Source organism: Squalius cephalus (assembly GCF_949319135.1).
Source record: "Squalius cephalus genome assembly, chromosome: 4".
In the NCBI taxonomy this organism is placed as follows: Eukaryota; Metazoa; Chordata; class Actinopteri; order Cypriniformes; family Leuciscidae; genus Squalius; species Squalius cephalus.
The window spans coordinates 30,785,689-30,846,636 of NC_137125.1; the positions used below are offsets into that span (position 1 = coordinate 30,785,689).

Below are 60,948 nucleotides of genomic sequence, written 5' to 3' on the forward strand. Positions count from 1 at the left end.
GGCAGAAAGAATAAAAACTTTGGAGTAATGATTATTGTATATGTACTGTATGTAGGATTGCTTTCATTTTAGTTTCACATGTGTATCTGTGGGCATTTGCTCATCTTTAGCCTGCATTTAGGTAACACTTATTTATTTAATTTATCACAGCCAATGAATGCAGAAAGTTAAATTGGTATAGCTAGCATACATAATAAATATAATGAAATTATTTAGTTTAGGCAATGCATAGTGCCTAGACCTGCCAACAAATGCTTATTGTTAGAAGAAAACAAAAAAATCCTTAGACCTATAGCTGCTATCCCATTACTGACCTCAATGACACCGGCTCCCTCAGAATCAACTGGCCTGTCAATCTCCTGCGGCTGCTTCTCTTTCTCTCTGCTAAAATATCTTCGAATATCCATCTCATCTGCTCAATGAATTAAAGGATACAACGGTAATAGCATTAACAGGGACCCTATGACATTTAGTTTTCAGTGACTGAAAACAACATTCTATGGGGATCGATATTGTTTGCTTATTATAGAGATAGGTTATATTATTGGCAAAGAATAAAGAGTTGTGATTAGCTTGCTAAGTTAACCATTTCTTGTATTTTGCTTGTTCACTCTAGCTAGACTAAGTTACAGTTTTCCATAGCAAACCAAAATATCCCCTTTCCTTTACCTCAAGAAAACGTAGCTAAAGTTAAGCAGGTAATTAAAAACAACTTACAATTTCACTCTGTATCACGACACGTACCAATCTTCCTTTCACCATTAGCGTGTGTATATCGGTGTGGTGTGGTGTTGTGGTGTGGTGGTGTGTGTGGGCGCTGGCGGGAGCGCGGTGCGCGAGTTCAACTTCAGACCAAACTAGAGTAACGACGAGACGAGATGAATCGAATCCTCCGGTTACGTGCAGCGCTCCGGTCTGCAACGCTCTGAACGCTGCGGTGCATCATCGACTTTGCGGCTATTTTTTTGTTGCTGGATATATATCATTTGTTGCGTCTAATATGAATGAGGATACGGTTATTGATAAATCTAATTGTTATTGTTGTTCTTATTATCATTTAGGGGGGCTTAGGAACATTTTGGGGTAGCTTCAGCCCCCCTAAAATAGGCCTAACGACGTCCCTGCTTAATAGTAAACTACTAGTATACTTATAAGTTCACTTGTAGTACAGATGCATTACAAATGAGAAACCTAGTTGTGTACTTATAGTACACTTAAACGTATACTTTTATATACTAAAAGTGGGCCCATTTAGTCCTGAGCAGTATTGAAATAGTACACTTTCAAGTTTACTACAAGTACACATTGATATTAGTATACTTACTACATAAAGTAAACTTAAAAATATACTTGAACATTACTTAAGTATACTTCATAATATTAACTTGAAGTATACTTCTTTTTCATAAGGGAAGACTGGTATGAACTAGTCAGAAATGGAGACAAAGATTTCAGAAACCGATTGGCTAGTTGTATTTAGCATGAGATGAGAATACTCACCCTTAAAGTTGCAGATGTAACTCAAAATATATAATTTAAAGGGGTCATATAATGGTACATGCACTTTTACAAGTTGATTGTACTGAAATGTGTGTTGGCAGTGCCTGTACACAACCATCATAAAATGATAAAAATCCATCCAGTGTTTTTTTTTAATCTTCTTATATGTTTCCTCCTGTCTCAAATCAAGCTGTTCGATATTGTGACGTCACAAAATCGACGCCCCTCCCACGATGGCTGATTGACAGCAGTGTTTCAAACACAGACCCGCCCTCGCGCCCTCGTGAGCGAGCTGTCAATCATAGTACGCGCCGATAGGCGCGTTCATTGTTGATAGCTGGAGTGCTGAGTAGGATGGCGTCTAACGATTGTGGTGTTCTGTTCTTGGGTGTAATAATGAACACAGCAGTCATATTGATGATGTTTCTAAATCCGTACAGCTGAAGACGCAGTGGCTGAGTTTGTTTTCGAAGGGAATATTCCCCACGATCAACGTCAATGCTTTCATGTTTGCGCGAATCATTTCACCAGACTGCTTTACAAACGAGGGTCAGTATAAAGCTGGATTTGCTAAGAAGCTGCTCCTGAAAAAAGGATCAGTACCAACTATTCGTGTTCCTGCTGAACCTCCAGAACAAGTGAGTGTAACGTTTTATTGACCTTTATATTAATCTTTATATTAATCTTTGCAAATAGCTTGCACGCTTCACAATGAAATGTGGCTATTTTTACACTCAGGGTACATTATGGCATGTTTTCTATGTACGACGTTATCAATATAATTCATAATCCCACGTTTTTAATGAACGACGCCTTGTGGTTATTGTGTTACAAACGGTGTATGCACAGAACAGAGGGGCGGGGTGAGCAAAGCTCATTATCATTTAAAGACACATGCACTGAAACGCCGTGCTGAAAACAGAGCTGTTTTTGACCAGGTAAAATGAGTGTTTTCTTACAATACTAATGAGAATTTTTAATTAAAGTATATTACAAACTTTTAATTTAGACCCTAAAGAATCATATTAGCTTGTACAAAAATGGCATTATATGACCCCTTTAAAGCTCTTCTTTTTACTGTTGGGTGTGACAGCTGACTACCTCACAATACAAGTAACGTCATTCACGGTAATCGTGGGAAGCGGTAGTAAACAGCAAGTGTAACGCCCGTTTCACACATACTCCGTTTGCAGTGTATGTGGTGCGTGTTGCAGTGCGGATGCGGTGCAGGAGCAGCACGCGCTATAGTGCTTTCACATATGCTGCGTTTGCAGTGCGCAACTGATCCGTGGCTGTACCACAAACACATTTACTCACTATTTGTATTTCAAATCCAAAAGTTATCAGCAACTTTTATTTAAAAAAAGTTTTGTCAGCATTGCGATTCTCTTTGTACACATACACCCTTTAATAGACGTATTCAAGTTTAAACACAATTTAAACAACGTATTATTAAATGCATTACTTCTATATATAGATTATATATTAAGTTGCTCAAGCAAGTGGTAACATATTTAACCATGTAGGCTACTTATATTCAGGGCCGGCCAGCGGCATAGGCAGAATAGGCAAATGCTAGAGGCGCCACTCATCCATAGGGGCACCAAAATGAGTGAACGAGTGATTTAAAAAATTTTTTTTTTACTATACTATTTTAAAACCATTACTTTGAAATACTACCAAATAAAGCAACAACAATAAAAAAAAAAAAAAAACTACTCCGGTCCGGTGCATCAATCTTCCCCCGCCCAGCGAGTGCTTGAAGTGCGTCAGAAACAGTTGCGATCAGTTGTTGGTTATTTGTTGTGTAGCGGCCCTCGCCGCATCCAATGTGGACAGCATTGCTTTTGTTTCAGGGCGCCACACTTAAGCATAAACGGGCCTGGCAGCTCGCGCCAGGTCTAGTTACCTGATTGTGACGGATGGCCGAATTTACATGACACATTATAAATTAGCATTATAGTCTGCGATATGCATTTTTAAAATGTATTTGCCAAAATTAGTAATGATATTTATATACAGGTTTATTAAAAATAGCAATGTTTTATGTAAAATTCACATTAAATCTGTATTGTAAAAAGCACTATAAAAATAAAGGGGACTTGACTTGAATGCTAGATTGCTAGTTGTGTTTGAAAAAAAATGCTCTTTCTATTTGTGTTTAGGCTGTAATGTGTGTGTGTGTGTGTGTGTGTGAGTGTGTGTATATATTGGCTAAATAATCATGAACACAATGACGGCGTGAAATAGGCTGTGATGCATGGGGCACCAGGTAAAATCTTGCCTAGGGCAGCCAATTGGTCAGGGCCGGCCCTGCTTATATTAAAGGTTGTATCAGTGATTTCAGGCCCAAAAAAAAAAGATCACATTCATCTAATCTTTCCTAACGATCCGCTAGCTGCCCGCCCCATAAGCATGCCGCCAAAAAAACGCGTCTCTGTAGGCAGCCTAGGTTCTGAGATCTGCACACAAAAACAATTGGTTTCACCAACCACTCAGAACCAAAACAAATAGTGTTCCAACCAATCACCGACAGGGGGAGGGTGTTGTGAGGTTAGATGAATGTGATCTTTTTTTGGGGGGGGCCTGAAATCACTGATACAACCTTTAAAATTAAAACTTAAAATTGACAAAAAACAGCAGACTCATACCTTTTCTTTTGCATAATTTAAATCTTTATACAATCAATCTTGCATGTCACAAAGAACTTGTTTTTCCACCTCCACGAGATCACCTTGTTGAAGTAAATGTTGTTTTCCTTGCTTCACCCAGGTCTTAAAGTAAAAAGATGACTGTGAAAAATAGTAGTATTTAAGTAAATGCATTTATGGTGAGATTACTACATTTTATTAAATTAAATGCATTTAAGATGAAATTAAGCCGCCTTTCCACTCCACACGACATTCGCATACGATTGTCGCATTTCGCCCCCTAGTGTCAGTCGCACGGAACTTTCATTACAATCGTACACGGCAACATGGGAGAGAAGTTGATTCTTGCAGTCTCCGAATACCCCATTCTGTATGATATTACTCTTGAATCATACAGAAACGTCAGCAGGAAAAATGAAGCTTGGAAGAGAGTTAGCCGGTCTGCCAGGTGTAATGATTAAGTTTATGATGTAAAATTACAGTTATGTAAGATAAGTTTACAGATATGTAATTGTTTTTAAACTTAACAGTGGATGAGTGCAGGAAAAAGTGGAGGGAGCTCCATGATGTTTATGTCAGGGAAAGGGGAGAGGAGAAGAAAAGAAAAAGCGGAGCAGCTGCCAGCCAGAAACGCCCTTGGCGTTACTATCATATCATGTCTTTCCTCCTACCATTTATCTCTTCTCGGGCCAAATCTGGGAACATGGAAGTGTAGAGAGGAGAAGGGATAAGAAATGAGTAAGACAGTGCAGAAGTAATGGCAGATGAAATACATGTGCAAGAAAAGCAAGGTAGGACAGGACAAAACAGAAATAAGAGTAGAGATCAGTGCAGAAGAGAGTAGGGTGGACTGTCTGGGAGAGGACATGACAGAGGAGGAGAGCAGAAAGAAGCAGAGTGGAAAAGACTTTGCCCAGCCACGACAACACCGGAGAAGATTTGAAGCTGGATCCATGTCTTCTTTTGAGCAGACAATCGTTGAGGCCATACAAACTTCCAACTGTCCTGTCCCTGCTGGATCAGAAGATCCTGACATGCAGTTTCTGCAGAGTTTGCTGCCAGCCCTGAAGAGACTTGAGCCTAAATGCAGGGAACTCAGCAAGCTGAAAATCCACCAGCTAATGTTTGAGGCTGAGTTTAACTGTGAGTTTTGAAGAACTATCTTTAAAAAAAAAAAAAAAAAAAAAAAAAAAAAAGGAATTTGAATAATGGTGCTAAAGTTAGCTCTCCTTTTCTTGCAGAAATTTTCAACTGGACCTCCTATCTGGCTGAACCTCTTTACACACACACACACACACACGTTATTAAGTTCTGACATGTTCACGGACACACTGTTCTTAAATAAAGATTTTGATTACTCATTTACTTGAACTTGTGTTAATTGCTACCATGCATTGTTGTTTTAGCAACCAGTACCAAGATAAATTTGCTTTAGATATGATTGTCATATAAATGATTGTTTTCGAAAGTACTATTCAATTCTCTATTAAAGGGGTCATATAATGTCATTTTTGTACAAGCTAATATGATTCTTTAGGGTCTAAATTAAAAGTTTGTAATATACTTTAATTAAAAATTCTCATTAGTATTGTAAGAAAACACTCATTTTACCTGGTCAAAAACAGCTCTGTTTTCAGCACGCCGTTTAAGTGCATGTTTCTTTAAATGATAATGAGCTTTGCTCACCCCGCCCCTCTGTTCTGTGCGTACACCGTTTGTAACTCAATAACACAATAACCATAACGCGTTGTTCATTATAAACATGGGATTATGAATTATATTGAGAACGTCATACATAGAAAACATGCCGTAATGTACCCTGAGTGTAAAAATAGCCGCATTCATAGTGAAGCGTGGAGCAAGCGATTTGCAAAGATTAATATAAATATTAATATAAAGGTTAATAAAACGTTACGCTCACTTCAGTTCTTCTGGAGGTGAAGCAGGAACACGAATAGTTGGTACCGATCCTTTTTTCAAGAGCAGCTTCTTAGCAAATAACCAGCTTTTTACTGACCTCGTTTGTAAAGCAGTCTGGTGTGTGAAATGATTCGCGCAAACATGAAAGCATTGACGTTGATCGTGGGGAATATTCCCTTCGAAAACAAACTCAGCCACTGTGTCTTCAGCTGTACGGATTTAGGAACATCAAAATGACTGCTGTGTTCGTTATTACACCCAAGAACAGAACACCACAATCGCTTAGACGACATTCTGCTCATAGACAGTGCTCCAGATATCAACAATGAACGCGCCGGTCAGCGCGGGCTATGATTGACAGCTCGCTCACGAGCGAGGGCGGGTCTGTGTTGAAACGCTGCTGTCAATCAACCATGTGACGTCACAAAATCGAACAGCTTGATTTGAGATGGGGAAAACATATAAGAAGATTAAAAAAAAAAAAAGTGGATGGATTTTTGTCATTTTATGATGGTTGTGTACAGGCACTGCCAACACACATTTCAGTACAATCAACTTGTAAAAGTGCATGTACCATTATATGACCCCTTTAAGTATAATTTAAATAGGTTTAATAGCTTTAGCATGCACATAAATAAGAGACACCATACACAATGAACTGGAAAAAAGCCTTTTGTGAAACTGTGGTGGCCCTTAAAAGGGCCTTTGGTCTGTTGGAAGGACTTCTACACCAGATGCTGCCATGGAACCTCACCATGTACAGAGGAAAAGTAAGATGCGTTGGTTTCCCTCCCATGGACAGCCTCCCTTGATGGACAGCCTCCCTTGAGGAATTGTTAGCACCTTGACGGGCGATGCCTTGCATGCTGCTGTTCGTTCCATCCATTGGTGCAGAGGGGTTAGTTGTTTTGCTTCTCCGCAGGAGATTGTGGAGGACACATGTCGCTTTCAAACATGCTTCGACATTTTGAGGGTGCTGACCCATGACCCTGTGGTACATCCTGAATCTAGATGCAAGAATGCCAAATAGCCCGGGACAGACGGTAATTGAAAATGCGTTGGTATCTTTGCAGGTTTTTTCCCGGATAGGGCCGCAGAAGATGGCGACGGAGTGGGAAAGCTTGAGGAAGTGGGCCTAGATGTTCAGCACCTGGTAGATGGGCATCTGGCGGGATTGTTAGGGTGCCGGCTTCAAGGGCCCTGCCAAAAGCAGAGTCCCTCAAGGTTCCACCGTTGCTTCCGCGGCCATAAGTACCCACATTTATCACCCTAAAGCAGTAGTTGGCATCAACTACTGCAAGTAATACGATGGAATAGGTTCCTTTATAATTGTAGAAATGGGAGTCTGAGTTGGGTGGAGCTTGGATGACCACATGCTTACCATCAATGGCCCCCAAACAATTAGGGAAATTCCAGTGCACATTAAAGTCCTGGGCGATCTTCTGCCAATCTTCTTCCTGTGGCACTGGCATGTACTGATGCACCAGACCCTCCCAGATAGCCTTTGCCACCTCAGGGACAATGGTGGACAAGGTAGACCAGCCCACTCTGAAGCGATAGGACAGTGAGTGGTATGAGTCTCCAGTGGCTAGGTATCTGAAAATATAAGACATAAGATAAGTTGGTGGTAAACATTTATATTTTAAAAATGCAGGTAATGCTATAAATAATATTGCTTGAGAATAAATTATATTTACAAATATAATTATAAATAAATATGTTTCTATATTACTGACTTAAGTTTGTACCCGAGACAAATTGCCAGGCGCTCGGCTGGGCTGATGGACTCCCGGAATTATGAAGTATCCTCCCTGGTAATTTTTGGGCCAACAGCCTGGAGTATCTCATCAAATTCCTCTCGTGAGACCCGAAAATACTCACGGAAATCTTCCCCGTTTAGGTTTAGACGCATCTCTTGCACTAAACGGTGATACTCGCCGAGATGTTTCCTCCGAGCCAGGTAGTGTTTTACCCACACTGATTTGGAGTATTTCTTTTTGCGTCTCCAGTAAATGAGTGCAACAACAAGAGCCTTTATTCTCCATGCATTTATCATGGTTGAATGAATGAATGAATGAATGAATGAATGAAAACATCAAAAATGACCGCCAATAATTTTGGAGGGAAAATGAATACAACATTAAAAACAAACAATTTTTTTACTTATTTATGAATAACCATGCATTTTTTAAAAGTATTAAGTGTTTCGGGACAAGTTTTTTAAAAAAAGTATTAATAATTCTCAACTTGCACATACTGATTTGATTGGACTATATTGGGATACATCACATCCGGTCGGCCGGTCGCATACGGTCTATTCGCAGAAGTTCAGATATTTCAACGGATCCAAAGCTCAAATCGGATCCGAATTTTCCGCATACGCATATGATCGGAACTCCCCGCAGCTCCCATACGACTCTCCATTGGAAACGAATGACTTCCGGTCCGACGGCTGTCGTTTGTCGTGTGCAGTGGAAAGGTGGCTTAACCTGTTAACATGGGTACAGAGAAAAATACGCACCGCATACGCACTGCAAACGGAGTATGTGTGAAACATACAGTCTATTGGAATACATAGTTCCTACATGACGTCACAACATACGGGCATTTGCCGACCCGGCGCCATTTCTGTGGGCATGTTGTGGGCAGAACATTAGAAGAAGAAGCTGAAACGAGTTAATTTTGTGATAAAAAGAGAAAATGGTCATCTCCTGCTGGGTCAATGGATGTTCAAATCGTGCCAGAGGTTCAGTTAAATTTGGATTTTACAGTATACCCGTCATTAGACTTCATGAATGTGAGAAAACTAAGCTTTTGTCAGAACAACGACGGAGGTTATGGCTGGCGAGGATAAACAGGAAAGAAACTTTGTGTCAGGTGCACAATGTTGTGTTTTTATTGCGAGTGTACACAAATATAAGTTAACACTTTGCAGTTTGAATGATGTCCTGTATGAACAAAATTATAAGGTATTAAAAACATACAAAAACAACATTGTTTCCACTGTTCAATCGCGCCCGCGCCTCTCTCTCTCTCTCACTCACTCTCTCACACACACACACACACACAGACAGACAGAGTTAGCACATACGGATCCACACAATTTATGACTGAAATTTTCGCATTGTACCTCTCTCTGTCTTGTTAATAGAGTCTCTTTATAATCTCTTTATAGTCTCTGTCACTTTGTCTCTTCGTGATTTTCGTAACATTATAAACAAAGAAATATTCGAAATTTGCTTGTAAAACTTTGTAAACACAGTAGCTTATGCCATCAAAGATGGCGTCTCCGGGGAGGTCACGTGACATTAATTGGCCTGTGGGAACTATGTATATGCCTCATAATTCTGACAAGTTACTAATAATAAATAATAGTAAAAATTACAAATATTTAAATGTAGCCAGCGGCGTCAGGCACCGGAGGGAATGGTAAGAAAGCACCAACAATTAAACGTTCGACTACGCCACCCGGTATATACCGGGAACTCAGCCCCAGGACAGGGCACGCACAGGTTCGTTACCAAAAGAAATGGGTGAGCAGAGAGACATAGGCCAGGGAGTATCAAAGATGAGGCAGTTTTATTCAAATACAAAATTTAAAACCATCAATACATTAACATCAAGGGCTCAATATTCACATGTCAAAAAGAAAGAAAAGAAACACTTTGCAAAACTTCCATAAAAAAATACAAATACACAAGAAAGCTTAAGGGAGGGAGATGGACTACTGTGACCCTCAATTCACACACCACACTTAATACCCACACGCACATCCACTCTGGTGAGGTCACTCAAATAAGCACGGCACTCAACGTGAACCCCGTTAAACAGCGGCTAAACCCATCCTCTGTACACTTTCTCCCTCACTCCGTCCCAAAATAAAGAAACAGTCAGTTCACAAACAAAAAAAATAATAATAAGAATACACGAAGACAATATTCAAATCAATCTCGTCTTGTAACTCAAAAGTAAACTTAAACCTAAACAAAAGGAAAGGAAATTACATACAAAACACGCAAAAATAAGCACAAGACAAAATAAAGAAAAATCTCAATTACAATTCGGAGCAAACAAGAAACAAAATCAAAATGAAACAAACAGGACCACGATCGCCCGCACACAGAGCAAGCCAGCGAGAAAACAGCCACGCTCACTTTAGTTCTTACACTTCGGCGAGCAATCGTCCAGGCTCACCGCTATACAAGTTCAAGTTCGCTCCAACGAAAAAACGACCAAAGTAAGCCCAGGCAAGACAGCAGTGCGTTACGTCAACAGACGCGCATCTCGTCCCGCAAAGTAGAGGTGAAACCCTTGCTCTCGTCACTCAATCGAAAACATTCTCAGCGCAGCACTATGCGTGTTCGCTGGCCTCAACATGCCACCGGTTGCTCGTCAATGAACTCAAAGCCCGGGGCAGCCTGTGCACGGCCGCACAGAGCCGAGACCGCACTCCAGCTACTCTCCCATTCATAAATGGCGGCCTCCGTAAAGGGGCAGTACGGGTGTCAACGCATCCCAAGTGACAAAAACCTCCCCATTTTATACCATGACACCAGACTCTCCTGATAGGTTCAATGTTTTCACATGACACTGGCCCAATGATCAAAACACGGGTACACTTCACCCTGCTACATAAAGATAACCCTAATACTAAATATAACTCATTAAGACACTCAAAAGCCAATTATAATTATTTTTATGTTTTTAAGAAAAATTACTAAAGAAAATTGCAGCTGCTAATTGGGAATATTTAATTACATTATTGGCCTACTGAATATATTGAAACAGATTTTTTAATATAAAAACACATTACTTGAATCACCAATAGAAATAACAGAGATAATGGATCTCCTTTTTTGACACCTCTACCTATTAATCCTGGTCCCAAAAGGTAGTTTATCAGAACTAATTGCAATTATCATCCACATATGAAGCCAGATTGACAATCATCTGATTTCATTTAAACATGACTAACTTTAGTCGATTTGCAAAGATATGTGAGAATAATTTAGAACCATTATTGATTAAAGTTATAGGCCTCCAATTCTCTATAAATCTTCAACCGGCTTAGGAATCAGTGTAATCAATCCCTGTAACATAGTTGGCAACAATACTTGAGTCATTCCACGAAACCGGTACGATTTGGACAAACACATTTTTGGATTTTTTACTTTTATGTATTACTTTTCTGAACAACCCACAACATTAATTACATGTTTAACTTCCAGAAAATCATATTTTCCCACCTCAGGCATCAAATCCCTATTATTATTGGTAATTATTTTAAGATATGGGCACTATTAGTCTTCAACCCCGTTATGGACACTATGGGAGCTCTCTGAATATGATTATAAAATATATTTGTAAAGAAATCAACATTTTCCTATTAATCATATGTCCCTCACACTAATTCAGTAATTGTAAATGTAAAATTTACATATAATTTTACACTTATGCTATACTAAAGCCTGAAATGGGCACTTTTTGTGACAGCAACCTCATCATTTTTGATCAAAGATGTGGCTTAACTTCAGAATTTAAACTAAAATCAGTATTCTTATGATTGCTCTGAACATTTCTGACTAAGTTCAACAAACATTAAATTACTTATTCATAAACTTAAAAAAAAAATGAATAAAAATGTATGTGACGGGGTTGAGACTAAGATTAACAGGGTTGAAGATGGTAACGGGGTTGAAGAGACAAATACAGCTAAACATATACATCGTTGTTTTTTTCTCAAATTCACTGAAAGATTTTCTATGAGCACTGTATTTCATTATGTAACCAAGAAAAACAACATATATAAATTGCAATTGCAACTCAGTTTTATTAACCCGACTGCAGGAAAAACAACAATAACTTTAAATACATTAGAACATTATAAACTGACTAAATAGGTCATCAAAATAAAACATATTACTTGTGTGCTTTTTTGATGTGTTTGTGTGTCTGTGCGAACATGTTTTTGTGTGTTTTTTTGCATGTGCGCGCGCTTCGTGGCAAAAAAGTAACGGGGTTGAATGTGACGGGGTTGTGATTTTTTGCTTGAAAATGGCCACTGCTCTACATGTAGTGAACAACAAGAGAGTACATGGCATTCATTGTATTAAGAAATCATGTATACTTTTGAAATAACAAAGATAATTTTCACAAGTAATAGAATTCTATCTTTATTTGATGTAACGGGGTTGAGTCGTTGAGCTTGACGACCACAATATCAGATTCTAAATAAGTTATAGTTATAAAAGAAGGTGGTAACTTGCCTGTGTCTACACACAGTGTTGTTCAGAAGACTTCTATGATGTTAATTCATGTTATTGATGTCACATATAAGGATCTGTTCATTAGTTTTATGGGGGAGAATGGTTTGTGTAACGGGGTTGAGGGATTACTGAGGGACGGAACTAAATAATGTGATTTTAATAAATAATCATGAATTTACTTAGAAAAAAAACATTACCAGCAAAAAAGCACAGATAGATATTCATGGGAATGGCAAAATGTATGGACTTTTTTCTAATTATATTATTCATATTCCAAGTACACTTTCAAAGAAGGCCATGAGGGACATGACAAAATAGGTGGTGTCAATTGAAAAACAGGATAATTTCTAATATAAAGATAATATGCATGTCATTATTTTTAAACTTTATTAAAGGAGACATTTCAATTGATACAAAAAGCTTTTAAGAATAGATTTTGGTGACCCAATAGGTAAAATACACTTAAAAACTTCAGAGGGACTCAAATCGTACCGGTTTCGTGGAATGACTCACTTAATTGACGATGGTTTGAAACAGAAAATCTTCCTCTTTGTCACCCTCCAGCACATTAGGTGGCGCTTTGCGCCCTTTTATCGGTTTGCAACTCGCCAGTAAATGCACAGAAGAAGAATCACACGTCATAAGGCTGCTCCGCACTTTCGTGTCTGAGGTGATTCGACTTAAGAAAGGTTTGTGTTTTGAAGCATTTTAAGTGTTTAAGTTGATAAAAACCGTTGATTTAATTGTATAATTTTTTGCAAGCGCTGTAGAATGAATGGATTATTATTCAACGTGACATTGTAATGCTGTATCTAACATTTATTAGTCTTATTTTTGTGAGTAAAGTGCATCCACACACAAAAAAAGTAATAGAAAAGATGCGTCTCATTTTCTTGGTTAATAACTGTGGAGATGTCTGACTTTCTCTCTTCAAACATTGTAGCTTTTTATTATTTCGCACATCCGGGTCACAAACTGCTCGTTCACTTTAAAATACCGAAAAGCAAAATAGTGCTTTAATTATTGACCATCATTGAGGAAAACAGAAGAAAATCAGCAAATACGAATTACTCTGGCAATTATTATATTAATTATAGATAATAATATTGAAGCTATGACCCTTTAGTTACTGAGTTTTGCCCCCTTATCTAAACGCATCAACCACAGTTTACAAAGAAAAAACAAAAAGCTATAAAAACAAAGAAAAATTGTGTCTATTTCTGCGCATATTTCATGATTTAAAGTGGAGTACACAAGCCATATGTGCAATACTTCAGAGTCTGATCACCTTTTTATAAAAGAAAGCAAGAAATTAATTTTTGTATTCATACAAACATCACATTAAAGAGCATTAGAATTAGACAGGGTTATACATCCCATAAAATATTAATTATGAGTAAAGACTGTACAAATTATACATTAATAATGTGTGCATTTTTTTCATACACTTATTTCACTTTATGATACAATCAAGTATTAGAACAAATTAAAGTTGTTCAAATAAGTGAATATTTCCAGCCCAAATTCCTCAAAAATAATTAGTTTGATCATCTTAAATGTGTCCCATCCTCTGGCTTTGACTGGATATGATTATGTTTTAGACAAGATTGGAGATAAATCATAATAAATATGCCACACCAATAAAAACAATAACTTGCAGATCTTCTTTTATCTCAGGACTGTGAAAACACCAGCACCGCTGGGACATTATCACACATATAATGTTGCACATTAAAGTGGGTAACAATGAAATGGGAAGTAATATTGAACTGTTTGAAATATCAATACTTCTTTGTCAAGTTTAACGAAGTTAGTTTAATTTTCTCGTCAAAATTGGGGATCATCTATTGACAATGCAGGCAGAAATAAAGAGTATATAGACAATTTATATACAAACAAGAGCTCCAGACAAACAATGACACTCAAACCCAGTGTTACTCACATGTGGAGCAAATCAAAGCAATGTCCATGTTTGTTTTCAGGCCTTCCCGCTTCGCCCTTCTCTCTCTCTCTCTCGCTGGAAAACATTTCTAATATTAACGCAGGTCCTAAAACTCTTGCACAGTCATAACCCTTCACTTTCCAGTGATTTCTTCTAAACTTTTCTCTTTTGTATTGTCTCATCTCTATTTCTGCAGTCTTTCTTCAAATCTTCCTCTTGCTTGTTCTCTCTGCTCCACTGTAGAGAAAGAACATGTGTATCATTATATCGGATTCATGCATTAGTGTTAAAGTGACAGCAGCCTAATATTCCTGCTGCAGTTTTTAATCTTAATCAAACTACAAAAGACAAAGAAATCTCTCCTTTCTCTTCAATGAATAACAGTTTTGTAACTTAACTGAAGATTATTTGCAGTGTTATTTTACATTTGATTACTTTATTCAATTTCTGAACCTGAAGTTTTCTTTAGCTGTAGTATCGAAATTGGAATCGAGAATTGTTCAATTTCACCGGTATCTAAAATTTTGGGTGTCATAACCTTATTACAATACAAAGATACATGGGTAAAAAAAAAACTAACTAGGCCTATTTTATTAATTTATTGCTTTTTTTTGTGGTGGGGCCAGAAAAATAGTAATTGAATTCATTGAGTCAAATCGAGAATCGAATCAAATTGAAATCTTGTGAATCTAATTGAATTGGGACACCTGTATCAATACACAGCCCTAAATTTGTGTACTAGTGTTAGGGTGTTTTTTTTTTTTTTTTTTTTTTTTTTTTTTTTTGGCTAATCAGGTAATTTAAAGCTATTAAAGGCAGGGTAGGCAATTTCTGAGATGCTAGCAATAGCAGGCTAGCTTAGGAAGCATTTGATTCCACCCTCCCTTCAGAGCGTCTCCAAAGCCACGCCTCCTTCGAAACACATGAACACACCCAGCAGAGTCTACAAAGCATCTCAAGAGACGGCCTTAATCCTCAAAGACACAAATATAGAAAAAAACAAACAAAAAAAATTCCCACCTTTTACATGTTTTTGTAGGAGGCCTCTAATGCAGAAATAATGGGCTTTTCCATTTTTGACATTTTAGTAAATTTTTAGGGAAATGTAATATTGCAACATTGGGCCTGTTGGATAGAAGAATTTCAGTGATTTCACTCACTGTATGAACAAATTTAAGGGTTCATTTGCAGGATGTGCTGCTTATGTCATATTTTTATGAAAAATGTATTACAAAAATATGTTCAGATTTTATTTACAAAACCAAATGAACTGAATGAAAACTTAGGCATTCATGTCCATGATTTAGCTCTGTTCATAGCTAAATTCAATTATATCATAATATAGGCTACTGTCCCAAAGGCAGTTCTTGTCCTCCGAAAAGCAGAGGCAGACATTGGGTCTCATTCATGAAACACGAGCAGAACTAATTTTTGTGTAAATCGTGTGTAAAGTGGTTTTGGTGTAAATTTTCGGATTCATTAAATTGTTCGTATTTTCCAAATGTTAGTTGGTACGAAAGAAATCTACACCTGCTCCCAGCCACGCGTAAATAGTGCGTTTAACATCCGAACGTTTTGCTCATTAATAAGGCTGTATTTTAATTCACCTTAATCAGGTACATATTTACACAGCATTTTGAAAAAATATTATATATAGTAATTACATACGGTTTTTCTTTTTACTTTTATTATGAGAGCCAGTAATAGCATATCTGCAAACGGAACACTTTAATCAAATAATTAATTGCTTTCAATAGGGCTGGGCAAACTAATAGCCCCTTAATTGTTCTTTTGCATTTATGCAATATATTGAAGGCCAATCTTAGAAGGTTTTTTGGCAACAGGAACATTCCAGCGGGAGATTGCAGACAGGTCAGGGATATCTCAGTCATCCATGAGTCGCATCATCCCAGATGTTCTTGATTGCATAATAGGGCTAATGCCCCAATATATAAAATTCCCCTATAACCTTGTCCATCAGTTGGAGGTGAAGCAAAGATTCTTTGCTATTGCAAACCTGCCAAACGTAATAGGAGCAATTGATTGCACACACATTCACATCAAGGCGATGTTTTGATAGTAATGTATATGTAAATGATAGTTTTTCCTATTCAGAAATGGAAATGCATCATGTGATGGACATGATGCATTTCCATTTCTGAATAGGAAAAACTATCATTCCATCAATGTGCAACTAATTTGTGATGTTAAATGTGCACTACTTAATGTAGTGGCCCGCTGGCCGGGTGGTACTCATGATAGTTTCATTCTTCGGAGCAGCTCAGTTGCTAGACGTTTGGACAGTGGTGCAGTTACAGACGGATGGCGGTATGTACAATTTTATTTATTCACAACATTTGACAAATATTTGAGACTTTCCCTCCCCTCCCCTACACTCAGGTGACAATGGTTATCCCCTGACACCATGGCTTATGACCCCATTGATAAATCCCCAAAGCTGGCAGGAGATGGCATACAATGAAGCACACGCAAAATCTCGGTCAGTTATTGAACGCACAAACAGTATATTAAAGGGGCGCTGGCGGTGTTTGGACACATCAGGTGGTACACTGTTATACAGACCAGAAAAGGTTTGCAAAATAATATTGGCCTGCTCCGTTCTACACAACATTGCCATGGAACATGGTCTGCCAGACATAGAGGATATAATTAGACCTGATCATGGTATGGTGCCTCCAAGGTTGCCTATCCGACACATAGACATACCTCTTGCTGCAATTGCAAAGCGACAGGAACTAATTATACGTTTCTAAGAGTATGTATGCATTAAAAAGCAAGCGTACAAAATAGTTTCAGTAAACTTTATTTCTTATGTTTAATAGCATCACATATTTCTCGTAGGCTAACATTTATTTCTTTTAATGTGTCATTTATTGCCAGCACAGCTTGACAAATTTTGTCTTGCTTATCCAGCACTTCCTGACTTAAAGCCGTCTTCTGTGCAGATCCAGGATGCTGCTGGATATACCGGTCGTAAGATGAACAGATCCGGTTGCCGCTTCAGTGGTCTCATGGGCGGACACAGTTGGCATTTGTCTGTCTTTACAAAAAAGTAAAATCTGCTCAAATGTCAACTGCTTTGTGTATTTCCTCTAAAATTATATTTATTTTACCATGTCAGCTGCCCCCCCCCCCCCCCCCCCCAAAAAAAATGAAATGTAGCCTTACCATCTGATTGTGCTGACGTGCTTTCCTGCAAAGGGGTTCATCACTGTCACCATCGGGAATTATACCCGACAGAGAAGTTTCGCCAATTATGCTAATGATGCGTTGATCGCATGTAGATATGCTCTGATGATGGTAGTCCTCTTCCAGTTTGAATACAATTTTTTCGAAGTGAACTAATTCGTTTTTTGCAGTCAAGCTTCATGTCGAACCATTTTCTTTTCACTTCTGGGACTGTTCGATTAACAGATGAAACTCCATTAACTGCATCTGTAAAATGCTGCCAAGCTTCCTTTTTTTTAGGACCTGATACGCCACTATGTACACTTGAAAATAAAATGTGGTGTTTTGAATGAACTTAACTGAATAAAACTTCAATTTCTGCATCTGAGAAATTTCTCTTTTTCATTCGCTTTTGAGAAGACATGTTGAAATCCTTCGTTTGGTACAATAATATGATGCCCATATATAGTTGTCAGGCGGATTTAATGGGCGGGATTTATGGTAATTGAGAATAAGCGTGCGTCCCATTTACGACTGATTGGAATTCATTAACACACACATTTCACTATCACATCTGACGTTTACTAAGTATTTGTGAATCAGGAGAAGAGTTTTCGGGAAGGTCTCTTTACGCGCAAATCACTCACATATTTACTCGTATATTTACGAATGTTTCATGAATGAGACCCATTTGCCCATTGCAAAATGTGTTGGTGTAGCTTTTAACACAGTGTCTGCAGCGTCCTCTAATTTGTTCATATCTTTTGACATAAACTTTTGGAAATGCTCCAGTGGCGTTTGAGGGGAGACGGCATCGTTAGTGATAACCTGACCTGAAAAATCAGTGTTGGGACTGATAAAATCCTTTTTCAGCCAGTGATACCTGTTACGGGGCATGGTCTGTGTTCTTCGATGATGTACTTCAAGTAGGGCTGGGCGATAAAACGATAATTAACGCGATATAATTTTTTCTTGATAAAACGATACCAAGAGTTCGATAAATGTTCGATAATGTTTATGTACCAAAAGCGGAACGAAACTCATTTGAACCGCGCACCACACGGACCATTAATCCGCTCGGCTCAAAGTCCAAACGGCAGCGCAAGCTCACTAGAGCAGATGCGTTTACTCTGATCGGTCTCGGTCACGAGATCCAGTGAGAAGCGCTTGAATTCAGCGAAGAACACAAATGTCTTTGTGATTTAAACCAGATGAAACGGCGCTGACAAACAAGAGAAACACTGTGTGCGCAACGATACAGACGGCTTTTCCGTCTACAAATTCCCATCATTTACCATGGATTTACTGTAATGTTAGCCTAGTAATATTAACTGCACCATGAAATATGAGATATACATATTGAATTGTATTATATTATTAATGTAGACAATGTATTAAAGGACTGATGGAATATAATTACAGTATTTAATAATGAATTTAGGCTACTGTTTTTCATACAAATACCATATAAACCATAAAGTTACATTTTGCCATGATAGTGAGGTGCTGTAGGCTATGCCTGGTTTTTATCTGTGGTTATCATGATCTAAATGCATGATACTGGATGACCAATAGTTAATTTAAATAAAACTCAAACAGTCAGAATATTATATTTTACCAAATAAAAATGAGGTCGTTACATTTTTTTTAACAGATGTTTCTGTTTTTGTTAATGAACAAAATTTAACATGGTAAATCTGCATCCTAACTCAAGCTAATACTACTGTAAACTCACTGTCAAATATGCATTTCAAGACAAAACATGTAATATTAATATTGCAGCCTGCACTACAAACTGCTGAAGATACGTGCCATCAAAGTCAGGCAACACAAACCTGTTTCAAGACTTGAAACAATATCCCCCATTAGCACATGCAGGCACTTAAGAAATTAATTTTCCAATAAAGATATTTATTTTGTTAAGGAAAAATGACAAATGTTTGAATGTTCTACCTCAGATTTGTGAAATGTTCACCTGTTTGCCAAGTGTTTGTCATGATATGTTCTGACAATAAAGAGTAGTTTAAAACCACAATTAATGCTCTGGTTTCTACAACTTTCACTTAGGAGCAAAAATCTGCCTTTAAACTTGAAAGAAATATAGATTATAGATTTGACATTTATCGTCATAATTATCGATATCGACTGATATAAAACAATTATCGTGATAAATGTTTTTGGCCATATCGCCCAGCCCTAACTTCAAGTCAAGTTCGCAGGTTGTGTGAGTTCATGGCCAGGTGAACAGGCCAGTGATAGGGCTGGACAATAATTCAATATCAATATATATCGCAATATAATTTTCAATATGATTTTTAAACACATTTCCGATATTTCAATATAGCCTACATTACAGGCATGGGCTACGTTTACGTTTTCATTTTTACTGCGTGATAAATATAAGCAGCATGGCACACAACGGCCAGGATTTTCTGGCCTGTCGAATACCTTGGTCCAAAGTGGGCCAGCTCGGGCTAGAGGAGTGGTTACGAACAGAGGTGGAGTTTACCTGAGCCGGGAGACGGCAGCGGCGGATGATTCTGTCAGCTAACATCAGCATTAAAGACTTTTAAAATAATTTACCTCAAAACTCACTTTCATGTTTGATTGCCTTCTGGTTGTGATCCGATGTGGATTCTGATCACCGTATAAGGTAGAAATATAAATATTTATACCCGTTGCAAAAGACTATGCACGCTATCATTACCATAGTAAATATGGTAAATATGAACGCTTGAAGAAATCAGACAAATCATAATGGCTATCACAGTCATGTTTTTATTTTATCTGTCAGTAGCCTACTGACAGTCTCCAGTCTCTTTATACCGGACTATGATAAAATAAAGCAACTTTTTTTCGGGAGCTTCCTCTGTTTCTCTGACTGAAAATATTTGTAGCCTACTGGGAGTCAAGAGAGTGCTAAAGCTCCTCAGGTCGTATTTTTGGTGGCATATTTGTAGAAATTATCTTTCTTTCTAAATGTGTTGTAGCCTAAATATGTCCTGTAACTTCCAAATAAACCGAAACAGCCTCGACTGAATTAGTAAGTGTGTCCTATTTCTTTTGTGAAATAGACGGTAGCCTAATTTAACCTAGCCTAACGGTAGCCTAATTTATTTCTGTGTGACTAATGTGCAATTTTGACATAAATTAATTAATTGTGATCAATGTATCACTTTTTATTGTAAACCTGTGGTAAAACATTGATGCTTGGGTTTTAAATATGCAAGTAAACAACAAATAGCCAGCAAACGGTCGCTTTTATCAGATTTGTTTTGCGATCACGCTGTTTCCAGTGATTTTTTTCTGATTAGTTTTCTGATAAAACTTCCATTTGTTGGTGAAATGATGGGTTAGTGTGACGTTGTTCCAGAGAGGCGCGTTACGGGCGTGTTTTAGTGAAGCGCTGCAGAGCTTCTGGCCCGACAGTGGAAACGCAGCAGATTTTGGGCCCGGTGCTACAGGCCCGAGGCTATTATTAGCCCGGCACGCCCGTTTAAAGCCCTGGCTCGCACTGGCCCGACAATGGAAACGTGGCTATTCAGAATCATCAATCGGAATGAATTTAGGGTGTCATCAACACTCAAAATGTCCCTCAGCAACATGTGTTTTTGTTGTTGCTCACTTTTTTTCTTTTTTTTTTTTTTTTCTGCAGCAACTCTGAGCACTTTTCACATTCTTTATCCTGGCTGAAGCACTTTTTTCAATATATAAGAATAATATAATCAACCTATGTTAGCCTATAGTTTAAAGTTAAAGATATTAATATTAATAAGTTGAGTTTTATTATTATTATTATTATTTGATGGTGATTTCACATTTCTTGTTTGTATGAAGGCTAAATACAAATAAAATATTAACAATAATTTATTTGTACCATTTTATTTTATTGTACCTATAGTTTTATAGGAGGATGTTTCAGAAACTTGGTAAATACATTTTTCAGAAGTACAGGACATTAATTGTGGGCGTTCTTGGTAGTTTTTCCTGAGGCTTTTATATTGTTCATATCGATATCGGAATTATATCGTATCGACCGAAATTAAGAAATATATTGTGATATACATTTTGGCCATATCGTCCAGCCCTAGCCTGTGATCAGCCCTAGCCTGTGATCAATAGGATAACGGAGTAAATGTGGTCTTAGAGAAAGAAAAAAAACATCTGCAGGTTTAAGTAGAGCTAAAATTGATGTTGTAATATTACAACAGTGGGCCTTACGGTGTTAAATTACCCAAAGCCCCGTTCACACTGCCAGCGACTTTGTTGCTGTATGTCGCTAGTCTCTGTACTGTGAATCGCTTGTGGGCGTTCGTAGTGCTGTCGCTCTAATGTTATTGGTAGACTGCACGTCTGGCCATATAGAAAGTACCATCACAAGTGATATATAAAACTAAGATATTCTAATTTGACTAGGATTTAGGCTTAAAATAATAAAAAGTAACATTATGCTGTTGGAGAGTGCATGTTTTTATATTACTAGTGATGCACGATATATCGGCCACATATTGATATCTGCCGATAAATGGTCATTTTTGATGTTATCTATCCGATAAGAAAATAAGGCAGATATATCAAAGCCAATAGATAATAGATTATTTATTTCTGTTGAGAGATGCGTGCTTTTCGCCATGATGGTTTTGAATGATTGGAATCACTTGGAAGAGGAAGATACAGTTAAGTGCAACATGTGCAGCACAAATCTGTCACATAGGCTTCATTACATTATAATAAGAGCACGCCTGCAAAATAATGTGAATTCTTGTTCGCCAGTGTTTCAGCGCGACGAGCGCGTTATGACGGAAAGAGCGCGTCTGGAGTTAAGCCTTCATGACAAGCACAGTCAGGTTCGCTTGAGCATTCGCAGCATCTTGTGTCATTGTAAGTTGTAATATGTTTATTTTGTGCATATCTGATTAATCTAATATAGGATGTGTTTGGTTGAGTTAAAGGGGTGGTATAATGCCCTTTTCATAAGATGTAAAATAAGTCTTTGATGTCCCCAGAGTGTGTATGTGAAGTTTTAGCACAAAATACCCTACAGATATTTTTATATAGCATGTTAAAATTGTACATTTTTGAGGGTGCGCAAAAACGCACCGTTTTGTGTCTCTTCCTTTAAATGAAAATGGGCTGCTTGCACTCACACAGACATGCACTGAAAATTTCAAAAACCTTTAGTCTTTTATGTTCAAACCCGATGAAACTCGAGAAGAAGTGACAACATGTAGAATGCAACAGGACGTTTCTGAATGGTTAGTTGATGAATTTATGTAGCGGATGTGTAGTTATCTTCTAGTCATTGATTAGCATATTCTGTCTTGATAATCTATAAATCGTGTTCTGGGGGCGGGGTTTATGTAAATTTTAGGGTTGGTGATGTTACTAACCCTGGAGGAATGTGTAGTCCCTACCAGCCGTTTGTTGTAGTCCTTAAAAAGTGATTTCTTTAAAAGCAAATATCTCCCTTTGCTTTGAACTTTGAGCATTGTAACTTTGCAGATGTTGTTTATGCTCAAACAGCAACATTACACACTAACTAAAGTTAGAAAAGTAAAATCATAATCAACCACCCTTTAATGAACGATGCAGTAAAGCGCTTCATTGTACCGGTGATCATCTTTATCTTTAGCGTGCGCAGCTCAAACAGCAATGCACTATAATTGGGACTGTCATATACATGCCATTATAATGAGAACACTATTGTAATAAAACGTTGTGAATTCCCTGGGTTTAGTTGCCGTTTCAGCGTGTTGTTGTGGGAATAGTGCAGAACAGGGATTACACGTTCTGACCAGAACAGTCAAGTTCGCTTGTGCAATCATGTCATTTTGTGCAGATATAAGTTGTAATATAAAGTTTATGTAATATAAATATCTGATTAATCCAAGGGGGTAATCCAGCACCCGGAAAGCGTACCTTCCCCGTACCTTACATTGGTTAGCAAGCCATCACCTGCTGTTAGCGTTCCATTGACTCCCATTCATTTTGGCGTCACTTTGACTGCGAATAACTTCACATCTGAGGCATTTAAAGACTTTATTTATCCATTGTTTATTTCTAAAGAAACATGACAGTGTATAAAAGTCTCCATTACCTTGTATCTTACGTTATGGCTCTGTTGTTTTTGTTTTTGTAAAAATAGGCTAAAAATTGTGTCATAACCACGCGACTCTCTGTCGCACAGTAGAGAAATTACCGTATAGATAGAAGGAGAAGCTCACAGGCAATCGGGGGGACGTGGAGGCATAAAGTCAAGGGAGAAGCCCATAGAGAGTCATAAAGTTGCTCCTGCTCCTAGCTAATGGACAGCTCCTACTCGCCCTCTCCGTGTCTGCAAGATTTGTAAGGGAATGATTCAGATTTCTCTTGGCACAGCTACTAGAAGACTTAGAACTGTCAGACAGGTTACAACTGTCACATCTACGTCGTCAAGCTCAGTTTGAGGCTGCGTGTAACACTTCCCAGTGTATAATGAAGAATTCACACAGGGGGTTGCACATTTGAAGTGTATTTATTCTGCAAAACAGGAGTTGAACGTTTTAGTTGCAGCTCTCGTGGTTATCACACACCATCACTCACGGGGAAGTCTCGCTCTCTAACTCACGCGAGGCTTCACACAACACGTTTTAAACATTACATTGTAAAAATGCAAACATCCTCTTATAGTTCAGCATGTAATCATTGTAACTAAATCTCTGCTATATTCAACAACACTCGTGTAAATAGCCATATGAACTCATAACACCCGTTCCATCTCACTAATCAACGCATAGCACGGTTAATATAACATATATCTAATTCACAGTCTAAGCAAACACTTCGGAAATATACACATCACCATTAAAGCTAGGGTAGGTAATCCTGTTCAGAAAAAAAAACATTCCAAATTTGTTTAAACTGTCTTTATATACCAATACATAATTAAAATGTAAGTACTCTGAAAAAGAAAGTATAAAAATCGAGTGTCTGTAGACCTCTCACGACTGTTGTAAACACAGGTCATTATTTCCATTCACTCCACCCCCTCCCTTCTGGGCTCCTTCCAAAGCCACGCCCCCAAAACACATGAACGCGCGACGCCAAACGCTCAGGCTCAGCTGAAGACGCATTTATTATTTACCTGAGACGAGCGGAGAGGAAGGAGCGCAGTGCATGCAGTGACATCATGTCAGAATCACATGTAATAAAATACCTAACTTTATCACTATGAATATAAACAAATATGATGGCTTTTAGTACTCACTATCAAGCTAGCATATCGATACTGGTAAAGTTTAAAATATATTTTGTTTGATTCGGTAACGAGCTATATTTAGGCTATAGGTAACGAGCTATATTTATAAGGCAAAGCTAGGTTGCATTGATACACGTTTTTCCATTACCATCAGTTAAACTGTGATGAAGGTGAATTTCGTGTAAGAGTCATAACATATACGGTGTTTTGCATGTAAGAGTTTCCATGATGAAAACATTGTTGACTCTGATGAGGACTAACGTTACACTCCGGTGACAAGTACCGCATCGTCGGTTCGAGGACAGGTCCACTCCGGGGTCGGGGACGAAGCAGAGGAGGTCGTTCAAGAGTGAGGGCAGGGTCCGAGGAAGTAGTTTAGCAAAGTAGCAAAGCTGGCATTGGTACTTTTTGCTGCATTTTCTCAGCCATTGTGCCGCAAACTCCTGCTTACTCGGTGTAGTGAGCTGAATATTTCCGGGAACGGTGACATGTGATGATGAGTGCACGCAGGGCTGTGCACGCAGTGGTGCTCGGGCACGAGACATGAAGGCATCTGATTGGTTCTTTACATTCGCACCGAATGGCAGTGATTGGTCAGAGTTTTTACTGTCCTACAGCTGCTACAGAGGTCAGATTTTTTCCATTCCTTTTTCTGAACACATAATGTATTGACTACTATCAGAATGGAAGGACCATTTCACCCAGTATAAAAAAAAATGTTTCTGAACAGGATTACCTACCCTACCTTTAATACACAAGTCTCATAAACTATTCACCAGCTTACCTGCAAAACAGGAGTTAAACGTTTTAGTTGCAGCTCTCGTGGTTATCACACACCATCACTCACGGGGAAGTCTCGCTCTCTAACTCACGCGAGGCTTAACGAGAGATCGGTTCCCTAACCAACATTACGCAACATCGCTGCCACCTGCTGGTGTACTATGAGACTAACATTTGTCACTATTTTAACATTATTATATTTAACTACCCATTATGACATTATTGAAGTGCAATACTCAGTCATTGCGCTACATGCGCAGTACGCTCAGCTATCAGGAAGTGAGTGCTTTTAATTGACTTCACTTTTCTCCGTTGAAGTCTATGGGGTCGCTGTGTCCATTTCTTATACTGTCTATGGATTAATCTCACTTAGGCTGCTAGAAAACAACCTGCTAGAAAAGTTCTTCAGTTTCCCAGTGCTCGTTCTCTTCAGCTTCACCGTGTGCGGTCAAACAGCAATGCAAAACATTAAAAGCTATGATTGGGACTGTCATTCATTACACTATTGTAATAGAAAGTTGTAAATTCTTTGGGTTTAGTAAGTTGCATTCTTCAGCAACCGTTGAGTTGATTAGCCTTCTAGCAAAGCGATTCAGTTTAAAGGAGAACTTGGTAACTTTTTTAACTTAATAAAACTGTCTAGAAATCATTTGGATGGTTAAACAACCTATTCTGGTGATATTGATGACTTTCCCTGCTCCCCCCAGCGTTCCCAGGTGGAAAACCAACCTTGCAACTTGGGGACTGCCGTCCCGGTAAGACAGAAATTGGAAGTCTCGTGAGAAGCGAGAACGAGAACAAGCGCGAGCGCGAAACACGAATTGCTTTACGGCAATTCGACATAAACACACACGCATGTATGATGTATTACCAGATTACCCACCTCGGTAGACATAGCTCCACACGATACAGTTGGCTTGCTCCGATCATAACAAACGCACATGAGCAGCGGTAGAGAGGGGGAGGAGGCTGCCGCAAGTGAGTTTTTTACGTCCGTGTTGTGAAATATACGCCCCCCCACAGCTGTAGGGGGAGCTCGTGGGGAAAACATGCGACAACAAAAGGGAAAATCAGCGAAGAAGTGACTAGAGTTCGCTAGAGTTGCCGAGTTCTCCTTTAAAGTTCATTCTCTTCAGCTTCAGCGCGTGCAGCTCAAACAGCAATGATGTCATTTGAAACAGTAAGCCTGATATTAAAGATGTTTACTATTACTGCTGTTCCATGGACTGGTACCTTGTCGTGGTGGAACAGCTTGTGAGTCCCAATGACCCTGAGAGCTAAGCTGGCGGGGGACTTGTACCCCTGGTAGCTTTAAGCAAGCCAGACAGGTCAAAGGCGAGAGACCAGACGAAACCCAGTCCACCCTGCTAGCCCGGCAGCAGGGGCTGGTATGCTGAGTATCAGAGCGCGTCTGCTTTCACAGCACCTGAGTCGGTCTGTCTCAGTCGCCCGGTGAGCAGAAGAGCACCTCGCCAATGGTCACGGGGCAATAGACCTAGTTAGTTGGTCACTGCGGGGCAACTCATAACTACACCAACCGTCACACACCTGTGTTCCGTTGGAATCTGTAGCACTGAGTCCAGAGGTGGAAGTTTGACCTGGGCATCCATACTTTCACTTAAATTTTGCCCGGGCGCTCTCTACTATGAGCATCTCATCTCTCCATTATGACGTCAAACATTCAGCCCCCACGACTGGCAACTCGGGAGCACTCTGTCCTTAAGAGTGCTGTCGTTGCTCGGCAAGGTTCGCGTGTACGGCAGGCGCGTCCTGGTCGTCATCCTGCAACTGTCGCATACACCTCCATCGCATGCTGGAATGTGCATTCTCTTGGTGTTAGTTCTGACATGGACTGCGTCTCACCTCGTAAATCAGCCCTGATTGATGCAGAACTACTCCGACTTAACATCTCCATCGCTGCCCTGAGTGAAACCTGGCTGAACGGTGTTGGCTCTGTCCGGGAAAAAAACTATACTTTATTCTGGAATGGATACCCAGACGGTGACAGACCAATGCACGGTGTTGGCTTTGCAATCCAAAACAAGCTACTTTCCTCAGTGGAAAAACCTGTGCCCATCTCCTCACGCCTCTCGCTAACTCTAGTGCATGGCCTGACATTCTGGGAAGCCATGGATATGGCAACATGAATGACAACGGTCAGCGCTTACTGGAATTTTGTAGCACCCACAAACTCTGTGTCCCCTCCTCATTCTTTCAGGGCTCAAGCTCCTCCAAGGTCACCTGGCGTCATCCACGTTCTAAGCGCTGGCACCAACTTGACCATGTACTGGTGAAGCGTGAACATTTGAAGGAAGTAACACACTGCCGATCACTACACTCAGCAGATTGTGACACTGATCATGCCCTTCTACGTTGCAAACTAAGGATGGTCCCAAACAAGTTTCATTACGCCAGGCCAAAGCCTACTCCTCGTCTGGATGTTTCTGCAACCTATGTTCCTGCGTCGCAGCATGCGTTCCAGGAACTACTTGCTTCCAGCTTTTACTCCTCACCTCCTCATGCAGACATCACGGCTGCCTGGCAGCACTTCCACTCTGCTACCACAAAGGCTGCATTTTCCATCTTTGGAAAGCGATCCAGATCCCAGCCTGACTGGTTCAAAACCCATGTCAGCCTGCTCCTACCTGCAATTGACTCTAAACGTTCAGCCAGACTATCCTACCTGCAGCATAACACTCGCTCAAATAAGGCAGCTTTGAAGCAGGCATGCCGCAATGTCCAGCGGGTCACTCGCACAGCCATGCAGGCTTACTGGAGCACACTGTGTGACCGTATTGAGTCAAGTGCATCCATTGGAAACATTCGAGGAGTCTTTGAAGGTCTGAAAGAAGCCTTGGGCCCAGTCCCTAAAAAATCCTCTCCACTCTGTTCCCTATCAGGTGAACTTCTGACTGATTTGGAATCTCAATTGGCGAGATGGGCGGAGCACTATAGCCTTCTTTATGCTCAGCCTGTCACAGCCAGCACACTGGCAATAACTGCTGCTGTTCCTGAGCTCCCCCCTATGTCTGATCTGGATGCAGATATTACCATTGAGGAAGTCAAATCTGCAATTAAAGCACTGAAAAATAACAAGTCTCCCGGAGCTGACGGCCTCCCCCCTGAGGCTTATAAGGCAGGCGGTGATGTTCTTGCCTCTGTCCTACATCATCTGGTTGTGATGTGCTGGAAGAGTGGATATCTCCCAGATATCCTTAGAGATGCCAACATCATTACCATCTATAAGAACAAGGGGGACCGTGCAGACTGTAACAACTTCAGAGGAATATCTTTGCTCAGTCTTGCTGGCAAGATATTTGCTCGCACTATTCTACCACGTCTACAAATCCTTGCTGACCGTATCCTCCCTGAAAGCCAGTGTGGGTTTCGTGCTGGCCGCTCCATAGCAGACATGGTGTTCTGTGTTCGTCAACTACAGGAAAAGTGTATTGAACAGCATAAACCTCTGTTCTTGGTGTTTGTAGACCTGACCAAGGCTTTTGACTACGTTAGTCGATCTGGACTTTTCCTCATTCTACAAAGACTTGGCTGCCCTCCAAAGTTATTGAAGGTGATCACTGAGTTTCATGAGGGCATGAAGGCAACCGTACAGTTTGAAGGCACTCGCTCTGAAGAGTTCCGGATAAGGCGTGGAGTAAAGCAGGGATGTGTCCTTGCTCCTACCCTTTTCGGAATTTTCTTCTCTGCCCTACTACGCCGTGCCTTCCCTGATGACTCGGGTATCCTTCTACACACCCGCAGCTCAGGAAAACTGTTCAATCTGGCCAGACTGCGGGCGAAGACCAAAGTACGCCATGTTATGGTACGTGAGCTGCTTTATGCTGATGATGCTGCCTTTGTTGCCCACTCAGAGGCAGATCTACAACTACTCTGCTCATCTTTTGCCGCTGCATGTCTAGAGTTTGGTTTGCAGATCAGTCTTGGAAAGACAGTTATCCTTGCCCAACCTGCAACCCTGAACCCTACAGTATACATTAACAACACACTTCTATCTGTGGTAGACAAATTCACCTATCTGGGTTCCACAGTATCAAACAACAATAACCTTGACGCAGAGCTTGACATGCGCATTGGGAGGGCATCATCGGTGTTTGGAAAATTGAGCAAGCGTGTCTGGCACAACAAGAACCTCTCATTGCTCCTCAAAGTCCGTGTATACCATGCATGTGTACTTAGCACCTTACTATATGCAAGTGAGACATGGACAACTTACAGGAGGCATGAACATCGCCTCAACGCCTTCCATTTTCGCTGCCTCCGCTCCATACTGGGTGTATGCTGGAAGGACCATGTGCCAAACTCTGTCATACTTGAGAGAACTGGTTCCAGTGACCTGTACACCATCCTTCGTGAACGCCACCTCCGTTGGACTGGACATATTTATCGAATGAATGACACCCGCCTCCCAAAAATCTTGCTGTATGGCGAGCTGGCAAATGCCCCCCGCAAACAGGGTCGCCCCCATCTACGTTTCAAAGACGTCATTAAGAGGGATCTTCAGGCCTTCTCCATCAACCTGGACAATTGGGAGGCACTTGCAAATGACAGACCCAACTGGCGTGCAGCAATTAACAACGGCCGCAGGGACTCTCAGGAGTCCTACAAGTCATTTCTGGAAGAGAGACGCTCAAAACGGGAAGCAGTTCGTCGCACTCGACATGAACGGCCATAGTAGTTACTATTACTGTAATATTAAAAATGTGGTTTTTTTTTCAAAAACATTGATGCGTTATCATTAATAACAAGCATTATTTTGTTCTCGTATTATTTTCATCAACAATATGGTTTGATTAAAATAATTTCCTTATTGTCCATGCGGAGGCGATTCCATTTAATTTATCCATGGGTTAGGTATTTAATTTTAATTACATTTTTTTGTCAGGCAATAGATTTTTGGTAACACTTTACAATAAGGTCTTATTTGTTAATTTGTTAATGCATTACATCAGTGGTTCCCAACCTTTTTAGGGGACTGTACCCCCAAAACACTTTATCCTTCCTGAAGTACCCCCACAAGCGCATGTGATCGGTGTGATTTTTAGATTTGGTGTAAATTTTAGGTTTGCACAGTGTAACATCTCATTTACCTGTAAATAATAATATTTTTACTTCCTATAATAACGCATACTTGTCTTCGTTCAATATTTGTATGACTTTTATTTTCACATCTTCACATGTCCAGACCAATTATACAAAAACAAAGATCACATTTTATATACATAGTAGCAGCCTACTCTAAATATGTTTAGACCTGTGTATGACACAAAAGGACTCACCAATTAATGAGAAACTTGACCCTGTCTCTCACTCATAAGCTTGGTCAGTCTTGGGGGCAGTGTGGCAACAGCAGCTATCAGGCTTTTCTCCAAGTTGAGTCTGTTCCTGTGCTTGGACTTGATTACGGCCATGGATGAAAATGTCACTTCACATAAATATGTAGATCCAAATGGCAGGAGTTCATTCAGTGCATGTTTCCCCAAATCAGGATATTCCTTCTCCACATCACACCAGAACTGTGACAGGTTTGTTTCTGAGTACCTCATCTTCAGTCCACGGTCTGAGGACACATCCAGCAGATTTTCCTGTAGTCTGGTTGGAATGTTGTTATCCGTACTTTCAGTCATGAAAGGATTACGGACCCAGTCAAGTTTGGCAGACTTGCTTTCAATATCAGGGAAGTAGTGGTTGAACTCACTGTTGAGTCTGGATAAATGTGTGCTTACTAGTTGCACTATAGGAGCTCTGTCAACATCACCTGCAGAAAGGTAGCTGTTGAGCTGCTGGAAACAACTTGTGTCCCCATCTTCACATTTACTCTCCCACAGTTTGATCTTCTTCATGAATCCACACACTTTATCATACATGTTTAGGATGTGTGTGTCTTTACCCTGCAAAGTTAAATTCAGGTTGTTCAGTTTGCTAAAAAAAATCAGCGAGATATGCAAGGCGGGCTACCCAGTCTGTGTTCTCCAACATAACAACAAGGGGATGTGAGTGTTCTGCCAGAAAAGCGCTTACTTCGTTGCGCAGCTCCAAAAGCCTCTGTAGTGCTTTCCCTTTCGATAACCAACGTACGTCGGTGTGAAGCAGTAGCTGTTGGTGCTCAGCGCCACTGTCATGACAGAGCCTTTCAAACAGTCTGTGATTCAGAGGCCACGATTCGACAAAGTTTATCACTTTCACTGCGTCATTCAAAACTTCATGTAACTCAGGACTCATTCTCTTACTGGCCAGTGCCTCTCTGTGGATGATACAGTGATTCCACTGAACCTCGGGGTTTACTTTCTTAATCTGCGCTATTAATCCTTTCACCCTCCCAGTCATTGATGCAGCACCATCCGTGCACACATGAATACAGGACTTCCAATCCAGATTGTGCTCTGAGAAAAAGGTGTCGATAACGTGAAACACATCTTTACCGGTAGTGCTCCCCGTTAGCTTCTTGCAGAATAGAATGTGCTCGTTAATTTCAGAAATGTCTCTGTATCGCACAAACGCAATAAGCTGGGCTTCCCCGCTAACATCTGTTGATTCGTCCAACTGCAGCGTGAATGAACCAGACAGTTTTAACTTTTCCACTACTTGATCGACAATATCAACGGCCATGTCATCAATCCTCCGGCACACTGTGTTATTGGACAATGGTACCGTTTTCAGTGCATCAGCTGCTTTCTTATCAATCATTGTTTCTGCAAGAATTACAGCAGCAGGCTAAATTAGCTCCTCAGCAACAGTAAATGGCTTTTTGGATTTAGCCACAAGTAGCGACACAGCATATGAAGCCTCCAATGCTTTGGTTGACACTGCAGTCGCTTTCTTTAATTTTTCTTGACTTCCCTTAAATTCCGATAGTTTTCTTTGAAAAAACTCTGCTGTCTTACCGACACAGGAAAGATGCTTGGTATTTAGGTGTCGTTGTAAATGGGCTGGTTTCATGCTATTATTAGAGAGCACATCCCCGCAGAGGAAACACAGCGGCTGAGGCGGTTCAGTAGATGTGGACGTAAAACCGAAAACGACATACTGTTCATGAAATTGCCGGTACTTTGACTTATCAGCTTTCTTTCTTTTTTCCATTGGTTCACTTGAGCTGCCGCTAGCACTGCTGCTGCTTGGAGCCATTGATCCATAGCTAGCTAGTGTTTCTGTTTTACTCAAAGCTAGACTCTCTGCCTGTTGCTATGGTTACACTATCGCCCGGCAGCGCGCGCGCGGCAAGGGGCAACATTCTAATCTGAAAAATGAAGCCTACCCGGAAGTGCGAAAAACTGCAATACATTGAAAATCCGCTAGGGGCAGGTCCCAAAAGGGAGCAAATGTCCATAGACCTCCATGTTAAAATGTCCGTTTTCACAGCATAAATTCATGTTTTTACAGGTTGGTCCCATGGACTTTTATTGTATTTTTCGACAGGTTCCGAGTGCCTGACAACTGTGAGGGGGGTGAATTTTTTTAGAACTCGTTAGTTTAGATCGTATTTAGATATAAAATATGAGCTTGATTGACAGCTGATAACGAGCATAGGCTGCACCGAGTGGAATTCCTGAAATTTGACGTCTCGGCCATGATCTGACACAACACATCATACCACCTCTGTATCCTTTCTGAACATTTGTATTGAAATATCGTACATAAAATGGGTTGCTCTGCTATAAGATTTTCTAAGATGGCGCCGCCCATACCCCCCATAAACGGCCTCAGAACCGTTCTTCAGAAAGTCTATGGGTGACGTCACAGACGCTTTGTCCATATTTTTTACAGTCTATGGCGCGCGGCCATGGACAAGCGAGCTGAGAATCAGTTGGCGGGAAGGACAGGGTGACTTAACTGAATGGTTTCCATATTATAACATGATTATTATAATGTTTTGAGAATCATCCCACGTACCCCTAGGGGTACACGTACCCCCGGTTGGGAAACACTGCATTACATGAACTAACAGAAAGCAATAGCCTTTGTTAATGTTAGTTAATAAAATATTTGTGTTCATGTTAGTTCACAGTGCATTAACTAATGTTAACAGATACAACTTTGGATCTTAAAAATGTCTTATAAAATGTTGACCTTAACATTAATTAAGATTAATAAATCCTGTATAATTGTTCATTAATTGTTGGTTCATGTTAACTAATGCTAACAAAATGAAACCTTATTATTAAGTGTTACCATTTATTAATAAAGAAAGTTGGCCATAGGAGTATAAAATTAATTTTAAAAGTTAAGGAATCTTGCACTGGTTCAAACTAGGCTACTGGTATTGTTAAGAAGACAGCCAATAAGCGTGCTCTTCACTGCGTGACGTCAGTCAGTTTATGCCTGCTGAAGACAGAGTTAAGTTTTCTGAGGCTGAGGAAACAGTAGCAATCGTTTTCCATAAAGTGGACATTCCTTTCGTGAGTCATTGAAAATATGTAAGTTCAATTTGCTGTATTTACTAGGTGAGTCTATATTTATGTTAGACAAGTAATTTATGACTTATTGGTCTGTTATCGCTTGCTTGTTAACTCGCACGAGCAGAGTATACAGTAGCAATTCCCGTGTACAAGTTCATTTTCTGTATTGCTGCCTTACTAAGTTTAATTCTTCATTTAGTGATTTTAAGTGATGTTTGTAGGTTGTAAACTTATAGTATTTGATATTGTATATTAGTGGATTGTTAATTACTTGTCGATCGTCACATTTACCGTGCTGAGTGAAATTAGAATGACCTTTAGCCTACTTTCCTTCCGTGCGCTTCATGCGCCATCTATTGGCACTGCATAGTACTACAGTAATGTTTTCAGTACATATACTTTGAGAAAATGATTGTTTCTTGCCAATTGTGGAAAGTTATTGTTATTACTGTCTTCTCATTGTTATATTTGTTATTCACAGACCACATCTATTTAAATGTCCACCATATGAGATTTTTTAGCAATAAATGCCCTGTGGTCTGACTGTGCTGTCATTTCTGAATAATTTTATTCAATTCTGGGAACTGAATCCTGCCTCAGGTGTCCTGACCGACGCACCATTGCGAACACGCACCCACCTTAACTAATGCACATATAGAACGAAATCCTTTTCACAGGTATGTATATCTTCGCTGTCGGGCGGAAACCTCCTATGTCCAAATTTAGTCAATTTCATATTTTTTCACAAATCGATGCTATTGGTCAGTCCCCACGTGGGTCTGTTATTTTTACAAATTATTAACCAATCTAAAGTGTTGAAAATAGCTTGAGAGCATATCTATTAACTCCATTGGAGTTAATAGGTGTCTGAGAAGTCTCGTAACTCCACCTCTTCTTCACTCCGTGGGAGCCTCCGCGGCATTTTGTCACATCAAGATTGAAAGTCGCAACAATTAAGAAATCCTCAACGAGCAACATGTAAAGCAAGCCTTAACTATGATTTTATCTGTGTTAAACTTTGATATCAGTTGTTGATGTATTTTAAACATCTACTTATAACTAGGCTTATTATTACTATAGGCTTATTATACATGTGCATTGAAGTATAATATCTAATATAATACTTGAATTGAATTAAATGTTTTGGATACCACCATTAAATGATTGTTTTTATTAGGCTATTATTTTACTGATTCGAAGTTGGCACTGTGCATGTAAAATACCCTAAGTAGCAAGATTTTTATTTATGGGAGAAAAAAGGGCTGTCTACTGGCGCCAAGTAAGCCTATCTTTGGATAACTCTGTCTGTTTTTTAGACAATAACGAGTGAAAATAGTTAGGTTAGATACATTTGAGTAGGCCTGTTTTGTTAAAAATCGATAGCTGTAATGCTTTGGTGCAGAAGGAAGCCTGTGAGCCACGAAGGTAAATTTGCGTGCAGATTAGGCTAATTTCTGGTATATAGCAATATAAGGTATAATACCAACTTTAACGATACAATGTTTAATAACTACAAAAATATGCAGTATTTTTTTATTTCCTGAAAAATAATGGTTTTGGATATGCGAGGATTCCGCCCTACAGCGACAATATGTTTTATTTATGTTAAAGTGTTTGGGACATGGCTTTTAATGGTGAGCCTTTTGTTATACAGGCTATCAAAGTATATCAAAATTTGAATTTAGATTTATCTGCCAATATTTCGGTTATCGGCTTTCAAATGTAAAGAATTAGCGGTATCAGCCAAAATTTTCATATCGGTGCATCCCTATTACCACAGCAGTGTTCAGTGGATTAAATGATTTAGGCGATTAGATTAACGATAGATAAATCAACAAATTAAACTCACTCATACTGTCATAAATTACTAAAACGTCATTCGAATTTGACAAATAGTAAATTATCTTGTCCCTAATAATCATAATACACATGAAAAACATAATACAGGGGAAACTGTAAAATGAACTTCAGCAATGCTAAACTTCATAAAATTACAACACACAAACTATCAATGATGAATCAAACTCACTAAGACTGTCAACAGTTTCTTTTCCATGCATCATTTTAATTAAATCCATGTATGTGGTTCCAGTCAAATCATATAAAACAGTGAAATCGCCCTGAAACTCTGATCTCCGCACTCGAGACGGTGACGTGAGCTCAGGGCCGGAGTGGGGCCACTTTTCAGCCCGGGAGTTTCAGGCCCAAGACCGGCCCACCTTTTCCATGGTGGAATTCCAAATTAGCACTTGAATAAATGAAGCAACAGTTCAGCTCTTACTATTGTGTAGTTTTTATTAATACCATGGTTCAACAAATAATGTAAAGGTTAAATAATAATTCACTTAAGCTGAGAAGTTAACAAAAAATATTCCACTATTCCACAATTTATTTATTCATTTTTGACCGGGAACACAAAAGGTGACGGTGTTATAGGGTTTTGAACACAACCTGCTACAAAAAAATAATTAAGAGGTAATTTTACTGCATACACAGATCCAGCTTGAGTTTTGTTATCAATATTAAATTGCATAATATTTGCAAAGTCTATGAATCGCCATGTATTGGGTGATACAAAAAGGCTAATATTTTAATACAATTTTATATTTTGCTTGTGAATAGGTTGACAACGCTACAAGGGTATTAGCCGAATAATTACGTTGCAGCATTGCTAACGTTAATGCTAATCATTACTAGACCTATCTCTCTTTACCTGGTGTTGCCACTTGTGTTTGTCCTCTTGAAAATAAATCTGTAAGCTTGGCACATTTTGCAGCATCCTCCTCCAATGCCTTTCTTTTTTTCAACCTGACTTTTTCAGCCCCTCCTGGCCTCTTCCTCCCATCCATCCTCCCTGACGCGTACCGTTACTGTAGGGCCGGCCCAGCTATCGGTAGGCGCCGGCGGTGCCGCGGTAGCCTACCTGAGAAAACGTTTTGGAAAAGACGAGCTATGGACCCAACCAACTCTAAGGGAGGGGAGAACTCCCTCACATGGTACAACCCATGCAGAGGCTGCGCGCTGCGGTGTCAGAATGTGGAACGTGTGTAGCCTAATGTAACTAACTAATGTAATGTTCACTAAAAATGTGAATAAAAAAATAAAAATAAAAAAATTCCTCGACAGGCCCAAAAGTGAAGCGGCCCACCGGAAATTCTCCCGATTCTCCCGATTACCCACCCTGGGCCTGCGTGAGCTCCACTGGTAGTGGGAAGTTTGGATCTTTTTCCCTCCTATTGGTTGTCGCTCGTGTAATTTGCTTCTCATTTGCAAGTTGAAATTAAAGTTTTGTCGCCTGTCTTGCGTCGCTTGACATGCCCACATTCTGTTGCCAACGGTCACTGTCTCTCGTGTCGCTGGAAGTCGCCCGCCCTCCATTGAAATGAATGGGATCACTTCGCTTTGGTCGCTAGGAGTTTTTGGTCCTGAGACTTCAACTGAAGATGTACATGTTTTAAAATTTACACCCCTTCTATTATTGATTGCTATTAGGATGTGAAGAGAGTTTCAACCAGAATAACAAGTGTTTATTGAAATAATTGCTTACCCTTTAACTCTCACTCTGACACTCCCTTACCAGTGCATTGAACTAGAGCTGATTGAGACGCACCCAGAGATTTAGTTTGGATTCATTTTTCTTTGTTAATTATCCTCATTATTCTATTATCTTTAACAGGACAGAGTGTCCAAACACACAGAAAAACTCCCGGTGAAGCAACGGAGATCCACGTGACACAAGATGGCGTTGATTAAAAAGGAGAGTGAAGAAATGAAGATTGAAGAAGTATTCAGTTTGAAACAAGAAGATACTGAGGAACAAATAGGTTGGTTTCATACTCAAAACTGAACTCAGTCATTTAAAATCTCGATGTCTACAGAAATTAATGATATTTTCCAAAGAATGTCCTATTTAAAGCAGTTTTATTTGACGTGTAGTGGGTCGCTCTTGGGCAGTAGGGGTGAGAATCTCTTGGCACTTCAGGATTCGATTACGACTCAGAATGGTGCGATGATGATTGATGCATCTTTTTTTCTATACAGGATTTCTTCTTTTCTGACTGTGACGTTATGGGGAATCTTTGTTAACCTCACGATTCGATTCGATTCAGTGAGTCATGATCTGATTCCAAAACGATTCTTGATCTACATATTTTTTATTATTAATTAGGTTACAGACTTTAGATCTTAAATTTATTTGTACTTTTTTTATAACAATTATTTTTACATAATTTTAGCTACAATTGAATTATAAATTAGAAAAACTAATTATAAATAGGCCTACTTTTTAAAATAATTTTTAAAAGTTTTAATCAAATTGTGTAATCTTTTTCAGCTAAGAGTATAGCTTCAAAACATGCAAGCTAAAATGACATGCAAGCAAAAATGACATACAAGCAAGTAAATAATAAAGAGGAACAAAGAAACATTCAATAAGCAATAAACAAAGAGTTCTTTCAATATCTAAGGCAACCCTCTACAATCAGAGGTGTAGTGGTAAAAAAAGAGGTGGGTAAACTATAAATTCTGGTGGACCACGATGTGGTCACCCGGTAAGGTGGGCCACTGCCTACTGGTGTACATGTATCCTGATGACATCGCTATAGGCTATCATTTGATGGTACTACCAAGGGTATCACTGGTTGTTCCCTCATCATAGGCCACACAATCACTATTCAATTCATACATTGATCTAAGTTCTTGTTAAAGAGACTCAAGAAGGAATAATATGGTTGAAATCTATAAAGTTTACTAAATGACAAAACAGAGAGAACAAAAAATATTTTTTGGTTTAGAGGGAGGCTTATATCCAGGGCTTCCAATGCAGTGCACTTGTACATAATGATTAGGGATTTGGGATTATTTTCATAGTCAATTAATCTGTTGAATATTTTCTCGATTAGTTGTTTGGTCTATAATATGTCAGAAAAATGTGGATCAGTGTTTCCCAAAAGCCCAGGATGACGTCCTCAGATTTCTCGTTTTGTCCACAATTCAAAGATATTCAGTTTACTGTCACAAAGGAGAGAAGACACTAGAACATATTCACATTTAACAAGCTGGAATCAAATAAGTTTTTACTTTTGTCTTAAAAAATTACTCAAACCGACTAATCGATTATCAAAATAGTTGTCGATTACAGTTTTTTCCAATTGCTAATGTAGCAGGTGCAGATTAACGACAGAAGGATGAATCTGGTGCCACATATTTTAATTTAAAGAAAACTAAGCATTATTTCACCAAATGTGTGCACCATTGGACTAATAGCCCTGGCGGATCGTGGATATTGTATGTATACGAACACAAATAAACCGGAGATGAGATGAATGGCTGCTGTATGAGTGATGATTTTTATTCAAAATAACAAACGTTATTTTTATTATTATTATTATTAACGAGCGTTTACTGTACCCGCGAAACCGCGAACGGCTATAGCGATAACATTAACTAGCTAGCTGACTAGCAAAGGGAGCTTGTTGTCACAAACTTTCAGTGGTTTAAATGCCAGAGAATGCATATAATTACATCCAGTTATTTATCTGATAATGTATCCTGAATTTTACTTGTAACATTGGCTAATGGGAAAAGGTAGAGGTGACTTGTTGAGTCAGTGGCATGAATCTACCGTGAACCAAATTAACCTCAAAAACATTAAGTTTAGTACTGTTTTCCGAGCTCACTCACTTTGGGCTTGTAGCCGAGGCTGTTTGCTGGCATCAGGAGGTGGGCTGCTGTCTTGACAGCGCTTAAAAAATTGGCGGATATCCATTTTTACAATTCATTCATCATTACATGAGACATGTAGGCTTGTTTGGGCTAGTGACTGATGAATCTTGATGCAATCTGCTGCTTCCTGCTGGCAACACCACAAGAGATTGGTCAACACTGTAATGTAATGCAGCACAGTAATGCAGCGCAATATGAAAGACTTCGTCTTAGGTTTAACAACCTATGAAACTAATAATGAACAATATGAAATTAAAACGACATAAGCTTAAAGGAACACTCCACCCATTTGCATTAAGCTTTGCAATGTTAGAAACCCAGTCATACTATTGAATGGTCGTGCAACATTTTCTCATTTTCCCCTGAGACGAGAGAAATCTGTATTTACAGATCAATCGTCATTTTGCGTCATTGTCGGAGGAAGTGTAAGAGGGGGGGATTTCTGTTAAGACTACAAGCACTAGTTCCCACCCTTTCAAACCCGCCCATAGGGGGTTGGACCTAATGCGCTAACAGACCTATCGCAGATGAGTGCCAGTGCGTTTGATTTCACCGGCAGAAACCTGCATGTCTGGCCGTCGAGATCGTCCAAAATGTCCGGGATTCGGCTTTGCTTTCTACGGTCGCCATTCATTGTTTACATGCACACCTTTTGTTTCAATCTAACTGAATTCATTCCGTTTGGTGAATTTGAATGTAGTGTTTACATGAACGCTGAACAAGTGATCGGTTGATGTGCGTTTTACCATTGCTAAGAAAATATCTCACTATCTCGCTATCGCTATCGCTATCTCGCTCCTCCATGAGAGATAGCCCACGAGACCGGTGCGTCTCACAGACGCTCATCAGTAATCACTCCACCGCTTTTGCGTTCTACATGTGCGTTCTACATGTTTACTGTGGCGAGCAGGACGAGGCTAGGGCCGCGGGAGAAAGACGCGAGGTCGGTGGCGTGATCGGTTGATGTGCGTTTTACCATTGCTAAGAAAATACCCGCTCCTCCGTGAGAGATACGAGACCAGTGCCTCACAGGTGTCGGTCATCAGTAATCACGCCACCGGCCTCGCGTCGTTCTCCCGCGGCCCTAGTCTCGTTCTGCTCGCCACAGTAAACACAATGAATCGCGACTGTAGAACGCAAAAGCTGAATCCCGGACATTTTGTGCGATGCGATCTCAAAAACCCGGGCAGACTCACGGAGACTAGTTAGCATTATTGTTTACAACTGCTTTCTAACCGGTAGGCGTGGCTTGGGAGTGGCCTCGTAGAGCAGCGAAGCAAGTGCATTCTGGGAGTTGTTGTCTTTCATCCACATGAGCCAAAAATGCATTTTCTGGCTTTTCTCAGTCTAGAAAGCTCCAAATTCAAAAATAATTTCACATTTCTTCTACATAAATGACCCAATTTAAATACACATTCATCTTTCCAGAGGTCGAGTATCCCTTTAATTTAAAATGGCTTAGGAACTATAGGCTATTTAGAGGTGGATAAACGCACTTTGGAGGTGGGTAAACGCTATTTCCAAATTTTGGGAGGTGCGCAAACGGCGTTTACGTGCGTTTAGCCTCTACTACATCCCTGTCTACAATGCAAGTAAATCAATGTCTATCATTACCCATTGTCTAATAAATTTAGATTTTACTCACCAGGGTGTGTCTTAGATGCCAAGTATAAGTTCAGCATAGACATATTTTCACTCACTGAACTCTGACTGAGCGCTTCACTCTCCGTCATGCGATGTGTACTATTTAAATTCAGCTCAATGGATGCGCCGGGTATTTAATGTACAGTAAAGTCTAGTGTGAAGGCGCACGACTCGCTGTCGCTTTGCTGAGAGCGCTGTTTCTCTCACACACATGCAAAGAGAGAGAGCAAGATTCTTGCATACCACACAGAATCAGCACACTACATGTTAATGACATTCTTAGTTGGATTTTCCTGTCAAAATTAGTTCATTTGAGATTATTCCGTTTTTAAGTTCAAGCAGAAGATATGCAGGTTTCTCCGGGAGTGGGAGGAACTAATGCGCAAAACGACAATCTCATTGGCTGGAGCTCATCCCAGTTTTGATTTCAGCGAAACAGTTTGAGCGAATTCTGACAACGTGATTAATATTCATGAACAGCAGCTTATCAATCCTTAGTGTGCTGTATATTGTTATTGGTAGTAAAATTAGTAGTAGTAGTATTATCTTTTAATAATAATTACTATTATCTATTCCTAGATAATAGAATTTTTTTTTTTTTTTTTTACAGAAATGCTGAATGACCAATAATATCTTAAGCACCAGTTTAGTTTAAGTTCAGTTTAAATGACAAATATGCATTCATACATGCTTATCAAGTTTTTGTTCTAATTATTAAAGTTCTATCTAGAGGTCAACCGATATGGTTTTTTCTCTGGCCGATGCTGATATTTAGAAATCAATTTATAATTGATTTTCCTTTTTTTTTTTCTCCCTTCATCTCATAAAATCTAACAGTAAATAAGAAATGATACAGAAAATTGCTTAAATGTAACATTTATTGAACAACACAAGCCTCTCCAATCAGCGTCACAATGAGCATCTAGAGGTTAAATTTGATTTTAGTGGTCAACCCTAGTTGACAACTAAGTTGGGAGCCCTGATTTCCACTCTGCCATATCAACTCCACCACTTGTGCTGCAGCCCCTGCCTCGATTGGATATTTTCCCCAAGATGTCCCTGAATGCTGTCAAAAAGAGAAATATGGTATATGTCCAGAGTAGAATCTGCTGCACCTGTCTGAAAAGAGGATGCAAACACCTTGGTTATATATGGAAGCCTTTCAACTGGTCGAGAAAGTAATGCAGTGCCAGATATAATGCCCTCAATCTAAGGGCAGTTTTGTGCCATTAGATATGAGGACCCCTCCAAAAAACCTTGTAAACCAGGGTATAAGGCAAGTATAATATTGTATTAGTACCTTTATGAGTACTTTGAATTTAGCAGAGGGATAATTTTTTTGATAGGATCAATCTGCTCATGGCTCTGAAACAACACATTGGCAGGGAACCCCTGAACAAGCTGGAAGGATCAATCGCTGAGTACTTCAACTTCCCAAAACACCACTGGTAGCGGGATAACCAGGAGCACCATTTGAGGCTGTTGCAGAAGATCTGGCTCCGTTTTGGTGTAGCCAGACCCACCACGAGAAAGCGTGACACCTGGGGGCATGTAAATGTGCATGTTGTGGCGGACCTGACAGCCTGGAACTGGGGCTGACAACCTGAAAAAAAAAAAAAAAAAAAAATTTAATAATAATGGAGGAAAAACTTTTTTTAGATAGTCATGCTCTTTATAGGTTTGTGGGTGGCTCTTACAAGAGCTGTTGTGGGGAAGTTTTGAGGAGGACTTCAAACGCTACTCTGTCGGCTGCCATGGTACTGCTCCCTCCGCCGAGAAGTGTGCCATGAAGACATCCCTCACCCGGAGTGCCTCTCTGGAGGAGTTGTTTGCCGCAACCCGACCCAGACTTGGCAGTGGCTCCTCTCCAGTATGTCTCGCACCCCTCACAGCACGTGCCCCTCTCTCTCCTCCGAACAATTCATAAAGTTGTGGAGAACACACGTCGCCTTAACACACTTCTCCGCAACTTCAGGGTGGACCTCAATGAGGTGGCGGTACATCCTCCACTGTGCGGAGAGGATGCCAAAGGCATTCTCCACCACCAGCCGGGCTCTGGAAAGAGAGTAATTGAAGACACACCTCTCTGGAGGAAGGGTGTGTCCAGGGAAGGGCCGCATGAGGTTCCTCCGCAGCGGGAACGCCTCGTCAGCCACGAAGACATGGGGCTGGGGTCCTCTTTCTTCAGTATCAGATAGAGGCTGGTCAGTAGGCAGATGAAGTGTGCCAGCCCGGAGAGCCTGTCCAAAGGCGGAGTTCGCCAGAATCCCACCGTGGCTGGTCCTGCTGTACCCCCCAACATCGATCACCCGGAAGCGATACTTCGCATCCACAACTGCAAGGAGAACGATGGAGAAGGTTTTCTTGTAATTGTCGAACTGGGATCCTGAATTGGGGGGTGCCTTGATCACCACGTGCTTCCCATCCACTGCTCCACAGCACAGAGGGAAGTTCCACCGCTCCTGGAATCCCTCTGCAATGGAGCTCCAGTCATCGTGGTGGGCACAGCCATGTAGTCCTCCACAAGACAGTCCCAGATGGCAGTCACTACCTGGGGGACGATCTGGCACACTGTGGAGACACCAACCCTGTAGCTGGACGCTATGGTCCTGAATGAGTCCCCAGTGGCAAGAAACCTAGAAAACATTGTTATAAATATTATAAGTACACTACATATTCAACTATATACAATAACCAATCTATTTTACTTAAATGCACCATATTTGTTTTTTTGCTAACAATTTGACAAAGATTTGAATCTCCAAAACAAAAGGGTATATGGTGTATTAAAATCACTAGTTTGCCAATAACCAATAATCAAGCAATACATATTGCTTATGTTGTAGCAAATTCTAAGTCCTCAAATCGGGTCTCAAAGAAATCTCTCAAGAGTCGAAGTTCCAGGTTTCAGAAGAAGTAACTTTATTGACAAGCAACAAAGTGAGGATGCAGCTGTTCATCTGATCTGCAATGGTTGGAACCTCAGGTCTTATACCTTTTCTTATCACTAGGTAGCCAATCAGCTATCTTTCTCTTCTTGCTCCACCTCAAGATCTCGCTACCGTTAGCATCATCTTTCCCAGAGATCTTTCTATTGGTGGAAAAATCTTTGGCCATACCCATTTTTAAAGAATCTTGGATCTTGGATTTGGAATTCCAAGATGGCGCCGGTGTGTCTGGCTCGCCGTCTTACCCTGACAGTCTTTGTTTTGTTTGTGTGGTTTGTGCTGTCTGTCCCAAAGACCATTGATTCTCTGTTGGTGTATGATCGTCAAGAGCTACTTAAAATTAAAAGTACGGTGGACTTTACAGCAAACTACTCCCAGGGTGGTTCAAAAACATTTCCTCCTCCACTCTTGACGGATGTCCCAGCTCATCTGATCTGCATCGAGGGTCCATCTCCACGGAGACGCAGACGTAGAGGGGCGCGTAGCGGCTGGCTAGTCCGGATTAAGGCATGGCTGGCTTCACCCTCTGAGTTGTTGCCGGTGACACCGGAATGTCACCGATGTTTTCAACGCCTTGTCGCTCGTCGCGGCCTTGCTCCAACTACCAGCTGGTTGATACCTGTTGTAGGCCTGCACGAGGAGCGACATGGTTTGCGCACCTGCGCGCCTCGTTCCCGAAGTCCTTGCGGAAGAAAATACAGCAACCTTCGGCCGCTGTGGCGGTCAGCTCTTGCGGCTGAAATCTCGACTCTACCGACCAAATGTGCACTGATAAATGCAAGGTCGGTAATGAACAAAACTTTCATCCTTAAGGACTTCTTCATCACACAAGCTGTGGATGTACTGTTTTTAACAGAAACATGGATTGCCATGGGTGAGTCAGATGCCTTTACAGACCTCTTACCTCCTGACTGTACTTTTTTAAATTCCCCAAGGACCACTGGACGTGGAGGAGGAATAGCGACTGTCTTAAAGAGCAGCTTACATTGTAAGCTTTTGGCACCATCTGTTTTTTCATCATTTGAATTGAGCTCGTTTATCTTAGGCCGATCGGATCCCGTACTGTGTGCGGTGATATATCGCCCGCCGAAATATAACAAACATTTTATAAAGGAGTTCTCTGATTTTTTGGCCAGTATTGTGACAGACTATGACAGAGTTTTAATTGTTGGTGACTTTAATGTACATGTTTGTTGTCCATCCAAACCACTTTCTAAAGATTTTTTAGATATGATTGATACTTTTAACTTTTTTCAACATGTCAGTGGACCCACACAGGAACAGGGGCACACGTTAGATCTTGTGTTATCCTATGGTTTGCCCATTCTATATATTCAGATACAGGATGCTGTTTTTTCCGATCACATGCCGGTTCTATTTGATTTTAATTTGTCTTGTCTTAAATCAAAACCAAATGCCCCTGCACGCCTAGGTCGTGTGTTTAAGCCGACCACTGCTGCTCAGTTTTCTTGTGTTTTTCAACAGTCGTCTCAGCTTGATACTGGTCTCATAGCTGACACAGAGAAATTAACCTCTTCCTTTCTCTCAACATGTGCTAGCATTCTTGACATTGTTTCTCCTTTAAAAGTTGTGCGCTCTAGACCTAAATCTGAGCCATGGTTTAATGACATTACCCGTGCAGCAAGGAGAGATTGTAGGAGAGCAGAGCGTCGGTGGAAGAAAGACAAGCTTCATGTCTTCTATGAAATTTTAAAAGAAAGCTGGAGAAATTATCAAAAAATAGTAAAAGCTGAAAAGAATAGATATCTAAAAGAAAAAATAGTCCAAAATTTAAATAAACCACATGTCCTTTTTAAAAGTATTGATTCAATCTTAAATTCACCCCAATCCTCTTGTTTAGAAGCTTCTTCTGAAGTCTGTGAGAACTTTTTACATTATTTTTTAGATAAGATTGCCTCTATTAGAGCTCATATTTCCCCACCTGTATTCGATCCCTCTGAAATGCTGACTTGTTTAACAGTGTTTGACCAGTTTGAGCCCGTGTCACTTTCTTGTCTCAATAAATTAATTTTAAAGCTTAATCCCTCAGTATGTCCCACGGACATTATCCCCCCTCGCCTTTTTAAAGGAGAACTCCGGTCAATTTTAACATTGAGCTCATTTTTTTGTACATTTGGAGTGCTGTCAATACAGAGAACAACTACAAAAAACGGTGTTGCCTACACCGAGTTATTCTATTTTTAAAATTTGCACCCTGTTGACTTCAATAGGGCAAGTAGTAAGCCTGCTTTTTAGCCTCTTAACATCCTTTAAGTGTCATTACAAGTGCACAGAAAATGTGAGTGATTCCTTCCGAGTGAACACGGGTGGATCTGACTGCAGTAGATGTTAGAGATATTAATAAAAACGAAGTTAATTCAGCCAGCGCTCATACCTTTGTTTACATCCTGTTTTCGGTGGAACGCAATAGTAATCGATTGTCGAGTTCACGCGCGTGATCATTGGTAACTAAACCTATGCGCGTGAACTCGACAATCGATTACTATGGCCTTCCACCGAAAACAGGATGTAAACAAAGGTATGAGCGCTGGCTGAATTAACTTCGTTTTTATTAATATCTCTAACATCTACTGCAGTCAGATCCACCCGTGTTCACTCGGAAGGAATCACTCACATTTTCTGTGCACTTGTAATGACACTTAAAGGATGTTAAGAGGCTAAAAAGCAGGCTTACTACTTGCCCTATTGAAGTCAACAGGGTGCAAATTTTAAAAATAGAATAACTCTGTGTAGGCAACACCGTTTTTTGTAGTTGTTCTCTGTATTGACAGCACTCCAAATGTACAAAAAAATGAGCTCAATGTTAAAATTGACCGGAGTTCTCCTTTAAGGAGGTCTGGACCACTATAGGGCAAAATGTCCAAAAAATTATCAACAGCAGTCTGACTTCAGGAATTGTTCCAGCGTATTGCAAGGAGGCAACTGTTGTACCTCTAATTAAAAAGCAAAATCTGGACACTACTATTTTAGCTAACTACCGACCGATATCAAAGCTTCCTTTTATTTCAAAAATTTTAGAAAAAACAGTTTTTGCACAATTACAATCCTATTTAGATACAAACGGTATTTTAGAAATTTTTCAATCTGGTTTTAAAGCTTTTCATAGTACTGAGACTGCACTTTTAAGAGTTTTTAATGATCTTTTATTAACTACAGACCGTGGAGACTCAGTTATTCTTATGCTTTTAGACCTTACTGCTGCTTTTGACACAATTGATCATGCCATTCTTATCTCTCGTCTAGAGCACTGTGTAGGCATCCGAGATACTGCCCTGCAGTGGTTCCAATCGTATTTATCGGACCGATTTTTTTCTGTTAAACTTGGTGACTCTACATCATCTATCGCCCCCCTTCTCTGTGGAGTCCCTCAAGGCTCAGTCCTTGGACCACTACTGTTCTCCTTGTACCTTCTCCCTCTAGGAAATATTTTTAAAAGACATGGGGCCTGATGTATAAACGTTGCGTACGCACAAAATGGGCATAGAAATATGCGTACGCAATTTTCCACGCACATATCGGGATTTATAAAAAATAAACTAGGCGTAGATAAGTGCGCACCGTAAGGATGCTCTTGACCGTGCGTACGCACTCTTTTAGAAGAGTATGTGTTTTGGCGACACCAACTGGCCCAAATAGCAATAACTATTTAAAATGAAAAACTTTTAAATTATCATATTACATCACCCAATAAATCAAATTGCATCAACCTGAATTATCATTATGATATGATTATGATGGAGTTTGATGGATTCATTGATTTTAATAAAATTTAGACTCTATTTCATTATAGCTCTGCACTGGTGTCTTGCAGAAGATCACTTTTAGACAGAAAATCTAAAGAAATACAAGATAATACAAATATAATTTCGCTCACCAACCTGTCACTTGAAGCAAATATCCATCCCTTCTTAAATGTCCGCGCCAGCGAGCGCGTTGGGCCGTTTAGTGAAACTGATGCAAATAACAGCTTAAATAAATAAAATACTTCTGATATAAACTATGTTTTACTTATGATATAAACATTTAGATTAAATATGCCATTCAAATTAATGGAGGACACTTAAACATGAAATCATTACTGAGAAGTTACAACATTTTTTATATTCAAATTCAATCAATAGAAATATTTGTTGTGGATGCGATGTTTTTGAACACGTTTCCTGTAGCGTGCTGTGTTTAAATGTTTTAACCACAGAGATAATTGCTTATCATGATAATACCAGATTGTCTGAGAAAATAGTTTCGTGCAAATAATGCCCAAGGCCTATCTGTTTCCATTAAAAATATAAATCAATTAAAAATACTATTCGGCCAGTGGATAAGATTAAATGTATTTTACACTATTTGATTTATGTATTCAAAAACAAGACAAGGATAGGCAAATACATGATTTTTATTAATGTAATGTGTCTTGTACCGTTAAACGTTATCACGTGGATGAATAATCATATGCAAATGATATGCAGATGAGGATATGCATAGTAAAACTAGGCGTTGTAAGCTCCATATATGGTTATTTCAGGGTGGAGACGCATGTGCGCACAATCTTCCGCTGACTGGGATTTATAAAGTGAATTCTGCGCAGGTTCTGGCGTACGGACGGTTTTATAAATCTGAAAACTTTTGTGCGTACGCAAATTCTGCCTTATGTGCGTACGCACACTTTAAGGATGAAATCTACGCAAAGTTTTATACATGAGGCCCATGGTATTTCCTACCATTTTTATGCGGATGACTCGCAAATCTATTTACCGTTGAGAAGAGATGCAAACAGTTCCCTGACTCCGTTACTTGAATGTCTCAAGGATATTAAAACCTGGATGTCTTTTAATTTTTTAAATTTAAACGAAGAAAAAACTGAGATCATTGTGTTTGGACCCAGCCGGATTTGTGACTCACCTCCCGTAAACCTTGGGTCCCTGCAGCAATATGTAAAGCCAGTAGTTACCAATTTAGGCGTTAAAATTGACAATGAATTTAAGCTTGACAAGCAGATAAACATGGTGGTTAAATCATGTTTTTATCAATTGAGACTTTTAGCTAAAATTAAACCTGTTTTATCTTTTAATATTTTTGAGCAAGTGATTCATGCTTTTATTTCGACCCGTTTGGACTACTGCAATGCACTTTACATTGGCGTGAACCAAACTTCTCTTTCACGCCTACAGTTAGTCCAAAATGCAGCTGCTCGTTTATTAACAGGAACCCGGAAACATGAACACATTACTCCTATTTTGGCCTCGCTCCACTGGCTCCCTGTATATTTTAGAATACATTTTAAGATTTTAATGTTTGTTTTTAAGTCGCTAAATGGCTTGGCACCTCAGTACATTTCAGAGCTCCTGCACATTTACACCCCGTCAAGGTCACTGAGGTCTGGTGATCAGCTGCGGCTGAACGTGCCCAGGACCAGGCTGAAGACCAGAGGCAACCGCTCTTTTTCAGCAGTTGCTCCCAAATTGTGGAATGACTTACCGCCGCACATTAAAGTTGCGCCCACCCTCCACATTTTTAAATCTCGTTTAAAAACACATTTTTATTCCTTGGCCTTTGATTCAACATGAGAGCTGATGTGGTCTTCGTTGTCGTTGTCATTGTTGACGCTTTTAGTTATTTATTTATCTGTGTTTGTTTTTGTTTTATATTTTTATCTCTGTAAAGCACTTTGGTAACCTTGCTGTTTGTTTAAATTGTGCTATATAAATAAAGTGGTATGGTATGGTATGGTATTTTTAAAGAATATCTCGGGTCACGTGATTCTCTGCACCTGCAGTGTTCTAGTGCCATCCATCATTTTTAATTTATGTTTTTAGTACCATCTTATCAACTACCTATACACATCTTCTCTCTGAGCTTGTTAGGTAGTTTTCCATCCTCACAGACCCCATGACCTAATTTAACCTGATTTAACCTGGTTTCTGACTGAGACACAGCAATACAGACTTTTACATGAGCCAAAGGAAAATCTCCAACACTTACAGATAGAGACATGACAGTATCACGTCTGCCAAGAGAATATTATAATTTTTAGGTTATAGCAGTTAACTGAGTATCACTAGAAAGAGCATCAACAGTAGTATCCGTACCACTGAAGACAGATGGACAGGCACTCTGCAGCTGGGATGGTGTCCTGGAGGGTGATCCTCGCTCTGATGCGGGACAACAGGTCATCAAACTGGGCGCGGGACAGGCGGAAGTACCGCTGAAAGCAGCCGTCATCCACAGTCAAGAAAAAGGCTAATCTAATTAATTACCGTTGTGTGTCCAACGGTGTAAAGAGTGATACATAAAATGCATTACCATTCTTATACATTGATTTTGTAGACCATGTAGCAAATTAGCTCAAAATAAATATTAATAATCAATCATAACTTGTAATAATTAATTATTCATATTTGTATCAGTTAACAGAATTAATTTAATGTAGTAAAATTAATATTACAATCAATCGCCCTGTTCGTCCTGTGAATACTCAGTGTTAATTGTTTATTAATTCTAAGAAATGTTCATTTCCGGGAGAGGGAAATGTCTTTCTTACTGTACAGTACTAATAAGAGCCTGTAGTCAAAATCTAACAGACATCAACCTGAAGAAGCAGCAATAAAAGCCAGAAGAAGAGAGGTCACAGTGAATTTGGCTCTAATAAAGCCAGAGTAAAGTCCCAACCGGGTTTGCTTGACCAAAAAGAAAGGTGGAATTTCCAAGTGGGAAAATTCCTCTTTTGGAGGTTTTTATTGCTCTTTGTTTTCAAGCGTGCTCATTTGCATGTGCAGCTGGATTGGTTGCTGATGAAGAAACTATTAAAGATTCTTGTAAAATTAATAAGTTGCACAGCAATCAACATGACATATACACCGAATCATTTTGATCTTCAAAGTACCAATGATAGAAAACAGAACGCTTAAAAAAACGTTTAAATATGTAATTTTGGTGATCAAAGATGAGTTTTAAGGGATAAAATTATTGACTACAGGGGGACTTTAACCCCCTAACCCCCTGAGGTCGGCTATCGCGCCGGCGCGATAGGCTCGTTTTTTTCCGTATGAGTGAAAAAAAAAAAAAAAAAAAAAAATAAATACATTTTTATCTTATATGCTTGTGTTATACATGAATCGATCCTGTTTAGTGTGTATTTTTTTTGGTGTATGCTCATAATAAAAACAAAGTGTTGTGCTTTTCGCCAAATAAAGAAAAATAAACATGATGCGAGTTCTGCCTACTCTCCGTCAGTGAAGTCCATTCTGAAACGCGTCCGAAAATGAACTGTAACTCAGCGAATACTCAGTCAAACAGGCATACAGTCACACAGGCATGAAGCTTGAATTCTCTTCTTTCAAATGAAGTAATTTTTATAAAAAACAAATATTCACAGTTTATATAATATGTATGTAAAGAGAGAGATGTCAGTCGTTCTCATCTCAGCTAATTAAGTTTTAATGTGACTCCGCCTACGGAGACCGCGCTAATGTGAGGCGATCCATACAAACCTGTGAAACGCCCACATCCGCTGGATAAGGCCGGTGAAACACTGGATGCGTGGCGTAAGCGTCTCAGCTGTGTGGCGTGTCCGTTTTTATTTCGGCTCCCATCCATGTTAACAGTTTAGAGTTTGAATACTGCCTGTGTGAGACGCGCGTCTCAGGCGCGGCACGAGCCGCGTGGAAAACGCGTGCATTCTAGAAATAGAACCGACGCCTATTTTTCACGCGACACGCAAGCGTCTTGGAAGCGTTTCCATGCAAAATTGAATAGGAAAATCTGTTTATTTGACACGAATACATATTAATAAATGTCCTTTTGATGTTTAAAAGTGTCTAGGTTTTGACATAAATGCAAATATAAATGTAATTTTACAAAATATGATCGATTTTCAAATACTGCTGTATTGAATGAACAGCTTTTAGCAAACTCTATTGCTATACTGAGATGAGGAATATATACTGTATGTGTTTTGTCAAAAATAAAGTCATCAACTAACTAATGAATCCTTTACTTTGAAATACGTATGATAAAATGTATACTTTAGTTTTGAAAGACGTTGACTAGTTTTGAAAAGATTATAAAGTATGTATGTGCATGCATATATATATGTGTGTGTGTGTATATATGAAGAGTTCAGATGCAAAAGCCTCTAAATGCCATCTGAAATTTTCTCCTAGAATGATCATTTTTATGAAGCTTGTATATTTAAGTTAGCTATAGGTGACACACCTGAATGAATGGCTCATTAAGTATGCAGGGACGTAGTCTCACCAGGTGTGAACTACTAAATATGCATGATGCTGTTGGAGCGTTTACGCCCCATCCGCATATTGGCTTTCCAAACTAAAAGGGTTTCACAAAACTAAAATCAATGTATCGTTTTTTTGTGAATGATTAGGCAGGATGATTTTCATATCATTTTGAAGAAAAAACACTAGGCGATGAAATCCATTAGTCAAAAGTCTTATTGCCACATATTTAGTATGTGTTTTGTGGCCTTATTTCAGAAACTTTAATTTTTAGTTTTTTCGATAACCATGCATAAACATTATTCTCTCAAAAATGAAAACATGTACATACATGTGGCTCACATATTATGGAAGTCCTGTTTGTGCTATATAGAGTGAATTTACACCTTTGCCATTAATATGTTTATAAGCAACTGAAAAAAGCACAAATGTCAGGGCATGTCAGAACATCTCAAGGACCCCAAAAACACCCCAGACCCCAGAGGGTTAACTGTCACCCCCCTTTTTTCCCCGCATTGACATGAAAATTACTATCCAAACTTAAATGGTTATAATTCAAGAATGCTTTTGAATATAGATTTGTGGTTGGTCTTGTTTTAAAGAAGACATTTGGCAGATTATAATAACAGTTAAGGTAAATTATAAATTGTTATAGAAAAAAAGTTATAGAAGTTTGAGTTTATGAAAATGTACAATATAACAATATAATTATTTATTATTTAAATAAAAAATAGATATGTTTCAAAACATTATTTATTCTAAAACTGCAAGAAAATCAAAGCCAAAAATCTTAAGTTATGTTCCAAATTTTAGGTTGATATCTCAAAAATGAGCTTTCAGTAAGATTTTGTTTGGGTGCAGTAACAAACTTTTTAACTAGATGACATCCAAGCTGCATTACTGACCATATAAGGGCACCTCACTTTCCATGTATGGTTTGAGTGATCTGAGCCTTATATTTCCATAGTTTTCATACAATTTATAAAGTAGACATCCTATAAAACTGGTGTCAACTTGTCTTTTTTTTTTCATCTTAGACCTGATGGCGCTGAAAGAGGAGAGTTCTATGGAAATGGAAGAGAAAGATCATGATTTCATGAGAAAAAAATCTACACAGATTGAAAAGACCTCACGGAAAAGAGCTAAAAAATTCACCTGCCAACAGTGCGGAAAGAGTTTTGATCAAAGTGGAACCCTTAGAGTCCACATTAGAATTCACACTGGGGAGAAACCTTTCACCTGCAAACATTGTAAAAGGAGTTTCAGTGAAAAAGGAAACCTTAATGTTCACATGAGAATTCACACAGGAGAGAAGCCTTACACCTGCCAGCAATGTGGAAAGAGTTTCACTCAAAAAGGAAATTTTACAAACCACATGAGAATTCACACTGGATACAACCTTTTCAACTGCCAACAGTGTGGAAAGAGTTTCAGTGAAAAGGGAAACCTTAAAATTCACATGAGGATCCACACTAGAGATATATCATTCACCTGCCAACAGTGTGGAAGGAGTTTCACTCATAAAGGAAACCTTAAAAAGCACATGAGAATTCACACCGGAGAGAAGCCTTATACCTGCAGACTCTGTGAGAAGAGCTTCACACGGGAACTAGGCCTTAGGTATCACATGCAAATTCACACTGGAGAAAAGCCGTTCAAATGTTGTAGAAAGAGTTGTGGAAAGAGTTTCACACGTAAAGAGACCCTTGAGGACCACATGAGAGGTCACACTGGAGAGAAGCCGTTCACATGTGGTCAGTGTGGGAGAAGTTTTGTAGGAAGACAAAACCTTAATAAGCACATGAGGATTCACTCAAGAGAGAACTATTTTAAATGTCATCAGTGCGGAAGTAGATTCGGAGACATGAATCGCCTTAAGAATCATGTAATAACTCACTCTGGAGAGAAGCCTTTCATGTGCAATCATTGTGGAAAGAGTTTTACAAATAAAGGAAAGCTTAAAACTCACATGAGACTTCACAATGGAAAGAGGCCTTTCACATGTCTTCAGCGTGAGAAAAGTTTCACAAATCAAAGAGACATGAAACGTCATTTCCAAATTCCCTCTGGAGGAAAGAAATTGGATTGTGATCAGTGTAATAAAAAATTTATTTTGCCATTATACTTACAGATACACCTGAAAAGTCACACATATTTGAGACCATATTTGTGTTCTTTGTGTGGAAAGAGTTTCAAATGGTTTGGCAATTTAAAATGGCACCAGAAAAAGCGTATCTGTGTGAAATTGAGGCTACGTTAAAGCCGTAGATGAATGTGGGCCAAATCAGATTTTCTTAATGTTTATTTGTCTTGAGACTGTTCACATGACCTTTATACACTCACTGGCCACTTTATTAGGTTCACCTGTTACTATTTGTAAACACATATTTAATCATCCAATCACATGGCAGCAACTCAATGCATTTAGGCATTTATACACAGTCAAGATGAAGATCAAACTGAGCATCAGAATGAGAAAGAAAGCGGATTTAAGTGACTTTGAATGTGGTATGGTTGTTGGTCCTAGACCTGTTGGTCCTAGACCGGTTGGTCTGAGTATTGTGGTATGGTTGTTGGTCCTAGACCGGTTGGTCTGAGTATTTCAGAAACTGCTGATCTACTGGGATTTTCATGTACAACTATCTCTAGGATTTACAGAGAGTGCTCAGAAAAAGAGAAAATATCCAGTTAGCGGCAGATCTGTGGGCTAAAATGCCCTGTTGATGTCAAGAGAATGGCAAGACTGGTTGGAGCTGATCAGGGTTTTTCCTGGGACAAAATTGGTCTTCGGTGGTGGCTGACCGACATGGTCATCCACACACAGCAAAGAGTACCCTAGTACCCACATGATCCGCAAGCCCAATATTGACAATAAATGTTACATTTAAAATAAATACAAAGAAACAGTTTGTGATTTTTTTTTTTATGTAATTTACTACACATTGTCATAGGACTTTTTTTTTTTTTTTTTTTTTTTTTTTACTTACTTGGTACTTTTAAAGCAAAGTATTTGATGACCCATAAGGAACTTACTTCCATCTTCCTATATTAATTTTATTAATAAAACAAATGGAAGTGATTTAAACATTGCAAAGAACCAACAGGAAAATAAATGTGTGCCTGTACTAGCAGTGCACTTGTAGTAAATTAATACAAACTTCAGCATATTCTGAATCTCTAGCATTTAATAATAGACTTCTAACCAACATCCTCTTGTTATTTCCAATGAGCAATATAATCCTTCAGACAAAAAACATTTTGCTGTAGCAAAACCACAAACAGTTTTTGTTCAAAAATATAGAATGATGTACCAGCAGCTCTCATATAATGCTTGTGGACATATTCTGAATAATTAGTAACATACTAAGCCTCTCTTATTCACAACTAAATAATAAAGAGTTATGACTTGAAATGTTTGCTGTATACCACAATCAAAAACATCTTATACAAAAAAAGTGAATGAACATCTGCAGAGAGCACAGTCAAAATGTAACTTTTTGTGACTGGCATTGCACATAGGCTATTGCAGGGCAGTACAATGTACGTAGGCCTATAACAGATTGGTTTACAGTATATTGATGTGAAAACTAAATAGGCTACTGAAAGCAGCTTTCATACAAAAAATACTAAATAGGTAACAATGAAATTGCCAATTTTCCATACGCTAGCTTTTAACGAAGAGGGTGCCGTTCGAATTTGGCGCTCAGCCATCATGCGTGCGCGAGTCTGTTATGTGCGCGCCACAGACTGCACGCGCACTGCACGTCCGCTAGAGTTCCGCCTTTTGCGTTCCGTCAATATTACGTTTTTTTAGAGATTAGATTTTTTTGACATTTGTGAATCGATTCAGAATCGTCCACGTCCGCATCGCGATGCATGTAAGAATCGATTTTTTCTCCCACCAATATTTCAGATGTGTATGTTCTTCTCAGTAATGATTTGTTATACACCGATTCAGACACTGACGGGCAGACCAATTGCTTTAACTATTCATTATAATAAACCGGCTCAAAGGAGTCATTAGGTCGCGAATCGGACTTTAGCGGACGTGTTGTGTGGGAGTCCTTGCTGTTAGGACATCATGAAAGATTTGTCAACACACACACAAAAAAAAAAAACCCCACTTCAAACATTTTTTTTTGCGTTTATTTAAAGTTATGTCAACTGCATGTGCGGAATGCTTGTCACAAGTTGTAAGAGAAGATAAGGCAACTTTTTTTTTTGACTGCAATTCACACCCAGCGCTAACACAGCAAAAATATTCTCCGAATGCACCACGTGAAACATGGATTCGGTCTTCCGACCTTTAGGATCAGTTGATTTTGATGCGAGGGAGAGAGCAAGACAGAACTGAAGACGGAGAGAGCCCGCGCGGGGGTCGGGCGCTGTGATCGTTCTCTCCGTCACTCCGTCAGTAGCCTGCTTCACTCACAAAACCCAATTACAGATCAAATAAGGCTTTGGCGGGACAAAAAAATCATTTTGGCAGCCGCCAAAAAATTTTCAATTTAGGAAAAACCCTGCTGATAGAAAGGCAACTTTAACTCTAACCACTCGTTTCAACCAAGGTCTGCAGAATAGTAGCTCTGTACACACAACACTTCGAAACTTGAAACAGATGGGCAACGGCAGCAAAAGATCACACAGAGTGCCTCTCCAATCAACTAAGAACAACAAACTTGGGCTACAAATGGAAAATAGCCCAAAATTAGGCAATAGAAGATTGGAAAATTGTTTTCTGGTCTAACGAGTCTAATTTCTACTGTGATATTCAGATGATAGGGTCAGAATTTGGCGTTTAACAACATGAAAGCAAGGACCCATTTTGTATCCTGAACCATTGATGGAATGGAGGATATTTTCTTGGCATACTTTGAACACCTTAGTACTAATAAATAATAATAATAATAATAATTCGTTACATTTATATAGCGCTTTTTCTGAGACCTCAAAGCGCTTTACATAGTTGGGGGAATCTCCTCAACCACCACCAATGTGCAGCATCCACTTGGATGATGCGACGGCAGCCATATTGCGCCAGAACGCCCACCACACACCAGCTTACTGGTGGAGAGGAGACAGTGATGAAGCCAAACAGTATATGGGGATGATTAGGAGGCCATGATGGACAGAGGCCAAGGGGCAAATTTGGCCAGGATGCCAGGATTACACCCCTACTCTTTTGCGAAGGACATCCTGGTATTTTTAATGACCACAGAGAGTCAGGACCTCGGTTTAACGTCTCATCCGAAGGACAAATATATAAAGCATATTTTAATTGCCACAGCCTACCTGAGTATTGTTGCTGACCGTGTCGATCCCTTTATGACTACAGTGTACCCATCTTCTGATGGCTACTTCCAGCAGGATAACGCATCATGTCCCAAAGCTCAAATAATTTCAAACTGGTTTCTTGAACATGAAAATTAGTTCACTGTACTCAAATGGCCTCCACAGTCACCAGATCTCAAACAAATAGAGCAGCTTTGGGATGTGTTGGAACGGGAGATTCGCATGATGGATGTGCAGCTGACAAATCTGCAACAGCTGCATGATGCCATAATGTCCAAAATCAAACCGAAATCTCTGAGTAATATTTTCAGCACATTGTTGAATGAATTAAGGCAGTTCTGAAGGCAAAAGGGTTCCAACCGGGTAATAGCAAGGTATACTTAATAAAGTGGCCGGGGAGTGGGGTTGCCAACTGTCCTGTATTAGCCGGGACGTCCCGTATATTGGGCCTCATTTATTTGTTTAGTTATAAAAGTGCTATTACTTTCTTAAATTTCTTTCCAAAAATAAAAAGTTCTTACTGACCCCAAACTTTTGAACTGAAGTGTATAGTCTATTTCAGATAAATGCTATTATTTTGAACGATGGTTTGCGTGTTTGTATAACATTAAAATTATTTCTTGAATAAAATTATACATAAAAAGGTTAAGCAAAACAAATGTTTATATCTGAGAACCTTTTATACACATTCTTAACTACAGACACGGAAATGACATTGTGTGATAAAGTACAAAATATTTAGATTGTCCCATATTTTGCAACCCTACCATTGAGTGTATGTGGTCCAAATCAGACACTCATCTGATCAAAAAATTATTTCTGCCATAAGTGATCTAGTTATTGAATCTGATTGGAATTATAAATGGTGTTTTATTAACAATGTTCGGGAGGAGCACGTTCAGATAATTAAACCTAATTAAACACCTGTGGAGCACATTCAGATAATCAAACCTAATTAAACACGAGTGGAGCACACTCAGTTAATCAACCCAATCAACGAGTTAAGAGGTGTATATATATACAGCAAACTTACCTCCGTTTGTTGACAGTTTAACAGCATTTGGCCCCGCAGTACTTCCTAACATGTCCGAATCGAGCTCTTCCTGTCCGATGAAGAATTTTTCGTCCTTCAGAATCAGGAATCGGGAATCTTTGCCGCAATCATCTGGTGTTATCTTGCATCAGGCCAAACAAACGGGTACTCGCCACCGCGGGCAAAATATCCACAATCTCCTTCCGCGTATTTCCCTAAACCGGACTATTCAATAATTCCTGCCATAGAGAAATGGACAATAAGGTAATGCTGCCCTCTTCACGCGAAGGAACGGGCCTTCCTCCAGCGTCAGGCCGCCGCAGCAGGCCCTAAGTAAGCCGCGCTGCAGATTCAGTCTCGGCCAGTCCACACGCTTAACATCTGCCGGGTCAACTCCGTGAGTGCTCAGCTCAAAACCTTCTCGTTTTCCGTCCCTGGTTGAACTTCGCATCGCTTCAGTTGTTGAATCACGAGCCAGTTATGCCATCTGAATACTCATTTTGATCGGGGAATACACGTTTTAAATAATTTCTGTACAAATGATTAGCCGCCATTAACTTGATGCTTCCTTTTGGCGTAAACTCACTCGTAAACAGTAGGTCGCACATTACGCGCAGACTGCACACAGAATCATTAAGAACCTATCGTTAACACTGTCCTGCAATTAATCAACAAAAGTCGCTTAGAAACTTAAAGTTATAGCATAAATATATTTTTATTTTTGAAGTAATTTAAACCCACAGCTTCACTATTGGTTTTTCTGATTCAGAATGAACAAAATGTGACCCATAGCCATAGAAATGATGAAAATAAACTGTCATGTTGAGGGTTCCTACGCAGCTTAGAAAGTCATTTTGATTTGAGAAATTTCCAGGTTGGGATAAAACATTTTAGTCAATTTTTTTTTTTTTTTTTTTTGGAATACATTATTTTCAGTTTTCATTTTACAAGAACGAGAACAAACACAAACAAACATACCCACATCCCACCTCCCCAAAAGGATGCTCCATTATTTTAAAGTAGGTGTACAATGTTTCGAGGTCAGTCACATTCCAATATCACATTATCCACATAATCTAGATAGGGCTGCCAAATTTTAATAAAGGTGTTGTATCTCTTTCTAAGGTTATATGTTATTTTTTCTAAAGGGACACAGTTGTTCATTTCTAAATGCCATTTAGTTATAGATAGAAGGGAATCAGACTTCTATGTGACAGCAATACACTTTCTGGCCACTGCCGGGGCTATTTCCAAAAATTTTATTTGAAATTTGTGTGAAGTGGTTTATCAATTTTCATAAAGTTCCCCAGCAAGCAAAATTGTGGGTCAACAGGTAATGAAATTTGAGTAATCTTAGCCAAGACATAACAAAAGTCAATCCAGAAATCTCTCACCTTCACACACAACCAAGTACAGTGTAGGAAAGAGCCCACATCTGCAGCACATCGGAAACATGCATCAGGTAGATCAGGCTTAAACTTGTGAATTTTCTCTGGAGTCAAATACAGCTGATGTAGGAAATTATAGTGAACAAGCCTGTACCGTGCATTAATAGTGGCAGATAAACTGTTTTTACACAACTCTGACCAAAGTTGGTCTTCAATTGTGATTTTTAAGTCTCATTCCCACCTTTCCTTAGACCTATACAGAGCCCGTTTAGGACATTCAGATATTAACAAAGAGTATACTTTAGAAATAAGCTTACATGGTCCACTATCATGCATCAATTTTTCCATTTCAGTGAGTCTGGGTAAAGCCATAGTGTCGTTCAAAGTGCTTCTCAGAAATGACCGCAGTTGAAGGTAACAAAAGAAAGTATTGTTAGGCAAGTTATATTTTCCTCTTAATTGTTCAAAAGTCATGAAAAGTCCGTTCTCATAACAGTCCTCCAATTTACGAATCCCATTATGATGCCATGCTTCCAGGATCTTGTTGTTTACAGTCATAGGGATCAGTTCGTTTTGCTTTAAAGGTGATTTAGGTGACAGTCCTATCTCCTTGCCAATGGTCTTATGTACATCATACCAAAGTTTAATGAGATGTAACAAAATTGGTTTATCAGTCTTTTTCGACAAAATACAGTAGTTGTATTTGTAAACAAACTCACTAAAAAAATTGTCTTTTAATGAATAAAATGCAATATGAACCCAGGATGG

The 60,948-nt window shown here is 39.4% G+C and overlaps 1 protein-coding gene across 3 annotated transcripts; it reads left to right on the forward strand.

Annotated features, from left to right (window-relative positions):
* Window positions 1-12,956: 12,956 nt before the first annotated feature.
* On the forward strand, window positions 12,957-56,573 carry LOC307157109 (uncharacterized protein). Of its 3 annotated transcripts, XM_079868874.1 has the most exons (5): window positions 12,957-13,026; window positions 16,560-16,607; window positions 17,246-17,352; window positions 37,576-37,723; window positions 53,505-56,573. In XM_079868874.1, the coding sequence occupies exons 4-5, from the start codon at window positions 37,639-37,641 to the stop codon at window positions 54,725-54,727; spliced, it is 1,308 nt and encodes a 435-aa protein (XP_079725000.1). In that variant the 5' UTR covers window positions 12,957-13,026; window positions 16,560-16,607; window positions 17,246-17,352; window positions 37,576-37,638; the 3' UTR covers window positions 54,728-56,573. The 3 variants fall into 3 exon arrangements, with proteins under 3 accessions (XP_079725000.1, XP_079724999.1, XP_079725001.1); XM_079868875.1 differs by lacking the exon at window positions 17,246-17,352 and having other exon boundaries at window positions 12,989-13,026; XM_079868873.1 differs by lacking the exons at window positions 16,560-16,607; window positions 17,246-17,352 and having other exon boundaries at window positions 12,960-13,026.
* The last annotated feature ends 4,375 nt before the right edge of the window (window positions 56,574-60,948 follow it).

What these genes read in the sequence shown, in the direction of transcription:
- LOC307157109 (XM_079868874.1), top strand. Translation starts at nt 37,639, where the DNA reads ATGGCGTTGATTAAAAAGGAGAGTGAAGAAATGAAGATTGAAGAAGTA. An exon ending in AGATACTGAGGAACAAATAG is followed by an intron (nt 37,724 to 53,504) that starts GTTGGTTTCATA and finishes TTTTCATCTTAG; the next exon opens with ACCTGATGGCGCTGAAAGAG.